Consider the following 55,458-nt stretch of genomic DNA (forward strand, 5'->3'; position numbering starts at 1 on the left):
AAATCGCTTATCCTGGATTCCGACTGAGGGGCTGGCGGTCTCAGACTCCGAATCGGTGCAAAAACACCCGGCATCTTCAGACTAAGAGGGTGAATACAAGCGCTTCCTGTTTAATCCCGAAGATATTGATTAACTTATCAGGGCCACCATTCAGATGGAGATACCTAAAGCTCCTAAATCTACCCAACAAGAAAAACCGGATAAAGGATCCTTTATCCCAAGGGGAATCAAGAGGCGTTACCCCTTTAGCCAGGAGGACTGTACGGACTGGGAGACAATACCGAAAGTAGACGCGCCGGTGGCTAAGGTGGCAAAACATACGGCGCTACCGTTCGAGGACTCAGCGCAGCTAAAAGATCCTCTAGACAGGAAAGCGGAGAGTCTCTTAAGGACCTGGGAGACTACGGCGGCCCTTCTCAAACCGGGCGTGGCCTCTACATGTGTGGCCAGAACACTAAACCTTTGGCTAGAACAGCTGGAGATACATCTGTTCAATAAGACACCGCGGGATCAAATTCTAGAGAGCTTGCCTCTGTTAAAGATGGCAACCTCCTTTCTAGCAGACGCAGCAGCTGAATCAGTTAAACTATCAGCCCGTACAGCTGTTCTCTCAAATACAGCGAGGAGGGCACTATGGCTTAAAGCGTGGTCAGGAGATATCGCATCCAAAAATAAATTAATCGCACTTCCCTTCCACGGTCAGTACGTTTTCGGAGAAGATTTAGATAAAATCCTAGAAAATGCGACAAAGAGGGGTTTTTCAGAGGAAAGATATAAACAAAAAAGGCAGCCCTTTCGTGACCGATTCTTTCAGCCCGAGAATAAAAAAGATAAAGGGAAGACTGGGAGGTGGAGCTATGCGAAGGGAGGCAGGGGGAGAAGTTTCCTCTTCAACCCAAACCGGGCTGAAGCCTCCACATCCAACAGCAAGCAATGACTCCATACCAGTGGGGGGAAGACTCAGCTCCTTTCTGGGATCTTGGGAGCACGTAACAAAAAGCCGGTGGATTTTTAAGTATTATAGAAGAGGGTTACTTGATAGATCTACTCTCTTCCCCTCCACAGAGAAATATGTGATCACTACCCTTCCCCCATCTCAAACTACTACCTTAAAAAACGACATAAAGAACTTATTAACCTTGGCCGCCATAGAGCCCATTCCAAAAGATCAGACAAGACTGGGATTCTATTCCTAAACGGGAAATCCAGAGTGATTATAAATTTGAAACACCTAAACAAATACGTGAGATATCAAAAATTTAAAAAATGGAGACCCTGAAGTCAACAGTGAAGCTCTTTAAAGAAGGATGCAGTGATGGCCACAATAGATTTAAGCGACACCTATTATCACGTCCCAATTCACAGGTCGTCAAGGAAATTCCTAAGGTTCGCGATAGAACTGGAGGGAAATATTCTGCATTTCCAGTTCAAGTTTCTCCCCTTTGGGATCTCGTCTGCCCCAAGGGTTTTCACCAAAATAATGGCGGAAGCCTTGACAACCCTGAGAGAAAAGGCAATTTGTGTGATCCCCTATCTGGACGACCTACTGGTAGACAACATGGAGACCCTGGAAACCCATCTCAGGTTAGTCCTGGATCATCTACAGAACCTAGGTTGGCTCATCAATTGGAGGAAATCTGATTTAATCCCGTCCAAACGGAAGGTTTTTTTGGGCATAACTTTAGACAGTTTCCCAAAGATCCTTTCTTCCACCCCAAAAGATAGTAAAACTTCAAACAGCCTTGAGGAAATTCAAGAAGGAGAAGTTCTGTTCAATAAGACAGGCCATGAAGGTGTTAGGGAGTCTTTCAGCCTGCATCCCAGCAGTAGCCTGGGCACAGTTCCATCTAAGGCCGCTCCAGAAGTTCATTTTAGACAAATGGAACAGATCACAATTAACTCTAGAGAGGAAAATATTTCTAGATGCGGAGACCAAAAAATCACTAAATTGGTGGCTCAGCAAATCCAACCTAGAGAAGGGGATCTTCTGGGCACAAGATCTCCCCCTAGTCATTACGACAAATTCCAGCCTCCACGGTTGGGGAGCGGTCGTCCAGGGAAACGCCTACCAGGGAACATGGGGGAATTATGTGAGACAACAATCCTCGAATTTCAAGGAGCTGAGGGCAGTGTGGGAAGCACTGAAACGCACAAGTCAGTGGGCGGAAGGTCGTCACGTACTAGTCTACTCGGACAACGCTACAGCCGTGGCCTTCATCCAACACCAGGGAGGCACAAGGCATCGCCTACTACAGAGCCTGGCAAACAAAATCTTTTCCTGGGCAGAAGACAATATACAATCTCTTTCAGCGGTTCATCTGAAGGGGGTTTTAAACATTCAGGCCGATTACCTAAGCCGGCACAGACTAGACCCAGGGGAATGGATGTTGGCACCAGAAACCTTCCACCTGATCACAAAGAAATGGGGCAAGCCGACGATAGACCTGTTTGCATCCAGGAGAAATCATCAACTAAACCAATTCTTTTCCCCTCAACCCCAGGGATCATCCTTGGGCAGTAGACTCCTTCAACCAGAGTTGGACAACAAACTTAGTCTACGCGTTCCCCCCCCCCACCCCCCATTTGCTCTTATCCCCAGAGTACTACAGAAGTTCCTAAAAGAAAAATGTACACTAATCCTGATAACCCCCTTCTGACCCAAGAGAAGTTGGTTCTCTCTTGAAAGCCCTCAGCATGGAAGCTCCTCTCCCTCTACATCGGAGGCCGGACCTTCTAAATCAGGGGCCTATCACTCACCCAGACCTAAAAATACTAAAATTAACAGCCTGGATTCTGAAGAATCCAACTTATTAATGTTTGGTTTATCTAAAAAAAGTAGTGAACACCTTACTCCTTAGCAGGAAACAGAGTACCAACGACAAGTATCTAAAAATATGGAAGAAATTTGCTGATTGGTCTGGAACCTCCTTCAACCAGTTCAGAGCCAACATCTCGCTAATCCTCGCTTTTTCTTCAGGAAGGGCTAGATTTAGGTCTATCCCCCAATACCCTTAGGGTCCAGGTATCGGCTCTAGGAGCACTCTATAATACCAAACTAACAGAACATCCCTGGATATCCAGATTCCTTAAGGCAGCAGATAGGATCAGACCTACAATTAGAAACATGGTGGCACCATGGAACCTCAATACAGTACTAGGGGGTCTAACCTCCGATCCGTTCGAACCTCTGGACTCTACCCACATCAAATGGCTTACCATTAAAACTATTTTCTTGGTGGCAATAACCTCAGCCAGAAGGGTCTGTGAGCTACAGGCCTTGTCCATCCAAGAACCATTCCTTGCAGTATTTGAGGACAAATTAGTTTTCAAACTAGATCCGAATTTCCTCCCCAAGGTAGTTTCGACATTCCATAGGTCTCAGGACATCGTTCTTCCTTCATTCTGTGACGACCCGAAAAATGATCAGGAAATCACTTACCATACACTAGATGTTCGGAGAGCGGTCTTAAAGTACCTGGAAGCTACCAGTCATTGGAGAATAGACAAAAATTAGTTTGTCCAATTTTCAGGTCCTAACAAGGGGAAGAAAGCGGCGAAAAGTTCCATCTCCAGATGGATTAAGATGGCCATCTCCGAAGCATACAAAGCTCAGGGGAAAGATGTCCCTGCTTTCCTAAAGGCACATTCTACGAGAGGCATTGCCGCCTCCTGGGCGGAAAAAGCTTCAGCCTCCTTACAACAGATTTGCAGGGCAGCAACCTGGAAAAGAGTTCATACCTTCACTAAGCACTACAGGCTAGACTTAGCCGCTAATGATGACCTAAGATTCGGACATAAGGTCCTGTTGGCAGTCCCCCCCCCCCCCCCCCCCCCCCCCCCCAATGGTATCTTTGATATTATCTCAGCATGTGGTGTCATGGAGACTACTGGGGAAATGAGTATTACACTCACCGGTAATCCGGTTTCCTGGAAGTCTCCATGACACCACATACATCCCACCCTTTTTTCTGCTATTAGCTATTATCCTTTCATCCTGGGGTTCTTCGTTAAAATACACTGGTGATGTGAGGAGGGGGTGGGGGTTTTAACCTCTGTTTTTCCTGTCCAATCAGGAGGGAGTCTATCTCAGCATGTGGTGTCATGGAGACTTCCAGGAAACCGGATTACCGGTGAGTGTAAAGCCTCATGCACACGACCGTTGTGTGCATCGCTGGCCGTTGTGCCGTTTTCCTTTTTTTTTCGCGGACCCATTGACTTTCAATGGGTCCGTGGAAAAATCGGAAAATGCACCGTTTTGCAGCAGAGGCCGTGATCCGTGTATCCTGTCCGTCAAAAAAATATGACCTGTCCTATTTTTTTGACGGACAACGGTTCACGGACCCATTCAAGTCAATGGGTCCGTGAAAGAACACGGATGCACACAAGATTGGCGTCCGTGTCCGTGATCCGTGGCCGTAGGTTGCTTTCATACAGACGGATCCGAAGATCCGTCTGCATAAAAGCTTTTTCTGATCTAAGTGTTCACTCCGTGAAAACTCATATCCGACAGTATATTCTAACACAGAGGCGTTCCCATGGTGATGGTGACGCTTCTAGTTAGAATACACTACAAACTTTGTACAAGACTGCCCCCTGCTGCCTGGCAGCACCCGATCTCTTACAGGGGGATATGATAGCACAATTAACCCCGTCAGGTGCGGCACCTGAAGGGGTTAATTGTACTATCATATCCCCCTGTAAGAGATCAGGGCTGCCAGGCAGCAGAGGGCAGACCCCCCCCCTCCCCAGTTTGAATATTGTTGGTGGCACAGTGTGCACCCCCCATCGGACCCCCCTTTCCTCCCTCTAGTGTAATAAATCGTTGGTGGCACAGTGTGCACCCCCCATCGGCCCCCCTCCCTCTATAGCAATTAACAACATTGGTGTCAGTGTGCGGCCTCCCATTTCCCCCCCCCCCATCATTGGTGGCAGCGGAGTTCCGATTGGAGTCCCAGTTTAATCGCTGGGGCTCCGATCGGTAACCATGGCAACCAGGAAGCTATTGCAGCCCTGGTTGCCATGGTTACTTAGCAATAGTACAACAGTAGAAGATTCATACTTACCTGCTTGCTGCTGCGATGTCTGTGACCGGCCGGGAGCTCCTCCTACTGGTAAGTGACAGTTCTTTAGTAATGCGCCGCACAGACCTGTCACTTACCAGTAGGTGGAGCTCCCGGCCGGACACAGACATCGCAACAGCAAGCAGGTAACTATGAGTCTTCTACTATTGCTAAGTAACCATGGCAACCAGGACTGCAGTAGCGTCCTGGTTGCCATGGTTACCGATCGGAGCCCCAGCGATTAAACTGGGACTCCGATCGGAACTCCGCTGCCACCAATGATCGGGGGGGGGGGGGGGGGGGGAGAGAGGGAATGGGAGGCCGCACACTGCCACCAATGTTGTTACTGCCATAGAGGGAGGGGGGCCGATGGGGGGCGCACACTGTCCCACCAACGATTTATTACTCTAGAGGGAGGACGGGGGGCGCACACTGTGCCACCAACGATTTATAACAATAGAGGGAGGAAGGGGGATCCGATGGGGGGTGCACACTGTGCCACCAACGATATTCAAACTGGGGAGGGGGGGGTCTGCCCTCTGCTGCCTGGCAGCCCTGATCTCTTACAGGGGGATATGATAGTACAATTAACCCCTTCAGGTGCGGCACCTGAGGAGTTAATTGTGCTGATCACGGCCCCCTGTAAGAGATCGGTTGCTGCCAGGCAGCAGGGGGCAGTCTTGTACAAAGTTTGTAGTGTATTCTAACTAGAAGCGTCCCCATCACCATGGGAACGCCTCTGTGTTAGAATATACTGTCGGATCTGAGTTTCACGAAGTAGCTCATATCAGACAGTATATTCTAACAACATAGAGGCGTTCCCATGGTGATGGGGACGCTTCAAGTTAAAATATACCATCGGATTGGAGAAAACTCCAATCCGATGGTATAAAAGAACTCCAGACTTTACATTGAAAGTCAATGGGGACGGATACGTTTGAAATGGCACCATATTGTGTCAACATCAAACGGATCCGTCCCCATTGACTTGCATTGTAATTCAGGACGGATCCGTTTGGCTCCGCACGGCCAGGCGGACACCAAAACGACTTTTTTTTCATGTCCGTGGATCCTCCAAAAATCAAGGAAGACCCACGGACGAAAAAACTGTCACGGATCACGGACCTACGGACCCAGTTTTTGCGGGTCGTGTGCATGAGGCCTAATACTCATTTCTAGTTGAGGCGTGGGGGGGGGGGGGGGGGGGGCCCCCCCCAATGCTTTTAAAATATTTGGGTTTTGGCCTCATTCACACGCCTGTTGTGTTTTGCAGTCTGCAAATTGCGGATCCGCAAAACACTGGCGTCCGTGTGCGTTCTGAAATTTGCATAACTGCACGGACAGCTTTTAAAATAACTGCCTATTCTTGTCTGCAAAACGGACTAGAATAGGACAGGTTATAAATATATATATATTTATTTTATTTTTTTGCGGACCACTGATTGGAGCAACTGATGCAGACAGCACACAGTGAATGGGTCGGCATCCAAGCCGCAAAAACTGCAGCTCGGATGCGGACTAAAACGTAATTCGCGTGCATGAGGCCTTTGTTTGAATACTATTTTTTATTTATTTTTTTATTCTGAATTGTAGCCTCAAACTGTTCAATCGGGGCTCTTTCATAATAAGATTATCTATAACTGCTTGCATCTCTGAATAATGGTGTAGTCAATGGGATCCATCAGCTCCTGGCATTATCTATGGTGTACCCATTCATTTTAAGGTGTGTATTCACACATGTGTTTTAGCACTGAATCACGCTCTATTTTGTTCGTTCACACCCATCACCCCATTATAGTCTGTCTGCGAAAAACACAGATGCTATCAGTGTTTCGGAGGAGATTAGTGATGAGCGAAGCAACCTCGCATCCTAGATCCAAAGTCTCGTCACTCAAAACCTTGGATTAAGGGCTCATGCACGTGAACTTTTTTTTTTGTGGAACCATTCATTTCAATGGGTCCGCAAAAAAAGGACGGTACTCTGTGTGCATTCTGGTTTCTTGTGTCCGTTCTGCAAAAAAAATAGAACATGTCCTATTGTCCGTATTACAGACTAGGATAGGACTGTTCTATTAGGGGCCAGCTGTTCCATTCCGCCATACGGTCGTGTGCATGAGCCCTAATGCTGTACGGAGATCCGTCTCCATACAGCAATAAAATGTATGGCCTATGACGAGGTGAAGTTTAGTTATTTGCTTAGTCTCTGGTCCAAGTTTTAAAGTGGGCGTCCACTTTAAAAATCAATTACAGAAGTTATTCAACAAATTCTCGTGAGATTTCGTGAATCACTTTGCTCTATTGGAGGCCGTACATGTGAGGACTGATCTCCGTACAGCATTAATCTGAAGTTTTGAACAAAGTGACTTTGGATCTATTATCTGAAGCTCGTTTCACTCATCACTAGAGGAGAGGCTGTGAGAATGAGTTTTCAGCTGTAAAGTGTCCATGACACACGGAGAGCAAAAAAACGGACACACAGTCCAAACGCAGATCCTTCACGGATGCATCACAGACCTGGATGTGTAAATCATGCCTTCAGATTGAATGTCATAAGGGCACCTAAAATGTCTTCACAGATGCGTGGTACACGTGAACAGATAAAACTCTAATAGAAGGCGAACGCGCCTTATTATATCGGGCTGCCCCTCGCCCGCTCTGGATGATCTCTCTCTGCAATGTTCAGAAGCTTCATAAAAATCATTCTAGTATAAACCTGTAAACTGAAGGGAGGGGGATGACGCTCAGAGCACACCAGGACAAGAGTCCTTCGCCCACTCAGCAGTGCACCCAAAATCTGCAGGTAATGCCTCATGCAGACGGTCCGTGCCTGTATTGTGGACTGCAAATGGCCGGTCCGCAATACACAGGCACCAGCCATGTGCACTCTGTTATACAGATGCAGACCCGTTCACTTGAATGCGTCTGCAATCGGCCAGATACAGTGTGGAAGCACTATGGAGCGTTTCTGTCCGTGTCTCCGCTTTGGAAAAAAAATTGTGCATGTCCTAATTTTTTTGCGCTGCGAATGGATCATGGACCCAATTCAAGTGAATGGGTCCGTGGCCACATGGACAGAATTATATCTGAGGTCTCATGCTCAAGGCCGTAGTCCGTCAGTGCCCGTGCTGCGGTCCGCAATGCACGGGCACTGACGGCCTTGAACCTGAGACCTCAGATATAATTCTGATTATACTCAATCCTATACACATCCGCAGTTGCACACAGTTTTTTTTTTTTGGTGTTTTAATGTTCTGTAATGATAAATACACTTGAGTGTCTACTCTGCTCCCACTAACCGAGGGCTTGGAAGTCCATATACTGTGTCCATGGTCAGAAACGTCCAGTCCTCCTAGGATTCTTCCTTATCCTGCACTGGAGTACGGCGGGGACCAAACGCTGCCGTTGTCAGACTTTATTGGGTCATGGATATAAAAGTATAAAGGAAAGTTTTCTTAGTCTCTTCTCTGGGATCCAGCATACCATAGTGATGTGTGAACGAGACCTTACTCCGGGAGGTGACGTTGGGCCCATGAGCCCCTTCTACCACAAGCCTGTGGCTTCCTCTGCCACGCTCTCCTCCTGGAGAACTGGTTGGGATTACGACGCTTGTCACTTAGCTGACTTTTGGATGGTTTCCCGTCACGTGGGCGATGAAACATCTGAGGAGATGAATCCCTGAGAAATGCAGAGCGCTACAAGAGAAAAGGCTACGGTTTAATGCTCTGTTCACACATACATGACTGCAGGAAGAATACGGTACTGTGTATCACCGTATGGAGGAGCAAATGGAGCATCATCACATTACCTGACCAAGAAGGGCTCGGGAAAGCAGCCCAACGTCTGAGACCTGATGAAGTCCTGAATCTGCATGAACTGTGTGACCAGGACAGCGGGCCGGGATCTGTCCATCTTTGTCATGATGATCTGCAGAAAGCAAATGTCTTCTATTAAAGGCATATTCCTAGTGACCTACCTGACTGTCTACGCAGCAGTTTCACCAGTCACTTTTCTTGTGGTATCCTGGGCATGCTTCATCCCTTTTTGCTGAGTACATAGCAACCCTCCACCCTATAGAGTCCTCCTGGCTCCTTTGTCCTCCCTGCTTACCCCGGTCGGGGGGGGGGGGGGGGGGGGTGTGTGTGTGTGTGTATATATATATATATATATATATATATATTCCTGATCATCTATATGAAAGCGACAGCAGAGTCCGTAATGAGAATCTGTCCCTGTATACGGCTTCCCTAGCAGCCGGCCCTCCCTTGAGCTGAGAAAAGCAGCTACAACATGGACACCACAGATAAAGTGAGTAAAAGCATTCATCTTATTTCACCCTGTAGTATGAGGTCACATTTTGTCTTTTTATATATATTTTTTTTTACAAATTTTTTTTCCAGACCTTTGGTGTCCTTTTGAGAAGTCTGTGGGAAAACGTTTTAAAGAAGTCTGTCTTCTCAAATCTCAAGAGAACAGCCTATGTAAGCGAGTATAAGGCCTTGTTGCCCGGTCGTGCCTGCATTGTGGACCGCAAACAGCAGGTCCGCAATACACAGGCACTGGCCATGTGCACCCCGCACCTGGAAGGTCTGGTAAACAGAGGCACGGGACCCCAAGGAAGCACTACAGAGTGCTTCCGTGGGGTTCCTGACCGTGCCTCCGCACTGCAAAAAAGTAGTGCATGTGCGGACGGATCACGGACCCATTCAAGTTGAATGGGTCTGGATCCGTCTGCGCAATCCGCATAGATGTTGCCTGTGCATTGGAGGAAATCACAAATTGTGGTCCCCAATGCATGGAACTGCTTTGTGCATGAGCCCTAATACTCGCTTTCATGGTCTGATCTTGTGAGTTTTTTTCCAAATCCGCAGGGGAGCATCTGCAGCAGGCGGACTACTTCATAAGGTAGTAGGCTTAAAAAATAAATAAAATAACATGAAAGGTCCTCTTTAAATAAGAATCAGATGGAGCAGAAACTGCTAAAAAGCAGCTTCTAGACTCCACAGCCACATTGTTCATGAGTGTAAAGGCGTGGGACCCTGGACAAGCTTTTAAAAGACAGAATCTGGATATGCCCACTATACTATATCCCGCAGTGGAAACCTGTAGTAACCTTAACTGTAAGTAGGACAACCTGTACAAAAGGTATAGAGCTTAGTCTGACGTTTAGGTCCGCCCTGTGGTTGCATCCCACAAGAGAAGTGTTGCACCGCTATTCAAGATGCTTATGCAAGAGTCAGCTAGTGAAGTGCAGTGTGAGAAGAATAACTTTCAGGAGACCTCATGGCCCATTAACTACTTTTGCAGCCGTGTGGCCTGTGAGTGCACTTGTGTAACATCTTCTGGTCCATACATGCTGAGAGCTATACTGATGTGCCCGAGCTTCATTCAGTAAAGAACTGTTCTACTGCACAACTGCCTCATGCTTGCCTCCAGCGCTGCCGGAGACCCTGCCCGAAACCTCACAATTTCTCACCATCAAGGGCACCCGGACCACCATCAAGCAGGAGAACCCGCAACACCAGGGTATGCCCCACAGGGAATAAAAGTGCACCCTTCTCATCACTGCACGGCTCAGGGGACCATCGGAGTGAGTACTAATTACGACCACCATTCTTACTACTATTACTCCTCCCGTTTCTTGGGCTGACTGCACATGTAATTGCTATCAGCGGTCACATCAGCATAGCAGCACAAGATGCTACAGGGGCCGCACACTGTGTAATAACTTACAACATAAGGAATTCCAAGCTCTTCACACATCTCCACTGCAATTAAATCTGCTTTCTGGATCCCGATTGACCCGTCCACCAGCAAAAAGGTCCTTTTTAGGCTGCAAGATCCAAATATAATGAGTTGGTGTCTGTCGCATCCAAATGTGAAAACGGGATTAGAAGGGTCACCTATGGCTGCACACAACCTACCTGCGTCTCTCCTGGATGTACGCTTCCACCATATCCCCGAAGTCCTCCGGGGCTTTATACCCGTAGCCTGGCATGTCCACCAGGGTGAAGGCTTTTCCCACTTTGAAGAAGTTCATTTTTTTTGTGTGGCCCTTAAAGTAGAAACATCATCAGTAGATCATAAAAGTATTTAAAAAAACTAGATGATGTCATTTTTATACTAAAGAATAGTAGATGTGAGAGGGTTTATGGCGTCCATTCTTAGAAGGGACCTGTAATCTGTGGGGAAACCTGGCAGCAAGAGTTTGATTTCCCTGCAGTGCCCCCACAGGGGAAATTATGTATTACACAGTTCTCATTAAACTTAAAGGGGTTGTCAGAGTTATTTTTTTGTTCTATGTTCCTAACTAGGCAAATGTAACAGCTTTCCAATTCACTCCCTTTATCTCCAGTGGCTGGTTTCTCAGATTTCACTGAGGGTCACATGACCTGTGATGTCAGCTTCTCTCCCTCTCCCTGCTCTGATAAAGGTTGTTTACAAGCTGGCCACGCCCCCTTCACTGCCGTCTGCTCTCTGCTAGGATTCTTAACCCCGTCAGCTGCACATACTGGCTAGCTGCAGCAGTGACAATTCTGGGCACAGGATCTGACAGACTAGAGAGAGCATTGCACAAGAAGGTAGGGGGAAGATCCTGTGTGTCATTATACAGCTGGGACTTATAGTTCTACACATACATCATGCTGCTGAGTCTCCCAGCAGGCAGACATGTCACTCAGGGCAGCTCTTGTATTCACTCCCTTAGCAGTGTCATTATACAGCTGGGACTTGTAGTTCTACACTTACAAGATGCTGCTGATTCTCCCAGCACTCAGGGCAGCTCTTGTATCCACTCCCTTAGTAGTGCAGGGGGAGGGGCAGAGAGTGTTTTTAACTGCATGTAAACAAAGGGCCAGAAAAGAACCAGGGAAATGAGGAAACATTTAATTTTTGCATAATACTTGCTTAGCTAAGGGTACTTTCACACTTGCGGCAGAGAGATCCGGCAAGCAGTTCCGTCGCCGGAACTGCCTGCCGGATCAGGCAAAATGTATGCTAACTGATGGCATTAGTAAGACTGATCAGGATCCTGATCAGTCTTAAAAATGCCTGATCAGTTAAAAAAAAAATGCATTGAAATGCCGGATCCGTGGTTCCGGTGTCATCCGGCAAAACGGATCCGGCATTTATTTTTTTTCACCTTTTTTTCCAGTCTGCGCATGCGCATAACGGAACGACGGATCCGGCATTCCGGTATTCTGAACGCCGGATCCGGCACTAATACATCCCTATGGGAAAAAATGCCGGATCCGGCGTTCAGGCAAGTCTTCAGTTTTTTGGGCCGGAGATAAAACCGTAGCATGCTGCGGTTTTCTCTTTTGCCTGATCAGTCAAAACGACTGAACTGAAGACATCCTGATGCATCCTGAACGGATTACTCTCCATTCAGAATGCATGGGGATATGCCTGTGACGGAACTCTATGCCGGAAAAGAAAAACGCTAGTGTGAAAGTACCCTTAGTTATATATTGCTGCCCATCAGAGTTTCAGTGCTATATATATTTTTTTTCATAACTCTGACAACCCCTTTAATGGACTGTATGTGTAATGCAAGGACGCGCCGGGTCCTCCACCGTGCATGTCGCTCTTTGTAGTCGTCCTCTGTTTTGGCTAAAAGATGAGAGTCCTGCTGTAAATGGGAGGTCCAACGGGAATTAAACCAACGTGTCCATGTACATGTATATACTCCAACAAATAACCGAACATTATGCACCCTTGAATCACCAGACAGTATGTACCACCTACTGATTGGACACTGTAATTGTATATACCGCTTGATTATCGAGCATGGCGCACTGTATACATCATCAGGGATAGTGGACTTTCTATACGGTTTCATCCTCTGGCATTGAGCAGTGTATTCTGCATCTACCACTGAGTTATCAGATAGTGTACATGCCACACTGGGACCTCAGACACTGTATATAGCACCAAGTGATCAGACATTGGGGGGGTCATTAATTACAACCCTCAATGCCCCCCAAAAAGTTGGGGTGCTGTGTAAAATGTATATAAAACCAGAATGCAATGATCTGCAAATCCCATAGATCACACTAGATCACAGAACACATATCAGGTGATGAAAGGGAGACATGAACTTGGTAGCAGCAACGTATCCCAAAAAGGTTGGGACGGGGGCAACAAAAGGCTGGAAAAGTAAGTGGTACAAATAAAAAACATCTGGAGGAGCAATGTGCTGCTAAGTGACGTGACGGGTATAAAAGGAGAACATTAGAGAGGCAGAGTCTCTCAGAAGTAGAGATGGGCAGAGGTTCACCCATCTGCGAAAACCGCATCTAAAGATGGCAGAACAAATTCTGAAAAATGACCCTTTAAGAAGACTATCTCTCACAATCTACAATATATAAATATCCGTAAAAGATTCAGAGAATCCGTAGAAATCCGTGTGCGCAAGGGACAAGGCCGATGGTCAATACTGGATGCTCCTGATCTATGGGCCCTCAGGCGGCACTGCATTAAAAACAGGCCCGACTCTGTACTGGAGATCCCTGCATGGATCGGGAACACTTCCAAAAATCACTGTCTGTTAACAGAGATCGCCATGTAATCCGTAAGTGCAAGTTAAAGCTGTATCATGCAGAGAAGAAGTCTTCACAATCCAGAAACACTACCATCTTCTCCAGGCCAAAGCTCACGTAACATGGACTGAGGGAATATGGAAAACTGTCCTGTGGTCAGAGGAGTCAACATTTGAAATTCTTTTTGGAAACCATGGACGCCGTGTCCTGCAGACTCAAGAGGAGAGGGACCATCCGGCTTGGTATCAGTGCACAGGTCCAAAGTCTGCATCTCTGATGGTGTGGGCAGCTTACACGTCTGGAAAGGCACTATGCATGCTGATCGGTATGTAGAGGTTCTAAAACAACATATCCTTCCATCCAGACCACGTTCTTTCCAGGGAAGGCCTTGGATATTCCAGCAAGACAAGGATAAACCATCACAATGCCATGGCTTCTCACTAGAAGAGTCCGCGGCTGAACTGGCCGTCTGCACCCCAGACCTTTCACCCATAGTAAAGGAAAAATACGACAAGAATCCAAAATCAGACAAGACTGGGACAACGTTCCTCTCCCAAAACTCCAGCCATTGGTCTCCTCCCTTCCCAGACGTTTACCGTTGTTAGAAGGGGGGATGCTACACAATGGTAGACATGGCCATGCCCCAACTTTTTGAGATTTGTTGCTGCCATGAAGGTCTAAATGAGTGAATGTTTTCATGAAATGGTAAACTGTCTCACTTTCATCATCTGATACAACATGGGTTCATGAGATTTACATGTTACACAGCGCCCCAACCTTTTTGGAATTGAGGTCGTGTAGCTCCACACCAGTACACAGCCTTAGTCCTATAAGAAAGTCGCACATTTTACTGCAAGCGCCATTGTGTGACACAACCTGCACCTGTTTTGCTTTCTCCGACACACTCGCCACTTTTACAAAAGCGGTGAGGGCAGGTGCCCCGTGGGTCGGATCTCCGCGACCCAGCAAATTTAACGTGTGCGTCAGAAAACTGGTGCCCATTACATCAGGAATCTAATCCTGGTCGGAGTGGGTCTCAGTTCTAGCACATGGACAGCAGAAGATGCAACAAACTTATTAAGAGGTGAGTGTCTCTTAATAAATGGGTCGGGGTTTTTACTTACACTGGCGTGTGACCCCCACTGTATATATAGCTCCAAGTGACCCCCACTGTATATACCTCCAAGTGACCCCCACTGTATATATAGCTCCAAGTGACCCCCACTGTATATATAGCTCCAAGTGACCCCCACTGTATATACCTCCAAGTGACCCCCACTGTATATATAGCTCCAAGTGACCCCCACTGTATATACCTCCAAGTGACCCCCACTGCATATATGGCTCCAAGTGACCCCCACTGTATATATATGGCTCCAAGTGACCCCCACTGTATATATAGCTCCAAGTGACCCCCACTGTATATATAGCTCCAAGTGACCCCCACTGTATATACAGCTCCAAGTGACCCCCACTGTATATACAGCTTCAAGTGACCCCCACTGTATATACAGCTCCAAGTGACCCCCACTGTATATACAGCTCCAAGTGACCCCCACTGTATACGGCTCCAAGTGACCCCCACTGTATATATATGGCTCCAAGTGACCCCCACTGTATATACAGCTCCAAGTGACCCCCACTGTATATATAGCTCCAAGTGACCCCCACTGTATATATAGCTCCAAGTGACCCCCACTGTATATATATGGCTCCAAGTGACCCCCACTGTATATACAGCTCCAAGTGACCCCCACTGTATATACAGCTCCAAGTGACCCCCACTGTATATACAGCTCCAAGTGCCCCCCACTGTATATACAGCTCCAAGTGACCCCCACTGTATATACAGCTCCAAGTGACCCCCACTGTATATATAGCTCCAAGTGACCCCCACTGTATATATATGGCTCCAAGTGACCCCCACTGTATATATATGGCTCCAAGTGACCCCCACTGTATATATAGCTCCAAGCGACCCCCAATGTATATACAGCTCCAAGTGACCCCCACTGTATATACAGCTCCAAGTGACCCCCACTGTTTATACAGCTCCAAGTGACCCCCACTGTTTATACAGCTCCAAGTGACCCCCACTGTATATACAGCTCCAAGTGACCCCCACTGTATATATATGGCTCCAAGTGACCCCCACTGTATATATAGCTCCAAGTGACCCCCACTGTATATACAGCTCCAAGTGACCCCCCACTGTATATACAGCTCCAAGTGACCCCCACTGTATATACAGCTCCAAGTGACCCCCACTGTATATACAGCTCCAAGTGACCCCCACTGTATATACAGCTCCAAGTGACCCCCACTGTATATACAGCTCCAAGTGACCCCCGCTGTATACGGCTCCAAGTGACCCCCGCTGTATACGGCTCCAAGTGACCCCCGCTGTATACGGCTCCAAGTGACCCCGCTGTATACGGCTCCAAGTGACCCCCGCTGTATACGGCTCCAAGTGACCCCCGCTGTATACGGCTCCAAGTGACCCCCACTGTATATACCTCCAAGTGACCCCCCCATTGTATATACCTCCAAGTGACCAGACCCTGTATATAGCACTTGCCACATGGGTACAATACAAACCATGGCGCCGGCGCTCCTCCTGTCCATCCCCCGCACACACAATCTTTCGGACGTCAGACTTACTGGGGTTTTGGAGACTTTCACTTCAATTCCTGGAACCAAGGCAAACAGGGACTTGATGAGCGAGGATTTCCCCACGTTACTTCTCCCGATGAAACAGACCTGCGGAGAGAGACGAGTGACTGACAGCGGAGGCGGGGGGGGGGGGGGGATAACACAGCCTGTACCCCAACCTCCATGATTTACTGCATGATCCTGGACCCGTCCTGTAGAAATCTTGCAGAGAGGCACAGGGGGTTAAGGTCTACCTGATCTGATATTCAATTACATTGGGCAAGTTCTGCCGAGCATGCAAGTGTATGGAGGGGTCGGGTACTGTCTGATGTGAATGCCCAGCTTCAAGGGGTTGTCCAGCCTGGAAGCCAACAATACAAATAATGGGAACCTGTGGCTATTAAAAAAAAAAACACTTGTCTGCAATCTTGTAGTTTCCAGTGTCCCATTCCCAGTTGTTTCCAGTCCCCATCGGACCAGAGGTAGTTGGTCCCGTGACTGTCGTGGCCAGTCATTGGCTTCAGCGGTCACATGTGCTAGAAAGGCATTAATGACTGCTGAGGCCAGTGACTGGCTGCAGTGGTCACGGGACCAAGCAACTTCTGGTCAGGCAGGATCAGGAAGCGGCTGGGAATGAGGCAGCGGCTCAGGAACGGTGGGTACGTGGACAGGTGTTTTTTTTCTACTTGGTCACAGGTTACAACCACTGGGGCTTTCGGCTTCTAGGCCAGACATCTCTTTTAGGTGCAACAATAGAGTAAGGGAAGAGACCCCGAGATTAAAGGGGTTGGACAGTTTAGATCACTAGCTGCACATGAGGCTAACCCCTTTAATTGGATGCAATCCAGCTGGCCTGTAATGTGAGACAGAGGAGCGGGGACCAGGCAGCGGCTCCATAGGATCTGATAGGTCTGGAGGGTGTCCGGGGGGGTAGACCTGGTGGAACTAACCTCTGGTTGCTGCAGCTCAGGAGTGTGATCCATTCTCACCGCTGACGTGAAATAATCGATGACGTGTTTTCCGGACGGCCTGAACCATCTCTCGGCCTCCGTAATTTCCTCAATGGTGGGATCAAAGAGTCTGAAGTTGGTCCTGTCAATGTCGGGGCTCAGGAGCTTCTCCAGGTCCCTCACGGGGAAGACGATGCTGCTCCGTTTCTTCTCCTGCAGCTTCATCACCTCCTGCATAGAAGCTAAACTTGCAGCGTTCCTGCGCAGCCGCCACAGCGGAAAATACGTACGGAGTAGACGGCCGGAGGCAAATGCAGTCCTCATTTCATCAAGGCCGTGTCTGAAACGAAACAAGACAGGATCAGGGCCGACGGCTCGGACAACACACCCGCTACATGTCTGTCTGATCTCTTACTACAGTCGTGACCCGGATCGCCAGTTGTACGGACCTCCATCCCACGTCGGAGGAGAAGCTAGCTACTTCCTCCTCCTGTCACACACACTTCTCTGCACTGCCGCACGCATTCTGATCTAGGCGAGTTCTGTCCTTGTAAATGGCCACCAGGGAGAGGAAGGAGAGAATACTGTGAGGGACTGGGAGACAGAAAACGCAGTCCCAAGAGACCCAAAATGGCTGATGGAAGATTTGGCGAAGCTGAAGGCGATATCTGAAGCATCAGCAGCTAAGGCCGTGATCACACTAACGTTACAAATCATGACACAGAATCGGATCCGTCATGCGACTTATAATGGCGCCCATCGTGCTGCCCGTCGTTTTGACGGGAATGCTGCCTGAGCTGCACCGTTACAGCGGCGGCTGCATCACTCACCCTTCCCGGTGGATCCGGCCGCCAGGTCTGCACTGTTCCCCCGCACCGTCTTGCCAGCAAAGTCTCTTAACCCGTAGGGTGCGTGCACGTGCCGCCTCCGACTTTTAAAGGGCCAGTGCATGCGCGGTCTACTCTTCACCAACCAATGGCTGGCAACCCTGGGGTATTTCAGGCACTTTCCGCAGTGGGTTGGTGCCTGAGCAATTAGGTTCCTTAGCTTGCTAAGTGCCTGCCTTCTGTTGTCTGCCCGTTTGCGGTATTCTGACCCTCCGCTGCCTGGCCTGACCTCTGTATTGATCCTGACCTTGGCCCATTTACCGGTCAATTAGCGACCAGTAACGGCTGCCGTACAACCAATAACCGACAAATTACCGCTCTCTTTTTCCAATGCCTCTCACACAAACAGAAGCTGGAATTCAATTGGTTGCTACTGGAAACTAATCTAGTTTGTGTGTCATGTGACCCAAGTCCATCCCCCAGGTTAACAGTCCCTCATGTGGTATCCTCCCCTCCATCTCCAGAGTAACAATCACGTGACCTGTTTGCCACTTAGCCCTAGCCCCATACACGTGACTCACTCGTACTACAGCTTTTCTTGCCTCCGAGCCTCGCGTCCCGACTCCCAAGCCAATGAATTTCAGGTCGCGTTGCTACTGCTTTCGAGTGTTAATAAAGTTATTTAAGCCAGCATAAAGACTTCCGCTACACGCGGTTGCATTCCAAGCCTCGCTGTAATCATCAATCATTACCTTTATCTGATTGGCTAATGTATTCACGATACCCCGCCCCACTAGCCGAATAAGGCGATGTGTGCCTTCTACTAGCCAATCCTGTTACAGAGAGTACAAACACTAGAGAGCGGACAGCGCTATCAGAGCTTGTCTCCCTTCAGGAGCCATATTTGATGATCCTAATTTGGCTTTTAAGTAGTGTTAATAAGTCTCCGAAAACATGGCGCCATGCATCGGAAAATGGGGACAGTATCAGAGTCTGCTGACTTCGTGGTTTGTCTTCAACCGGATGATGTGGAGGAGGATAAGGTGCGACAGCCGAGTGTGTGAAGAGATGAGGTGACAGCGGGACAGTATGTGAAGCGCTTATAGCCATTGTTCCAGGGAGTGCTGCCGGGTTAGAGCCTGGCTCCTGGGCTTGTACAGACTGACAGGGAATGCTGGGACTTGTAGTACTGATGACAGCCTGTCATCAAGTAGTACTTGTAGTACTGATGATAGGGAATGCTGGGACTTGTAGTACAGATGATAGGGAATGCTGGGACTTCTAGTATCGATGCCAGGTAATGCTGGGACTTGTAGTACAGATGACAGGGAATGCTGGGACTTGTAGTACAGGTGATAGGGAATGCTGGGGCTTACCCATGACAGGGAATGCTGGGACTTGTAGTCCATCCGGACCTCTGTAACACACAGCTTCTCCATTTATATAGTCACTCTCAGCAGAACAATAACTCTCACTATTTCTCTGGTACTTGAGTAGTACTTCCACATGAGATGAACGCCTCCTGTTGATTTCTGCAGTAATCCTGGAGCGGAGCCCCCGACATGTGAAGACCCCGCCGAGCACTGACCGGATCCATCACTGTGTTATTAGGGGGGGATCTCCTCATCATCCACCACCATGAGCTTCCTGATCGACTCCATCTTCATGGTCATATCTCAGGTGAGAGCTGCTGCGGTCTGATCAGCCAGGATAGACTCTCTGTGTGTGACCCCTGGGCTGTGTGCTCTGGAGGACCCGTCCTGTCCTCAGGATAGACCCTCTGTGTGAGTGATGGGGGTGTGACCCCCCGGGGCTATGTGCTCTGGAGGACCCGTCCTGTCCTCAGGATAGACCCTCTGTGTGTGACCCCCGGGCTGTGTGCTCTGGAGGACCCGTCCTGTCCTCAGGATAGACCCTCTGTGTGTGACCCCCCGGGCTGTGTGCTCTGGAGGACCCGTCCTGTCCTCAGGATAGACCCTCTGTGTGTGACCCCGGGGCTGTGTGCTCTGGAGGACCCGTCCTGTCCTCAGGATAGACCCTCTGTGTGTGACCCCGGGGCTGTGTGCTCTGGAGGACCCGTCCTGTCCTCAGGATAGACCCTCTGTGTGTGACCCCCAGGGCTGTGTGCTCTGGAGGACCCGTCCTGTCCTCAGGATAGACCCTCTGTGTGTGACCCCCCCCCCGGGGCTGTGTGCTCTGGAGGACCCGTCCTGTCCTCAGGATAGACCCTCTGTGTGTGACCCCCGGGCTGTGTGCTCTGGAGGACCCGTCCTGTCCTCAGGATAGACCCTCTGTGTGTGACCCCCAGGGCTGTGTGCTCTGGAGGACCCGTCCTGTCCTCAGGATAGACCCTCTGTGTGTGACCCCCAGGGCTGTGTGCTCTGGAGGACCCGTTCTGTCCTCAGGATAGACCCTCTGTGTGTGACCCCCAGGGCTGTGTGCTCTGGAGGACCCGTCCTGTCCTCAGGATAGACCCTCTGTGTGTGACCCCCGGGGCTGTGTGCTCTGGAGGACCCGTCCTGTCCTCAGGATAGACCCTCTGTGTGTGACCCCCGGGGCTGTGTGCTCTGGAGGACCCGTCCTGTCCTCAGGATAGACCCTCTGTGTGTGACCCCCAGGGCTGTGTGCTCTGGAGGACCCGTCCTGTCCTCAGGATAGACCCTCTGTGTGTGACCCCCCCGGGGCTGTGTGCTCTGGAGGACCCGTCCTGTCCTCAGGATAGACCCTCTGTGTGTGACCCCCCCCGGGGCTGTGTGCTCTGGAGGACCCGTCCTGTCCTCAGGATAGACCCTCTGTGTGAGTGATGGGGGTGTGACCCCCCGGGGCTGTGTGCTCTGGAGGACCTGTCCTGTCCTCAGGATAGACCCTCTGTGTGTGACCCCCCCGGGCTGTGTGCTCTGGAGGACCCGTCCTGTCCTCAGGATAGACCCTCTGTGTGAGTGATGGGGGTGTGACCCCCCGGGGCTGTGTGCTCTGGAGGACCAGTCCTGTCCTCAGGATAGACCCTCTGTGTGTGACCCCCGGGGCTGTGTGCTCTGGAGGACCCGTCCTGTCCTCAGGATAGACCCTCTGTGTGTGACCCCCGGGGCTGTGTGCTCTGGAGGACCCGTCCTGTCCTCAGGATAGACCCTCTGTGTGTCAGTGATGGGGGTGTGACCCCCGGGCTGTGTGCTCTGGAGGACCCGTCCTGTCCTCAGGATAGACCCTCTGTGTGTGACCCCCGGGCTGTGTGCTCTGGAGGACCCGTCCTGTCCTCAGGATAGACCCTCTGTGTGTCAGTGATGGGGGGTGTGACCCCCGGGGCTGTGTGCTCTGGAGGACCCGTCCTGTCCTCAGGATAGACCCTCTGTGTGAGTGATGGGGGTGTGACCTCGGGGCTGTGTGCTCTGGAGGACCCGTCCTGTCCTCAGGATAGACCCTCTGTGTGTGACCCCCGGGCTGTGTGCTCTGGAGGACCCGTCCTGTCCTCAGGATAGACCCTCTGTGTGTCAGTGATGGGGGTGTGACCCCTGGGCTGTGTGCTCTGGAGGACCCGTCCTGTCCTCAGGATAGACCCTCTGTGTGTGACCCCCGGGGCTGTGTGCTCTGGAGGACCCGTCCTGTCCTCAGGATAGACCCTCTGTGTGAGTGATGGGGGTGTGACCCCCGGGCTCTGTGCTCTGGAGCCTCTCTGGACGCAGACAACCTATGTGAATAAACTTTGTGTAATGCTTAATTTCTCCTGTGGTGGCGCTACAGGGAAATCAAACACTTACTGCCAGGTTTCCCCAAGGATTACAGTGGATCACTGGGGGTCCCAGCGGGGGGGGGGGGGGGGGCCTCTGCCTATTGTCAGAAGACCCTTCTAATGCAATGAATGCCTTTTAACCCTTTGCGTTTCCGCCATACCTCCTGTGTATTGTGGGGACGTCTTACCTCTCCGTCTTCTCTCCTCCCAGCTGCTGTTCTTCGGCTTTGGATGGCTGTTTTTCATGCGTCGGCTCTTTAAAGATTATGAGGTAAGTAGGAGAATGTCGAGAGGAGCAAATAGGGACGCTGGGGGTCCGCACACGGTGTCTCCCCTGCTTACAAATCGCTGAGTCTAGTGACCGGATGGAAAGACATAGATGCTGACCCTGCCCTGAAGTTAAAGGGGTGTCCCGGGGATAAGTGCCTGATCGTTGGTGGTCTGACCAGTGACGAGAACAGGGGTCCTGTGCCCCTCCAGTATGAGTGGTGCAGTGGTTCAGCGCTCAGCAGTCTCCATCAGTCCCATAGAGATGAACTTGAGCAGGAGTGCATGTACCCGACCGCCGCTCCATTTATACTGAGGACCCCCGTTCTGGTGATTGGTGGGGGTCCCAGCACTGATGGGTTGAAATCTTTGGACAGTCCCTTTAAGTAAAAAGGAATACAAGCTGGTGGTCTCTAGTATTGATAGTGACTGTGCGTTCGTGGCTGCTGGTGGCGGAGGAGTACGATATCATCCCTCGCCCCCTGTAGGTTATGGGCCATGATCACATGACTCTGGGGCCTTGTTCTCCTCAGGTGCGGCAGTATGTCGTCCAGGTCGTCTTCTCGGTGACCTTCGCCTTCTCCTGCACCATGTTTGAGCTCATCATTTTTGAGATCCTGGGCTTACTCAACAGCAGGTGAGCGAAACGCGTCAGAATCGTATCTTCTTCGTAAGTCTCCTCCCCATTTCCGTATCGTGCCCCGTGTATCTTAGGGCCCATTCAGATGGGCCTATGTTGGTGTTTGCATCCGATCCGCAATTTTGCGGATTGGATGTGGACCCATTCTTTTCCACGGCAATTGCAGACAAGAGTAGGCTTTTCTATCGTAGGGCTGACCGCATGTGTTCCGCAAAATGCAGAACGCACATGGCCAGTATCCGTGTTTTGTGGATCCGCTATTTGCCGACCGCAAAACGCATACAGTCGCCTGAGTGAGCCCTAATACTGTGAGAAATGCATAATGGATTCTCCCTTGTGTTTCTCGGGAGCTCACCCAGTCCTCCCCCCTTCTCCTAGACTCGTCCATATCTGTAAGGCAACCATCTCCCGCAGAGGCCCTCCCTCAGTGCTCTGACTACACTAGAAGCAAGGCATGCTAAGCCCCTCCTCTTCTGAGAAGCTCCACCTCCCATATGCCAGAAAACTGAAGGGATCAGAAAAAAAATTAACCCTGTATTCTCTGCATGATTCCTGTAGGACTGGGTCAGGGGGCTACAGAAAATCACGTGGGCAGCTTTATTTCATGTTTTATTAGTTTCTAGGATTAGTTCAGAATGTAAAGTTTTGCAGACTTTCAATATACAAGTGCCATCTGCTTGCTGTCATTGAATGGAAACAGTCATTGCCTTCGTCTGTTGGCTGATTCATTAAGTTACAGTTCTCCGTGTGCTCATCACATGACCCGGACGGATTTCCATCCTGACTGCGAGCAGAGATCTTGTCGGCAATATACACGCAATTGTAGAGTGTTTTTTTTTTTTATTGATACACTAAGCGTTATTTCTGGAGATGATGATGGTGGTTGTTGTCTTCCAGCTCTCGCTATTTCCACTGGAAGCTCAACCTGTGCGTCATCCTGCTGGTCCTCGTCTTTTTGGTGCCGTTTTATATCGGATACTTCGTGGTGAGCAACATTCGACTGTGTGAGTACGAACCTGGATCCTGTACTACAACCCTCATCGTGACCCGTATGCAGTCTCTTGCCCTTGTAATCTCACTCGTTTGCTCGCCTGCCTCTGGAGCAGCCATATTTGCCTCCTATCTGCCCACAGTTTCCTCCTCCTCCCGCAGTGTAACCTCCTGATCTTGTAACGTCACCTATCCCCAGGATATGGAATAAGAGCTGGATCGGGGGGGGGGGGGATTCGACCGCCAGGGCCCCCACTTATTGCAATAACAGGTCCTGTGCCCCCCCATATGAATGGAGCAGTGATCAATCGTGGACGCAGCCGCTCCATTCATCTCTCGTTCCAGCCGTTAGCTGTTTTTCCAGATTTCCCCACACACATGCATGCTGGGCTTGGCTGTGCCTGCATGTGGGAGAAGGGAGTAAGCCGCTGCCAGACTCACCTGATGGCGGATTAGTTCCCTGAGGACAACGGACTAAAGCATTCGCCCATACTGTCCCCCCCTGACATCTGCCGCCAGGAGAGTCCTGACACCCCCATTACACAATAGACAGTCAGCCAAAGTCGGGTTTGTGTATTGTTGGGGGCATAGTACAGACAACCCCTGTGAGACCCTCTGTGCCCCTTTGGTTGAATGCTGAGGGGCCCCCTGTCTCCCTCCATGTCACAGAGGAGTCCCCTCCGATTGTGCTGCTGGACCGCAGTGATCAGAGGGTTAAAAAAGCCAGGAGGGTTCCGTAAGAAGAGGAGGAGGGCATAGCGGCTCCCCCCTCAGAAGATGATGGGTGCTCATTAAGGGTTAATAACATTCCTTCTCTCTGTGCAGTGCACCGGCAGCGGCTGCTCTTCTCCTGCGCGCTGTGGCTCACCTTTATGTATTTCTTCTGGAAGCTGGGAGATCCCTTTCCTATCCTGAGCCCAAAGCACGGTAAGTGCAGGTGGTCCGGTCTGCGCTGTGTCTGTCGGGGGACGTGGGGGAGACCAGTGAGAAGAACGCAGCCTGTGCCGCCCTGTGTGCACCTCTCATCTCTCTCTCTCCGCAGGAATCCTTTCCATAGAGCAGCTCATCAGCCGGGTGGGTGTCATCGGGGTCACCCTGATGGCCTTGCTCTCTGGGTTTGGTGCAGTGAACTGTCCCTACACCTACATGTCCTACTTCTTAAGGTGAAGTCCTCCTCTGTACATGTTACTGTGTTTGTGTGTGTACCGTGAGGAACAGAAGTATTCGAACACCCTGCGATTTTGCAAGTTCTCCCACTTAGAAATCATGGAGGGTCTGACATTCACATTGTAGGTGCATTCCCGCTCTGAGAGACAGAATAAAAATAAATTCAGGAAATCACATTGTAGGATTTATAAAGAATTTATGTGTCTTGCACTGCTGAACATCAGTATTCGAACACCTGAGAAAATCAGTGTTAATATTTGGTACAGAAGCCTTTGTTTGCAATCACAGAAGTCAAACGTTTCCTGTAGTTCTTGACCAGGTTTGCAGACACTGCAGCAGGGGTTTTGGCCCACTCCTCCACTCAGATCTCCTCTAGATCTGTCAGGTTTCGGGGCTGTCGCCGAGCAACACTGAGTTTCAGCTCCCTCCAAAGATGTTCTATTGGATTTAGGTCTGGAGACTGGCTAGGCCACTCCAGAACCTTGAGATGCTTCTTACGGGGCCACACCTTGGTTATCCTGGCTTTGTGCTTCGGGTCGTTGTCATGTTGGAAGACCCAGCGACAACCCATCTTCAATGCTCTGACTGAGGGAAGGAGGTTGTTGATCAAAATCTCAAAAAAAAAATGGCCCCATTCATCCTCTCCTTAATACAGTGCAGTCGTCCTGTGACCTTCGCAGAAAAGCACCCCCAAAGCATGATGTTACCACCCCCATGCTTCACAGTAGGGATGGTGTTCTTGGGATGCAAATCATCCTTTTTCCTCCAAACACGACGAGTGAAGTTTAGACCAAAAAGTTCTACTTTGGTCTCATCTGACCACATGACTTTCTCCCATGCCTCCTCTAGATCATCCAGATAGTCATTGGCAAACGTCAGATGGGCCTGGACATGTGATGACTTGAGCAGGGGAACCTTCCGTGCAATGCATGATTTGAAACCACGACGGCGTAGTGTTCTACCGACAGTGACCTTTGAAACTGTGGTCCCAGCTCTCTTCATGTCATGGACCAGCTCTCTTCATGTCATTGACCAGGTCCCCCCTTGTAGTTCTGGGCTGATTCCCCACCTTTCTTATCATCAGTGATACCCCACGAGGTGAGATCTTGCATGGAGCCCCAGTCCGAGGTAGACTGACAGTCGTCTATAGCCTCTTCCATTTTCTAACAATTGCTCCAACAGTTGATCTATTTTCACCAAGCTGCTTGGCAATTGCCCCGTAGCCCTTTTCAGCCTTGTGGAGGTCCACAGTTTTGTCTCTGGTCTCTTTTGACAGCTCTTTGTTCTTGCCCATGGCAGTAGTTGGCGTCTGACTGACTGTGGGGTGGACAGGGGTCTTTAAAGAGCTCAGACAGGTGCTACTAAGTTAGATGAGTGGAGTAGAGGTGGACTTTTTAAAGGCACAGTAACAGGTCTTTGAGAGGCAGAATTCTTGCTGTTTCTCAGGTGTTCAAATACTGATGCTCAGCAGCAAGATAAATAAATTCTTTAAAAATCCTACAATGTGATTTCGTGATTTTTTTTTATTTTTTTTTTTTTCTTTTTTCTTTTCTGTCTCTGAGTGGGAATGAACCTACAATGTGAGGTTCAGACCCCTCCATGATTTCTAGGAAAAATCGCAGGGTGTTCAAATACTTCTGTTCCTCACTGTATATATCTAATATATCTATCTATCTAATCTGCTTACTAGGAATGTAACAGAAGCTGATATCCAGGCACTAGAGAGAAGACTACTGCAAACCATGGATATGATTGTCAGTAAGAAAAAGAGGTAATGCTCAGAACCAACCACTAGAGGGCAGCAGCGTTCTTTACTGTCCTCCTATGTTTACCATATTTGCTACAATTATTGTGCTATTGATAGAGCTACACACGATACCCAAATTTTGATTTGATTTCAATACCATAAAAAAGTATTGCGATATTCAACAAAACACCAAAGAAAAATAAAACACCAAAAAAAAACTGCCTGCATTCCGCTTTTTATGGAACATCCTGTCCTATTTCTTGGGGTGAAAAGGCGTTCCTATTATGGCGTTCACCGCATAGGAGATATTGTTTTAATAGTTTGGACTTTTTCGGATGCAAAGATACCTAATATGTTTAGTTTTTTTTATTATTTATATATTTCTATATGTAAAATCGGGAAAGGGGGTTATTAAGACTTATTATTTTGGTGTTTTTTTTTTTTTTTTTTTTTACTTTTTATTTACTATTAGCCCCCTTAGGTCCCTTTCACACGAGCATGATTTCCGTGCGGGTGCAATGCGTGACGTGAACGCATAGCACCCGCGCTGAATCCTGACCCATTCATTTCAATGGGTCTGTGCACATGAGCGTTGTTTTTCACGCATCAGTTCTGCGTTGCGTAAAAATCGCAGCATGTTCTATATTCTGTGTTTTTCACGCAGCCTTGGCTCCATAGAAGTGAATGGGGCTGTGTGAAAAACGCATTGCATCCGGAAGCAAGTGTGGGTACAGTGCGTTTTTCACTGATGGTTGCTAAGAGTTGTTGTTTGTAAACCTTCAGTTTTTTATCACACGCGTGAAAAACGCATCAAAACGCATTGCACCCGCGCGGAAAAAACTGAACGCAATCGCAGACAAAATTGACTGAACTTGCTTGCAAAATGGTGCGAGTTTCACTGAACGCATCCTGAGCCAATCCGTCACGCCCGTGTGAAAGAGGCCTTTCAGTATCCTGTTCACCCTGATAGAGCTCTGTTAGGGTGAATACAATTTGACACTGTCCCTGGGCTTTGTGCGCACAGCAGCAGGGAGCTTACCATGGATGGCTTCAGTAGTGTCCTGGCTGCCATGGTAACCGATCAGAGCCCCGCGACTTCACTGCTGGGGCTCCGATCGGAATCTGCCACTGCCACCAATGCACATACTTATGGTGGGGGGCCAAGAATATAACTACTATAATACTGCCCCCTATGTACAAGAATATAACTACTATAATACTGCTCCTATGTACAAGAATATAACTACTATAATACTGCCCCCTATGTACAAGAATATAACTACTATAATACTGCTCCTATGTACAAGAATATAACTACTATAATACTGCCCCCTATGTACAAGAATAGAACTACTATAATACTGCTCCTATGTACAAGAATAGAACTACTATAATACTGCTCCTATGTGCAAGAATATAACTACTATAATACTGCTCCTATGTACAAGAATATAACTACTATAATACTGCTCCTATGTACAAGAATAGAACTACTATAATACTGCTCCTATGTACAAGAATAGAACTACTATAATACTGCTCCTATGTACAAGAATATAACTACTATATTACTGCTCCTATGTACAGGAATATAACTGCTATAATACTGCTCCTATGTACAAGAATATAACTACTATAATACTGCCTCCTATGTACAAGAATATAACTACTATAATACTGCCTCCTATGTACAAGAATATAACTACTATAATACTGCCTCCTATGTACAAGAATATAACTACTATAATACTGCCTCCTATGTACAAGAATATAACTACTATAATACTGTCTCCTATGTACAAGAATATAACTACTATAATACTGCTCCTATGTACAAGAATATAACTACTATAATACTGCTCCTATGTACAAGAATATAACTACTATAATACTGCGCCTATGTACAAGAATATAACTACTATAATACTACTCCTATATACAAGAATATAACTACTATAATACTGCCCCTATGTACAAGAATATAACTACTATAATACTGTCTCCTATGTACAAGAATATAACTACTATAATACTGCTCCTATGTACAAGAATATAACTACTATAATACTGCTCCTATGTACAAGAATATAACTACTATAATACTGCTCCTATGTACAAGAATATAACTACTATAATACTGCCTCCTATGTACAAGTATATAACTACTATAATACTCCTCCTATGTACAAGAATATAACTACTATAATACTGCCTCCTATGTACAAGTATATAACTACTATAATACTTCCTCCTATGTACAAGAATATAACTACTATAATACTGCCTCCTATGTACAAGTATATAACTACTATAATACTGCCTCCTATGTACAGGAATATAACTACTATAATACTGCCTCCTATATACAAGAATATAACTACTATAATACTGCCTCCTATGTACAAGTATATAACTACTATAATACTGCCTCCTATGTACAGGAATATAACTACTATAATACTGCTCCTATGTACAAGAATATAACTACTATAATACTGCTCCTTTATACAAGTATATAACTACTATAATACTGCTCCTATGTACAGGAATATATCTAGTATCCAGTTGTTTGGGTTGCTGCACTGTGGAGCTCAGTACTAGATCCTCAGTGAGTGTTTTATGTGCAGGTTTAGTGGAGACTTTGATTATCATTCATGATATTGCTATCTGTATATTTGAAAGCTTATCTGCCTCCGTTATCTCACTTCTCATATGTAATTAAAGGGGTTGTCCTACAAAAAATATTCTACACTTTACAAACCAGCACCTGGATCTAAATACATTTGTAATTGCATGTAATTAAAAAATTTAGCATAGCCACTGAGTTATTCGATAAAATGTATCTGTACAGCGCCACCTGCTGTTTATTATTTTCCTTATATCTTTGTCCTGCTCACTGAGAAGGCCGCATATGTTCAGTTTCATCTTTCAACTGCCTCTTGAGCTGTGATAGGGAGATCATGGACACGCCCCCTTAGCTGCAGCAGAAAGGACACGCCCCTTGTGCTGTCTACTTGATATAAATCTAGCTGAGCAATGAATGTGGAGATCTCTGGACCCAGGTGAGGTACAGGGCTGGTTCTAGCTTTGTTAGAAAGAGATTGTCATGTCCTATATGATGTCATTTTTTACATGGTCATAGGAAAACCCCTTTAATAATTTTTTATTTTTTTTCCCCCTCTTCATTTTTTGTTGGGAACCAATTGCTCTTTTTTACTTTTATTACATTTTATCTCCCATCTTCTTGTTTGTGATACCAGTATCTGAGCTCAATATCAGTCATCTGGAAACTGAAAAATTTCCAGTCTGTTGTAAACCGTTGTCCACATTGCAGTCCGCACTTTAGTCCATGTGCAGCTTGTTGGACATTGTCCTCCTAATCAGCCTGTGTGACATCCGCTATCTCTATAATATTTCCACTTTGTGCTGATCTGCTGGTAATTCCATTTACTTACATTGTGTTTTTTTTTTTTTTTTTTTGTGTGTGTGCCATATTTAGACCTGGAAACCATCAACAAGCAGGTTAGTTTTTTGAGGATAGCTCCTGTAATTCATTCATTAACACCCAGTGGTCCTTAACATGTAGCCCTCAGGTGACCTCCATACCCTTGTCAATCGGTGGGATTTTCTGCAGGTTGTAGAAATCCTGCAGAGAACACAGGAAGTCAATCTAGTGCAGATCTGCTCCCAATTTGACTGAGAGGGTCCTTAAAGGGCTTCTGTCACCCCACAAAAGTCATATTTTTTTTTTTGGATAGTTACATTACTTATAGCGCGATATAGTCACTTACTTTCATGCGGCCGTTTCTTTAGAAAACAAAGTTTTATAATATGTAAATCCGGTCTCTACCAGCAAGTAGGGCGTCTACTTGCTGGTAGCCGCAGCAGAAAACCGCCCCCTCGCCGTGTTGATTGACAGGGCCAGCCGTGATCTCCTCCTCCGGCCAGCCCTGTCAGTATTTCAAAAATCGCGCGCCTCTGTTCATTCGGCGCAGGCGCTCTGAGATGAGGAGGCTCGTCTCCTCAGAACTCCCTCAGTGCGCCTGCGCCGATGACATCACCGAAAGAGAAGACGTCATCGGCGCAGGCGCACTGAGGGAGTTCTGAGGAGACAAGCCTCCTCATCTCAGAGCGCCTGCGCCGAATGAACAGAGGCGCGAGGGAGGCTGCTGCTGCAGCCAGCTGTCTCACAGCCAGACACAGGACAGTGAGGAGGAGGAGGGGGGATGCAGCTGATCTCCTGGGGCACACAGAGGAGGCTGCTGCAGCCAGCTGTCTCACAGCCAGACACAGGACAGTGAGGAGGAGGAGGGGGGACGCAGCTGATCTCCTGAGGCACACAGAGGAGGCTGCTGCAGCCAGCTGTCTCACAGCCAGACACAGGACAGTGAGGAGAAGGAGGGGGGACGCGGCTGATCTCCTGGGGCACACAGAGGAGGCTTCTGCAGCCAGCTGTCTCACAGCCAGACACAGGACAGTGAGGAGGAGGAGGGGGCACGCGGCTGATCTCCTGGGGCACACAGAGGAGGCTGCTGCAGCCAGCTGTCTTACAGCCAGACACAGGACAGTGAGGAGAAGGAGGGGGGACGCGGCTGATCTCCTGGGGCACACAGAGGAGGCTTCTGCAGCCAGCTGTCTCACAGCCAGACACAGGACTGTGAGGAGGGGGAGAACATGGCTGATCCTTTGGGACACACAGAGGAGCCTGCTGCAGCCAGCTGTCTTACAGCCAGACACAGGACAGTGAGGAGAAGGAGGGGGGACGCGGCTGATCTCCTGGGGCACACAGAGGAGGCTTCTGCAGCCAGCTGTCTCACAGCCAGACACAGGACAGTGAGGAGGAGGAGGAGGTGGGATGCAGCTGATCTCCTGGGGCACACAGAGGAGGCTGCTGCAGCCAGCTGTCTCACAGCCAGACACAGGACAGTGAGGAGGAGGGGGGGGATGCAGCTGATCTCCTGGGGCACACAGAGGAGGCTGCTGCAGCCAGCTGTCTCACAGCCAGACACAGGACAGTGAGGAGGAGGAGGAGGGGGGACGCAGCTGATCTCCTGGGGCACACAGAGGAGGCTGCTGCAGCCAGCTGTCTCACAGCCAGACACAGGACAGTGAGGAGGAGGAGGAGGGGGCACGCAGCTGATCTCCTGGGGCACACAGAGGAGGCTGCTGCAGCCAGCTGTCTCACAGCCAGACACAGGACAGTGAGGAGGAGGAGGAGGGGGGACGCAGCTGATCTCCTGGGGCACACAGAGGAGGCTGCTGCAGCCAGCTGTCTCACAGCCAGACACAGGACAGTGAGGAGGAGGAGGAGGGGGGATGCAGCTGATCTCCTGGGGTACACAGAGGAGACTGTCTTATATGTTTAACAGTTTTACTTGTCGTATGAGTCGGAATACAGTAGAATCAAAGGATAGGGGGTGACGGGAGGAAGCTCTGGGATTGTTTTTATTTTTTGTGAATTTTGTATATTAAGTGACCATTAATTAATGTTCAGTAATCTCCGAGGCAATGTCATATCATCGTATCTTGCCACGGGGGTCATTCTGGATTCATGGTGTCAGGGTAGGGGTAATGGGTAGTATAACTAAATATTCATAAATTAAAGAGAACCTTTAATGGGATTATGGGTTACAGACTGGTATGCTTACCAGATAGGGCGGCCCCTCCCGGCCGTCTCCTCCTCCCTGTACTGATTCTCTAAATTAACATATCCGGTGTCAAAAACAGCGGGGTACACAGCGCTGGACGGAGGGGTATTTTTTTTTTTTTTTTAAGTGCTGGCATCTTTAGGGGCCGCCCTATCTGGTAAGCATAACAGTCTGTAACCCAGAATCCTATGAAAGGCCCTCTTTAATGTGGCTTCCGGCCTGTGCTATAGAATAGGGATACTGGCAGTCCGCGGTCCAAATCCAGTCTGCCGTTGCCAGCCATCCGCCCCCCCCAGCATATCCTATCTTTGAAGGGGTTCTGCACTTTGTTTAAACTGATGATCTATCCTCTGGATAGATCATCAGCATCTGATCGGCGGGGATCTAACACCCAGGACCCCTACCGATCAGCTGTTTGAGAAGGCAGTGGTGCTCCAGGAGCGTCGCGGCCTTCTCGCTGTTTACCGCAGGCCCAGTGACGTCACGACTAGTATCAACTGGCCTGGGCGCGACTAAGCTCCGTTTAAGTGAACAGAGCTTAGCCGCGCCCAGGCCAGTGATACTAGTCGTGACGTCAGTGCACCTGCGGTAAACGGTGAGAAGGCCGCGGCGCTCCTGGAGCGCCGCTGCCTTCTCAAACAGCTGGGGACCCCCGCCGAACAGATGCTCATGATCTATCCAGAGGATAGATCATCAGTTTAAACAAACTGCAGAACCCCTTTAACTCTTCCTGTGTCCTCAGGATGCAGATACAGTTGACCACAATGGTGACGCACGGAACCATCAGGGGATTGGGTGGGATTAGAGGTGTGTTTTCCAGTTCAGCCCTCACCCGATGCTAGACCCCAGTATGTGGGGTCTGATACAAAAAAAAAGACCCAGGTCCATCAAATCCAACCTGTAATCCTACCGTGTTGATCCAGAAGGAGGCAAAAACCTCCATGAGATGCCAATTACCGCATAACAGAGAAAAGATTCCTTCCCAACTCCAAATCAGAATAAATCCCGGGATCAGCGTGTCCGCTCCGGAAATCTACTAATTATCATTCGTAATACATTTTTCAAGAAAGGCATCCCGGCCTCTGTAGACCTTGTACGATGGATCGGGCATCGCCGCCTCTTCTGGCAGAGCGCTCCATAGTCTCACTGCTCTTACAGTAAAGAATCCCCGTCTAGGAGGATGGCGATGAAACCTTCTATCCTCTTTGATATAGAGGATGTCCACATGGGGTTCCTTGGGCTTTATCTAGCTTCCAGCACCTTGGCGCATGCGCAGAATCTGTGCATGCGCCAGACACATCTACTTGCCATATCACGTGATGGCCGCCATCCTATATCCTCTGGACTTACAGCATGCCCGTCTGTATACCTGTCTTGCAACTCCTTTGCCATTTTGATGCATATCATGGCGGTTATTTGCCTTAGCAGCAGCTGCCTGGCATTGGTTTGTTAAGTTCTAGTAATTATTGTAGTTTTCTGCCGTTTATCGCCCTGCACCCCATAAATTGGTGACATGAATCATTTCGGAATCTGCAGCTGACATCGTTAATACTAACGTCCCTCATCTACTTCCCTGCGCTGCTCGTCAGCGGCTCCACTAATATAGCGGTAGTACATATTATTAATGGGACACATGACCGAGGACACGGTTATTAGGGCATCACGGCTAATTCCTACTTCCCCTTTCCCACAGGTTAACCTGTTACCATCCTGTTCAGTTGTCTCTTAGTCATATCTGTTCCTGGGAAAGCCGAGTGACGCTCGATAAGGACAAACTCAAGAGCCCTGGGGTTATATAGGGTAGAGCACTTCATAACCGATATTGTTCTACCTGCAGGATAGCCATGGTGCGGAGGAATATGTTCCAGCGAGGAGAAGTGCACAACAGACCAAGTGGATTCTGGGGGATGATCAAGAGCGTGACGTCATCAGCTCCTGGCAGTGAAAGTATCTTTTTGTCATCTCCGAGAGACCTGAAGGGAATGTCTACCCCAGAATACTCACAGCTTATATACAGATATAACATGTCACTATATCCATACAGTGCATACCCCAGAGCTGCACTCACTATTCTGCTGGTGCAGTCACTGTGTACATACATTACATTACTTATCCTGCACTGATCCTGAGTTACATCCTGTATATACAGGTCCTTCTCAAAAAATTAGCATATTGTGATAAAGTTCATTATTTTCTGTAATGTACTGATAAACATTAGACTTTCATATATTTTAGATTCATTACACACAACTGAAGTAGTTCAAGCCTTTTATTGTTTTAATATTGATGATTTTGGCATACAGCTCATGAAAACCCCAAATTCCTATCTAAAAAAATTAGCATATCATGAAAAGGTTCTCTAAACGAGCTATTAACCTAATCATCTGAATCAACTAATTAACTCTAAACACCTGCAAAAGATTCCTGAGGCTTTTAAAAACTCCCAGCCTGGTTCATTACTCCAAACCGCAATCATGGGTAAGACTGCCGACCTGACTGCTGTCCAGAAGGCCATCATTGACACCCTCAAGCAAGAGGGTAAGACCCAGAAAGAGATTTCTGAAGGAATAGGCTGTTCCCAGAGTGCTGTATCAAGGCACCTCAGTGGGAAGTCTGTGGGAAGGAAAAAGTGTGGCAGAAAACGCTGCACAACGAGAAGAGGTGACCGGACCCTGAGGAAGATTGTGGAGAAGGACCGATTCCAGACCTTGGGGGACCTGCGGAAGCAGTGGACTGAGTCTGGAGTAGAAACATCCAGAGCCACCGTGTACAGGCGTGTGCAGGAAATGGGCTACAGGTGCCGCATTCCCCAGAAACAGCGGCAGAAGCGCCTGACCTGGGCTACAGAGAAGCAGCACTGGACTGTTGCATGTCATTCGGAAATCAAGGTGCCAGAGTCTGGAGGAAGACTGGGGAGAGGGAAATGCCAAAATGCCTGAAGTCCAGTGTCAAGTCCCCACAGTCAGTGATGGTCTGGGGTGCCATGTCAGCTGCTGGTGTTGGTCCACTGTGTTTTATCAAGGGCAGGGTCAATGCAGCTAGCTATCAGGAGATTTTGGAGCACTTCATGCTTCCATCTGCTGGAAAGCTTTATGGAGATGAAGATTTCATTTTTCAGCACGACCTGGCACCTGCTCACAGCGCCAACACCACTGGTAACTGGTTTACTGACCATGGTATTACTGTGCTCAATTGGCCTGCCAACTCTCCTGACCTCAACCCCATAGAGAATCTGTGGGATATTGGGAAGAGAAAGTTGAGAGACACAAGACCCAACACTCTGGATGAGCTTAAGGCCGCTATCGAAGCCTCCTGGGCCTCCATAACACCTCAGCAGTGCCACAGGCTGATTGCCTCCATGCCACGCCGCATTGAAGCAGTCATTTCTGCAAAAGGATTCCCGACCAAGTATTGAGTGCATAACTGAACATAATTATTTGAAGGTTGACTTTTTTTGTATTAAAAACACTTTTCTTTTATTGGTCGGATGAAATATGCTAATTTTTTGAGATAGGAATTTTGGGTTTTCATGAGCTGTATGCCAAAATCATCAATATTAAAACAATAAAAGGCTTGAACTACTTCAGTTGGTGTGTAATGAATCTAAAATATATGAAAGTCTAATGTTTATCAGTACATTACAGAAAATAATGAACTTTATCACAATATGCTAATTTTTTGAGAAGGACCTGTATACTCCAGAGCTGCACTCACTATTCTGCTGGTGCAGTCACTGTGTACATTACATAACCTATCCTGCGTTACATCCTGTATTATATATGTATGTGATAGATAAGTGACTGTAGGTGTTTGGGTTATGGGGAGGCTCCGCTGTCACTTGGCTTCCTTCATTCCTATCAGACCTGTCTCAGATCCAGCAGGAGGTGGACGCTCTGGAAGAACTGAGCCGCCAGCTGTTTTTGGAGACGGCGGACCTGCACGCCACTAAGGTAAGGTCACAGCTGGGCGGGATGGACGTCTGCTGACACGATGGGGGTGGGGGATCGTCGTGAACTCCCAGCCGCCTGAGAGGAGAGGACAGAAGACTGTGCGGCCTGGAGAGACAGCCTCCTGTACTGCAGTAACATGCTAGTTTTCAGTGTTATGTCAGGACTTAAGCAGATTCCTCAAGTCAAAGACTTGTTCAAAGATTCAGTGAAAATAGTTATTTTTGCTGATATTATTCTTGTAATATATAAGTCTCGTCCAGAGCTGCATCAGCAGTTTAAAGTTGCAGGAGTTCAGATTTCTTAAAACCGGATATTTTAAAATGCAGTCATTACATTTCTAAAAAATGTATGTGCATGGTTTGTGCTTCCTGGTTGTTGGTAAGAATTTGAGTGCAGCTTTGGGTGTGATTGGAGAAGACTCATTGAGAAATATGTGTGCCGCAGTGTCACCCACAGTCTCGCTGTACTGACTCTCTGTATGTACCACCCCTGCAGGAGCGCATCGAGTACTCGAAAACCTTCCAGGGAAAATACTTCAATTTCTTGGGATACTTCTTCTCCATTTACTGCGTCTGGAAAATCTTTATGGTAAGGACTAGTGACCAGCGAAGTATTGGGAAATCCGATTCGGCTGCTTCTCCGAATTTTACAAAAATAAATATGCTTCATGGTGAATTACCTTGTCACGAAGCGCATTTCTTTGTAAGTAGCAGGTGCAATGACGGGGAGCGCCGATTGCACCGCGTCATCGTACCCCTCAGATGTCGCGTTCATACGTGATCGCAGCTTTCCATACAAATAAGAGTCCCGGCAGCTGCCATCTTGCTTGAAGATCTGGTGCAAAATCTCATGCGGCCCATGATGTCACCATGTCGGACGGCATGATGGCAACGTCATATGTCACCGCACACGGGATTTCATGCGAGAACTTCAATCAAGATAGAAGTGGCCAGCTAGTCACAAGCAAATGGATGAGGTAAGTATGATATATACACAGTACAGACCAAAAGTTTGGACACACCTTCTCATTCAAAGAGTTTTCTTTATTTTCATGACTATGAAAATTGTAGATTCACACTGAAGGCATCAAAACTATGAATTAACACATGTGGAATTATATACATAACAAAAAAGTGTGAAAGAACTGAAAATATGTCATATTCTAGGTTCTTCAAAGTAGCCACCTTTTGCTTTGATTACTGCTTTGCACACTCTTGGCATTCTCTTGATGAGCTTCAAGAGGTAGTCACCTGAAATGGTTTTCACTTCACAGGTGTGCCCTGTCAGGTTTAATAAGTGGGATTTCTTGCCTTATAAATGGGGTTGGGACCATCAGTTGCATTGTGGAGAGGTCAGGTGGATACACAGCTGATAGTCCTACTGAATAGACTGTTAGAATTTGTATTATGGCAAGAAAAAAGCAGCTAAGTAAAGAAAAACGAGTGGCCATCATTACTTTAAGAAATGAAGGTCAGTCAGTCCGAAAAATTGGGAAAACTTTGAAAGTGTCCCCAAGTGCAGTCACAAAAACCATCAAGCGCTACAAAGAAACTGGCTCACATGCGGACCGCCCCAGGAAAGGAAGACCAAGAGTCACCTCTGCTGCGGAGGATAAGTTCATCCGAGTCACCAGCCTCAGAAATCGCAGGTTAACAGCAGCTCAGATTAGAGACCAGGTCAATGCCACACAGAGTTCTAGCAGCAGACACATCGCTAGAACAACTGTTAAGAGGAGACTGTGTGAATCAGGTCTTCATGGTAGAATATCTGCTAGGAAACCACTGCTAAGGACAGGCAACAAGCAGAAGAGACTTGTTTGGGCTAAAGAACACAAGGAACGGACATTAGACCAGTGGAAATCTGTGCTTTGGTCTGATGAGTCCAAATTTGAGATCTTTGGTTCCAACCACCGTGTCTTTGTGCGACGCAGAAAAGGTGAACGGATGGACTCTACATGCCTGGTTCCCACCGTGAAGCATGGAGGAGGAGGTGTGATGGTGTGGGGGTGCTTTGCTGGTGACACTGTTGGGGATTTATTCAAAATTGAAGGCATACTGAACCAGCATGGCTACCACAGCATCTTGCCGCGGCATGCTATTCCATCCGGTTTGCGTTTACTTGGATCATCATTTATTTTTCACCAGGACAATGACCCCAAACACACCTCCAGTCTGTGTAAGGGCTATTTGACCATGAAGGAGAGTGATGGGGTGCTGTGCCAGATGACCTGGCCTCCACAGTCACCGGACCTGAACCCAATCGAGATGGTTTGGTGTGAGCTGGACCGCAGAGTGAAGGCAAAAGGGACAACAAGTGCTAAGCATCTCTGGGAACTCCTTCAAGACTGTTGGAAGACCATTTTAGGTGGCTACCTCTTGAAGCTCATCAAGAGAATGCCAAGAGTGTGCAAAGCAGTAATCAAAGCAAAAGGTGTCTACTTTGAAGAACCTAGAATATGACATATTTTCAGTTGTTTCACACTTTTTTGCTATGTATATAATTCCACATGTGTTATTTCATAGTTTCGATGCCTTCAGTGTGAATCTACAATTTTCATAGTCATGAAAATAAAGAAAACTCTTTGAATGAGAAGGTGTGTCCAAACTTTTGGTCTGTACTGTGTGTGTGTGTATATATATAATATATTTCAAGTTAAATCGATTCGCTACCGCAAAGTACACGGAAATTCGGCTTTGCAGCGAATCTAAGTTATCCTGAAATTCGGATCAACGTCATATGACTATATATAGATACAGTCTATTTTGCCTAGACAGGGCCTGATGGGCGGAGCATGACACAAGGATACATTCTTGACAGTTTATGCCCCGCCCCCTACACCAGCCGAAACACGGTATATCAGTTTTGCCCAGAGATTTACATTGTTACTAAGTTACTAGTCACTGTTGTCGGTAAAGTCAGTACAGAGGATGAATGTATTGACCCCGCCCCCACTTTACAGGGGTGGTTCAGGATGGGGGTGGGGGAATACATTTTTAAAGCTTCACAGAACTAGGAGATCTATGTTCTACGACCTCTTAAAGGGGTTGCCCAGGACTGATTTGTTTTTTTAATTGCCGCACCTCCACCACTGGACCTGTGAAGGAAAGCACGCTGACCTGCTGCCTGGTTCCAGCTCCGTGGGTCCAGGGCTGTCTTCCCTGCAGGTCGGTCCCTTCATGGGGTCACGTTCACCACCGCAGCCGATGACAGGCCTTCGCGGTGATGTGTCCCCAAGCAATACATGAGCCAGCAGTGGGGACACATCACAGGTTGTAGCGGTGCACATGATCCATTCATGAAGGAAGTTTACATGCAGGGAAGACAGCCCAGGAACCACGGAGCTCGAACTCAGCGGCAGGGAGCAGGTAAGTATGCTTCTCTTTACAGGTCCAGTCGGGAAGGGGTTGTATTTAAAAAATAATAATTATAAAAAACTTCCTGGACAATCCCTCTAAGAGGGCCTAGCTCATAGGCTCCTCCCCCTAGGACTGGTGACTTATACGGTTACGGAGTTTTCTGTAAACCTCGTTTTTTTTATTTTGTAGGCCACAATCAACATCGTCTTTGACCGCGTGGGGAAGACTGACCCAGTCACCAGAGGGATCGAGATCACCGTGAATTACCTGGGCATCCAGTTTGATGTAAGGTCGAAAGATCCCGTAGAGCAGGGGTGCACAGCCTTCTCTGGTCGGCGGGCCGCATCCTCACATTATTTTATTTCAAGCGGCCACAAATAAGAAAAAATTGTGATTGGCGCTCGTTTGCACTGGCTTGTTACACAGGCCAGTGGGAAGGAATGATCACTACTGCTGTCGTTCCTCCTTCATTCAGTTGATTATCGGCGGTACGTCCCTGATCACACAGAGAAAAGTGCTGATGGTTATCGTACATCTCGTTCTGATGAGAGATGCAAATCGGCCGACAATCGAGTGATGACTTCTTGATCAGTTGATTGGCGGCACTATTATACGGGCCGGTTACCAGGGATGAGCGCTCTTCCTATGAACATTTATTCCCAATAATTGATCCGAAAACCGTGCAGTGTAATAAGGGGTTGTCTCGTCTCCCCGAGATGAATCTCAGTCCCGACCACCAACCAGCCCAGAAACAGCAGTGTGCAGCTGCGCTCGCTGTGTCAGTAGCTCCCACTGCCTCATCCTGCCTTAGTAACGGCAACTCCATTAAAGGCTAAGTACACCTTTTGGGGGCATTTTTTTATTTATTATTGTATTGTTCTCATTTTTAGCTAAAAATCTTTTTTTTTATTGGTCTTTATTAAAAATGTTGAACCCCTGTCTCTGTGCAGCCTTGAGTTTATCTAGTAGCAGGATCTGAATTTTCACTCTGTTCTGTCAGGCAGCTCAGCTGACGGCCCCTTATCTCTGATCTCTTAAACACTCATTATAGCTCAGTTCTTATCTTACTGATAAGAATGTGGCCTAAAGGGGTCGTCTCACTTCAGTAAGTGACATTTATGATGTAGAGAAAGTTTATACAAGCCACTTTCTAATGTATAGTGATTGTCCATATTTCCTTCTTTGCTGGCTGGACTTATTTTTTCATCACGTTATACACTGCTCATTTCTATGGTTACAGACCACCCTGCAGTCCATCAGTGGTGGCCGTGCTTGCACGCCGTAGGAAAAAGCATCAGCCTCTCTGGTGGCCGGGGCCATGGGACCACACATAGGCTACTGCTTTTTCCTACAGTGTGTAAGCACGACCACTGCTGAAGGATTACAGGGTGGTCGTAACCTAGGAAACGAGCAAAGTATAATGTGATGGAAAAATGAATCCAGCCAGCAAAGGAAGCAGTATGGACAATCACAATACATTAGTAAGTGCCTTGTATTAACTTTCTCTACATGATAAATGCCACTTACTGAAGCAAGACAACCCCTTTAAATAAGTGTTTATGACCTCTCTCCGTAGTTCAGAGATGAGGTTTATTAGATGACCGGCACAAAGGGAAAGTGAAGTCACACAGCTAGAAAAACAGTTAACCTTTGTGACAGAACGGCTCAATATTTTTAATAAAGACCAATAAAAAAAAAATGGATTTTTAGCCCAAAATGAGTACAATACAATCATAAAAATGTGAACATAGCCTTTAAGTGGCGACGTTTCTGTCTCTCCTGCCTCCTATTCATACTCGAGCTCCTCCCTCCACTGCAGAGGACGGCGCTCACTGGTTACTACCCCTCCTGCCCCACAGTTCTAAGTTACATCTGTGTGACCGGTGCCCTGCAATAACCAGTAAGCATTTTCCCTTAACTAGTGGGCACGCCGTGGTTTAACGGTCATATTTTATTTGATTTTTATTTATTTTTTATTCGTTGGACCACCCAAATAATTTTTGAGACCTTTTTTTACATGAGACATAGAGCTTTGTAATGTGTTTATTTATTTATTTATTTTTTAAGTTGGTGAAAACTGGAAAAAAGAAAATGACTATTGTTTTTGCAAACTATTGCTCCTTATTATTTAAAGAGCTTGTGTCAGCAGAAATAACAACATGAACCTGGCCGACCTGAGCGATATTTTAATAGATGCAAAAAAATAACTTTTATTATATGCAAATGCTCTGTCTCCTAGAGGGTCCGTTCTGGCACCTGTGACTACGCCCCGCCCTAGACTTGAGTGGCAGGGCCAGGCAACATTCACATCCTCCTGCCTGGCCCTGAGTGCAGGTGAAATCTCACGCCTGCGCTGTGCCGAGTGTACTGGTGTCTGTGCCGAGTGTACTGTGCCGCATTTGGTGCAGACGCAGTAAGTAAGTTGGTAACTGGCGAGCGTCATTTCTTCACTACGCCTGCGCCGAATGCTAAACCTCCACTCAGGGCCAGGCAGGAGGCCGTGAACGCTGCCTGGCCCTGTCAATCAAGTCTAGGAAGGTGTGGCCAGAGGTGCGAGAACGGAGCCTCTAGGAGACGAGCGAGGCCCAAGCCCCCTCCCCCCGCTCCTCGAGGCTCATTCGCATATAATAAAAGTTCTATTTCCGCAGTAACGGGGGCCATGTTAGGCTAGTTGGTTCAGCTGACATTAGCACTTCAGGTTAAGGGCTCATGCACACGGCCGTGTTTCACGGCCGTGAGCGGTCCGTGGAACCACGGGCTGGATACCTGCTGAGAGCAGGAGCGCACGGCGTCATTGGTTGCTTTGACGCCGTGCGCTCCCTGCTGCCGCCGCAATACAGTAATACACTGGTATAGATCATATCACTGTATTGCGGCGGCAGCAGGGAGCGCACGGCGTCATAGCAACCAATGACGCCGTGCGCTCCTGCTCTCAGCAGGAATCCAGCCCGTGGTTCCGTGGACCGCTCACGGCCGTGTGCATGAGCCCTAATACTGTTGTTTCTGCTGACAGAAACGGCTCGTCTCGTACATCTGTGGTATATCACCAGAGTGCCGCCTCTAATAGTCCCATAGCGGTAGAATGGAGAGGTGCCTATGCATGGGTGGGACACTCTCCATTCACTTCTATGGGAGTTCCGAAAGTAGCCAAATGAGCGCCTATTTTCAGAAGCCCGATAGAGGTGAATGGCGAGCACACAGCCACCTCTCCATTCACTGCTATGGCATCCGGTGCACTTTCTTTCACTTCCTAGACTTGATTGACAGGGCCAGGCAGCTTTCACGGCCTCCTGCCTGGCCCTGAGTGCAGGTGAAATCTAACACCTGCGCCGTGCCGTTTAGCATTCGGCGCAGGCGTAGTGAAGGAAGGACACTCGCCAGTTACCAACTTCCTTACTGCGTCTGCACCAAATGCGGCACAGTACACTCAGAAGAAGACACCAGCCAGCATCGCTCTGCAGAGTGTGTCTTCTTCCGGGTGTACTGTGACTCATCCGGCAGCAAGGTAGTCGGCAGCCGGCGATCGTCCTTCCTTCAGTACGCCTGCGCCGAATACTAAACAGCACAGCGCAGGCGTGAGATTTCACCTGCACCTCTAGGACATCCGACATTGGTATTTTATGTTTAATGTGTTTTTTAATATGTTCCCCCAATAGGTAATTAAAAGACCCTTGCGCGAACATGGACAGAGCTGATTAGGGTCTGTTGTGCCCGACACACTCGGTGATCACCAGGTCCAGCAGCGGAAGCGGTATAGCCACTTGCTCTATTTACTGCATAGCCCTCATTGAGAGCAGAAGCGGTAATGGACGGCTCCTGTCCTCCGCTGTCACCACCAGCCAGGGTTTTCACCTGCTGCTGCTAGATTGCAGGAGCTTTAATCCAGGCCCATCCGGCGCTGCAGTCAGGAGCTCAGCTAATCCCACAGGCAGACGATCTACTCTGTTTCTGTCCAGCAGGACGGGGGCCGCAGGTTGTGCACCCCTACTATACAGAAACCCTATAGAAATGTTTTACAGCCAGCGGGAACTTCCATGTTTTTCTTTCCTGTTCAGGTCAAGTTCTGGTCGCAGCACATTTCCTTCATTCTAGTGGGTATCATCATCGTTACCTCCATCAGAGGACTTCTTATCACTCTCACCAAGGTAAGCCATGTCTGTGGACAGCACTGCTTACATACAAGATGTAGTGCCAGGTACCTGGCCAATGTATCTCCAGCCTCCTGAGACATTAGCCAGACATGTGTATATATAAGAGCAGCTCACCGAGTGTATCAAGTCATGTTAGGATGGGATCAGATGTTTCAGGTGTGAGACCTAAAGAGACTAGTGCTGCACTCCTCTATTCTGTACAGTGGAGAAAGAAAATCTCTGTTGCCACCACTAGGGGGCAACCTGTGTGTTTCTGCTATTCAGGTCATCAGTGTGCACAGCTGCGTCTATGTGCCACCTAGTGGTGACCGAAGGCAGCAGATGTTACATGTATGAATGTTGCTGTATAAACAGTAAATAGATCTCCAGGGGCTTCTCAGTGACGGTGTATTATGGAAATGTTCATCATCACGTCTACTGCTGGTTTCTTAGAGGAAGCTTTTCCCTGACATCACACAATGGACGATGGCTGGTCTATCACACATTGGTTGATATCGGTCTTTCTGTGATTCACGCCTGCTTAGTGGCTCGTTCTGACACTGATCCAACATTTGTTATACATTTCTGCTCCGTGAACAAAAATGCTAGTGCATGTCCTCATCATCTCCAGCCTAGACTACTGAAACATCCTCATCCTTCTGTCTCCTCTGTCATCCACTGCCCAGCAAATACATATCAGAATAATGATGTCCAAGAATCTCCATAGCTTGTGTCCTCCATACATATCTGATCTCATCTCCTGATACCTCCCCACATGTAATCTCCTCTCCATACATCTCTGACCTAATCTCCTGATACCTCCCGACATGTAATCTCCTCCTCTCCGTACATCTCTGACCTAATCTCCTGATACCTCCCCACATGTAATCTCCAGTCCACAACCTGTCCTCTCCATACATCTCTGATCTCATCTCCTGATACTTCCCCACTCCACAACCTGTCCTCTCCATACATCTCTGACCTAATCTCCTGACACCCCCCCCCCCCCCCCCCCCCACATGTAATCTCCAGTCCACAACCTGTCCTCTCCATACACCTCTGACCTAATCTCCTGACACCTCCCCACATGTAATCTCCAGTCCACAACCTGTCCTCTCCATACATCTCTGATCTCATCTCCTGATACTTCCCCACTCCACAACCTGTCCTCTCCATACATCTCTGACCTAATCTCCTGATACCTCTCCACATGTAATCTCCTCCACTCCACAACCTGTCCTCTCCATACATCTCTGATCTCATCTCCTGATACCTCCCCACTCCACAACCTGTCCTCTCCATACATCTCTGACCTAATCTCCTGCTACCTCCCCACATGTAATCTCCTCCTCTCCGTACATCTCTGACCTAATCTCCTGACACCTCCCCACATGTAATCTCCAGTCCACAACCTGTCCTCTCCATACATCTCTGACCTAATCTCCTGATACCTCTCCACATGTAATCTCCTCCACTCCACAACCTGTCCTCTCCATACATCTCTGATCTCATCTCCTGATACCTCCCCACTCCACAACCTGTCCTCTCCATACATCTCTGACCTAATCTCCTGCTACCTCCCCACATGTAATCTCCTCCTCTCCGTACATCTCTGACCTAATCTCCTGACACCTCCCCACATGTAATCTCCAGTCCACAACCTGTCCTCTCCATACATCTCTGACCTAATCTCCTGATACCTCCCCACATGTAATCTCCAGTCCACAACCTGTCCTCTCCGTACATCTGACCTAATCTCCTGATGCCTCTCCACATGTAATCTCCTCCACTCCACAACCTGTCCTCTCCATATATCTCTGATCTCATCTCCTGATACCTCCCCACATGTAATCTCTTATCCTCACAAGACCTCCTTCTTTGTTCTTGTTGGCTCCTCACACAATCCTCTAAGATTTCTCCTGTATACCTCCCATACTCTGGAGCTCTCTACCCCAGCAGATCAGATTGTCTCCCAACATCCAAAGTTTTAAAACCAACCTGAATCTCCACCCCCCTCTTACCTCTACCCTCACTTACGGTCTCCTTCTCCTGTGCATGATGACCTTTTCTGGGCAGAGTCCTCTCCCTCTGTACTAGTCTAGTCTGTCTCTTTTGTAAGCTCAGGTTTCATTTGGGGAGATTATTTGCAGACAGACGTTTATCACAGATTTTCATGTTTTAGATTCTGTCATTATTAATGTGAGCTGTTATTTCTTCAGTTCTTCTATGCCATCTCCAGCAGCAAATCTTCCAACGTGATTGTCCTCCTCTTGGCACAGATCATGGTGAGTAGATTGTCCTTACCCCACCTACTGGCTGCATAGGGGTACTGTAACTTCCCAAAATGAAAGGGGTTTTCTGGTATTTTAGTATTGATGACCTATCCTCAGCATAGGTCATCAATATCAGATGGGCTGGGGGTCCGACACTTGCCACCCCCGCCGATCAGCTGTTTGAAGAGAAGGCTGCACTCCGTGTGAGCGCAGCCGTTCCTTCATTGTTTACCTGCTCGCTGTCGACATCGCAGCTTGTTCCTATTCAAGTGTATACTACACCTGTCCGCCGCAGCGAGCAGATAACCAAAGATAACCAGCTGATCGGCGGCGATGGTGGGTGTCGGACCCCCACTGATATATTGATGGCCTATCCTGAGGAAAGGTAATCAATATAAAAATCCTAGAAAACCACTTTACGCATAAGTGGTTAATCTGTCTCATCCCTTGATTTCTCTCTCTCTGTCCATTTTCTATTTATTTTTTATACTCCCTTCACTTGACAACAGTCGAGATTGGAGGAAGCTTCCATCCTGGCCATTTAACCCTTTGCTTGCTGCTGTCCTGGGGCACAGTAGCACTGCACTACAAAGGTGATGGTTCTCCTTTGATCAAGTAACTGGGTTTTCCAGTTACCCAATCGGAGACCGGGGAATCCCTCTGTACCTCTCTATTCAGACTTTGGAACCTACAAAGGGACCCCAGGGATTGTCTCTTCAGTAAACCTGATGTTAGGTGGAATATAAAAAATAAAAAAAAATGGAAAAGGGCATTATTTGTATAATAAATTTGGTGCAGTATTCAAAAGTCCAGTTGTAATAAATAACTCCGCACTAGGTGGAGTTTACTGTATGCTGTAATACAAGAATTCAGCAGTATTGTGAGCTCCCTCTAGTGGCGGCTGCAGGCAGCTCGTATTTTATCATTCAGCACTATGGACTTTGCAGGGGATTTGCAGCTCTAACCTCTATCATCCACTCAGAATGGTGGACCTGTGTATAAAATCGAAGGGTCATCTGTATAGTAGTAGTCTAGAAGTAAATATTAGTACGGATCGCTCATGTTGTCTATTAACCCTCTGCGGCTGTGTTATTCTGTGCGCCCCGTCGCTCAGCACCTTGATATCTCGTGTACTTTGTCTGTGTAATCAGCTGAGTTTATGTTAATTATTGACTTTCACCACAAGTGCGGAGCAGTCAGGGAGATAGTTCACTCTCCGCGCTTGTGTGTAGGTCTGCCATTGTATCAAAGGGCTTCAGTGAGCCAGGTCTGATGGCATATCCTTAAGGCCCCTTTCACACAAGCGAGTTTAACCGCGCGGGTGCAATGCGTAATGCGAACGCATTGCACCCGCACGTAGAGTTGTTGCGATACCAAATTTTTGATTCGGTTTCGATACCATGAAAAAGTATTGCGATACTCGATACCACGCGAAATAAAATAAACCAAAAGCGCCACGTGCATTCCGCATTTTAAAAAAATGGCGAATCGCGCAGTTTTTATTTATTTTTTCTGTTCCGGAGTTCACCACCTAGATTTTTTTTTATATTTTAATAGTTTGGACTTTTCTGACGTGGTGATATGTAATATGTTTATTATAATTGGGAAAAGGGGGTGATTTATACTTCATATTTTGGTGGGGGTTTTTTGAAATTTTTTTTTTTACACTTTTTATTTAATAACTATTTCCCCCCTTAGGGGCTAGAACCTGGGATCTTTCATCCCTTGTCCTATTCAGCCTGATAGATCTCTATCAGGGTGAATAGGACTTCACACTGTCCCTGATGCTCTGTGCTTTGTGCACACAGCATCAGGGATGTTACCATGGCAACCAGGGCTTCTGTAGCATCCTGGCTGCCATGGTAACCGATCGGAGCCCCAGGCTTACACAGAGCGGCGCTCCCGCGATGTCTCAGCACTCACCATTAGTCCTGGGCGCCGCTCCGTTCGCCCGCAGTGCTCCATTACTGTCTCCTCTCCTGCTCCACATGCTGCTGATTACTATCGGAGCGATGGGAGGAGACATCAGCTTCACTAGTGGGCGTTCCTTCTTCCTGGCTGTAGCGCTGTCCAATCGCAGCGCATGGAGAAGGAACGCCCACTAGTGAAGCTGATGTCTCCTCCCATCGCTCCGATAGTAATCAGCAGCATGTGGAGCAGGAGAGGAGACAGTAATGGAGCACTGCGGGCGAACGGAGCGGCGCCCAGGACTAATGGTGAGTGCTGAGACATCGCTGGGCGCCGCTCTGTGTGGGAATAGTCCTATCATTGGTGGCGCAGCGCGCCCACCCCTCTCTTCTCATTGGTGGCGCAGTGCGCCCGCCCCTCCTCCGCCCCTCTCTTCTCATTGGTGGCAGCAGCACAGGGGGGAGGGAGGAGGATAGCTTCCTTTTCCCCGTGCTGCTGAGAGAACATGAGCGCGCCGATAGCAGCGCGCTCATGTTCAGAGATACTAGACAGCGCAGAAGCGCAGCCCAGTATCGAAAAAACGGAAATCCCGGTATCGTATCGATATTGGGACAAAAGTATCGATTGGGTATCGAAATTTCGATACCCGCAACAACCCTACCCGCACGGAATCCGGACCCATTCACTTCAATAGGGCTGTGCACTTGAGCGTTTTTCACGCAGCCCCGGCCTCATAAAAGTGAATGGGGCTGCGTGAAAAACGCATTGCATCCGCAAGCAAGTGAAGATGCGATGCATTTTTTACTGATGGTTGCTAAGAGATGTTGTTTGTAAACAAACATTCAGTTTTTTATCACGCGCGTGAAAAGCGCATCAATGTGCTTTTCACCTGCGCGATAAAAACTGAACCACTGAACGCGCAGACAAAACTGACTGCAATTGCTTACGAAATGGTGCGAGTTTTCCTGAACGCATCCGGATCGTTTGTGTGCATGGGGCCTTAGGGTGTGTGAGCATTAATAGGCAGCACTGGCTCTGATCAGCCGCCCCTTCACCGCAGTCGGGGACACAGCGCCATTCACGTCATTGTGGCGGTTTGTGGCACTGCAGCTCAGCCCTGTTCCAGTGAATTTGGCAGCGCTGCAGCACCCTGCACACATGGATGGGAGTTGCGCTGTTTTGCTCCTGTATCACAAAAAAGGGAGGAATTGTGATCACAACACTGAAAGCAAGCAGAGATCTCGAAAAACGGTGATCAGTAGAAGCGCAACCTATATTAGAAAGTTATAGATTTCATTAATGCCAGATGAAAGGATATTTTCTGTATGGTCGTGAAGTGTTCTCCATTTTCTTTCTGCTTCCAGGGAATGTACTTCGTCTCCTCCGTGCTCCTGATCCGGATGAGCATGCCCCTGGAGTACCGCACCATCATCACTGAGGTTCTGGGAGAACTGCAGTTCAACTTCTACCACCGCTGGTTCGACGTCATCTTTTTGGTCAGCGCCCTGTCCAGCATCCTCTTCCTGTACCTGGCACACAAGCAGGCACCAGAGAAGCACATGGCTTTATAATCCGCGCATCAACCACAAATGATTGCGTGTCCTGCCCTTGTCTCCTGGTGGTAACCTCTGCCGGTGTCTCCTCTGGTATCTCCTGGTGGTCTTTCCTAGTGATATATACTGGTGGTGTCTCCTGATGGTATACCATGGCGGTGTTTCCTGTTGGTATACCCTGCCGGTGTCTCCTCTGGTATCTCCTGGTGATATATACTGGTGGTGTCTCCTGGTGGTATCTACTGATGGTATACCATGGCGGTGTTTCCTGTTGGTATACCCTGCCGGTGTCTCCTCTGGTATCTCCTGGTGATATATACTGGTGGTGTCTCCTGGTGGTATCTACTGATGGTATACCATGGCGGTGTTTCCTGTTGGTATACCCTGCCGGTGTCTCCTCTGGTATCTCCTGGTGATATATACTGGTGGTGTCTCCTGTGATATCAGTCAGTATCTCAGCCTGGTCTGGAGGATACATCCATTGCACAGGATCTGTGCTTATCGACTCATCTGACTTCGGGAAGTACCACACCAAACCTCTGATTTGAGACAACTGACCACCACAACCCGAATTTAAGGCCATTTTCAAATATACTGCAGCCACAGATGAAGCGTAATAATATTATGAAGAAATTCTCTATGATTTAAATTCACCTTTTTTGAGCACCTTCACAAATTGCACTGCAGGTCTCCATGATCTGAGAGGAGCCTATAGCTCTGGTCATCTTGAACTGCTGGAACTGAACGGCAGAGCTACAGTGAAGACTGACACACAGGAAAAAGGAAGGGGGGGGGAGGTGATGTTTACCTTGTAAACCCTGTGGTTACTGTAATGGCCGGCATTGGCCCTTGTCGCTCATGTAGCAGCCCAAGATGACAGTTGATTAAAGAACAATTCCCCATAAATAAAAAAAAAAGTAAATATAAGGAATACAACCGCTTGCTTTACTGTCAGCAACATAAGCGTGTAGCAAGGCCAATTAGATTATTCAGGAGCCTGGGAAAGCTGGGTGACAGCAGCTGTTATTGCTGTAATGGTGGCCATATGAGTCGGCACCCAGCTTTCCCTGAAATGGATTCAGCTGAAGGAGAATTTATTAATTTCGCTGGGTGGTAAGATCTTACAGTTACCTCTTTAATCAGGCGCTGTCTTACTTGAAGATTTTATTTTATTTTATTTTACATAATTGTCTTTTGATTTCAAAACTGATTGTTACCCACTAGATGAAGCCGTAAGACACCCGCGACTCCATCTCCCTTCGACTCAGTCGGGAGCGGGGAGTAACCGTTACCAGACGCCTCTTCTCTCCATCACCTGATTTTCTCTTGCACAAAGCTCTGTATAGAGCGAGAGTCCATTAGTCCTATATAAATGTGTACGTCCTGGGGTAAATGGATAAACTTGTCACACACCAGGTGGGTCTGTTCGCCCCAGGGCATACACATTTATATGTGGTTACATCCTAGTCACGCTGGAGGGTCAGTGTCTCTAACATATTATGTCATTTTTAGTGATGAGCGAACTTCTGTTTTAAGTTCGGCGTCTAAAGTTCGGCTTCCGGTTAGCGGAGAATCCCGATATGGTTCCCGATATGGATTCCGACTTCCGTTGTGGTCCGTGGTAGCGGAATCAATAATCGGCCATTATTGATTCCGCTACCACGGACCACAACGGAAGTCGGAATCCATATCGGGAACCATATCGGGATTCTCCGCTAACCGGAAGCCGAACTTTAGACGCCGAACTTAAAACAGAAGTTCGCTCATCACTAGTCATTTTGGGTTTTCAAATAAACCGATTGGACCCATTTTCCAATAATATGGAAGGATTACTTTCCCCCAAAAAATACATGTGGATCATGTGGATACTGAAGCAGCGCAGGTCTTCTCCAGTGTAAAAAATATTCCGTTCTGCTTTTAGAGAATTACAAATAAACAATATACAAGAGCCTGGTGGTAAGTGGCCGGCTCAGAGACACATCTACAGCAGAGCATTGTATGTAGAGGATTACGGATTCCTCTTACAGGGTTTTCTGAGATTTTAGTATGATGATTTATCCTCGGTGGGGAACTGCCACCCAGGACCCGCGATCAGCTGTTCGAGAAGGCGCCATCCCTTCTGTGAGCACCATGGCCTTCTCTCTGCTCACCAAGAACAGCGCTGTACATTGTATGTAGAGGATTACGGATTCCTCTTACAGGGTTTTCTGAGATTTTAGTATGATGACTTATCCTCGGTGGGGGTCTGACACCCAGGACCTGCGATCAGCTGTTCGAGAAGGCGTCATCCCTTCTGTGAGCACCATGGCCTTCTCTCTGCTCACCAAGCACAGGGCTGTACATTGTATGGCGGTCGTGCTTGGTATCGTGCTCAGCCCCATTTACTGGGCCATGTGACTGATGAACGTGGCATCGCATGGCCTATGGAAAGCTGAGAGAAGGCCATGGCGCTCACAGGAGACCTCGTGCCTTCTCAAACAGCTGAACGGCGGGGGTCCCGGGTGTCGGACCCCCACCGACCAGAGCATAGGTCATCAGTATTAAGATCTCAGAAAACCCCTTTAAACCAAACTCCCATCCACAGGATCCAGACTTTATCCAAGGTTGGAAACGACTATTAACATACGTACTGGAACACGAAAAACTAAAACCTACAACCACAACTAGAGAAGGAGGCAGGCTATAGCCTCCCCGAATGTATTACTCCAGTCAAAATTTCCAAAAGATATAGAAACCTGTTGGTTGAGTCAAATCGGAGCGGAATAAAGGAAGTTGGAGACGGAATAACATCAGGGATGAGATTCATTTATGTGTTCCGTTCCTGTGAAAAGGGTCTGATTTGGATCACAAGAACTTTGCCTGTTTCCTACAGCATGGATCCGGTAAAAAACATTGCACATATATTAGAGATTGCAGGTATTTTGAAGCTGAACCGGTTTACAACTGGAGAACGCAACACACCAGGTGTGAGAAGTGGATCTGTTTGCCCCAGGGCGTGCACATTTATATATGGTTATATCCTACACACGCTGGAGGGTCACAGAGGTCTTCAAACCGTGCTAGTCCAGCATGCAAGAAGATTACTCCCATACTGGAATAGTTGGAAATCACCTGATAATCTGTGGAGAGAGACGGACTCTGAATATTTACGTAGGTTGGAGGGCGCCTGCGTGTCTGAGCCATTACTGCCAATGAGTGAGGTAAGTGTGACTTTATTAGAGACGCCTGCCCTTACACGAAAGGCGCTTCTCTGAATGGAATTTAATACATGGCCCCAACGTTCAACATAAAACCAAGTGAGCAAATTTTCCATGGATCATTTTCCAACATAAATCCACAATGCAGTGGGAAAATTGAACGATCAGAGTGACTAGCTAGACGAGTTTAAAAACTGCCAACCCATGTGGAACATGTCGAGAATGGCGCAATTGAGCGAACAGGCACTTTGTTGATGTAAACAACCCGTTAGCGAAAGGGGTCAGAGAAGGATGTCTAGAATCACTGGGGCGAACAGGCAGTGCTCAACCAAGCAAGTCACAGTCAAATATGACGTTCGCTTTAACAGCAGAAGTTCAAAAAGCAAGACTCCAGCTGAGCAAAAGATTGCAAAAAGTGGATCACTAAGCAGTGGAAAAACATAACCTGCCAGATAAATCTAGATTGCTGTTGCACCATTCTGGTGAAAGGGTCTTCAGTGAACCCTTCCTGTCGCGTCCAGGTTGGTAGCAGTAGAAGAATGTTGTTGGGGATTGTTTTCTTGGCACAACCTGAGTGGACAGTCGTTAGGACAGTAGCGCTTACTCGAGTGTTATGGCCGACCAAGTTCATCCCTTCATAACAGCTCTTCACCCAGAAAGGACACTTTCAGCAGGACAGTACATCATGTCACAAGGGTCGTATAGTCATGGATTGGTTCCAGAAACATGACAGAGAAGTTTCTTGACTTCCTTGGCTATCAGAGTCCTCGGATCTTAGTCTTATCGAGCAGGGTTCCTCAACTCTAGTCCTCAGAGCAGCTGTGGGGAAAATGTTTGACTCTCAGCTTCCTCTGGTGATCGACCACTGAGTTTTTTTCAGTAATTATTAAAGTATGAATGTATCAGAGCTTTGTTTGTAATATAAAGGAGAAAACGGGGTCAGGGTTGGGCTGAATGACAATCTAAAGGCTATGCACACCTTCGGGGGCAATTTTTTATTTATTTTTTCTGATTTGCATTTTACTCATTTTGGGCTAAAAATAAAGCTTCACTTCCGTTATTTGATCAGTTATTGTAAACCAAAACCAGGTGTGGGTCAAAAACGCAGAACAGGTGCAGATCTTTCCATTATACCTTATATCTGAGTAGGCTTCGCTGCTGGTTTTGGATTGCAATAACTGATGGAAATAACTGACCAACTAACTGGTGTGAACGGAGCCAAATTTTTTTCAGTTGGTCTTTATTAAAAATATTGAGCAGTTCTGTCACTAAGCTGTGTGACTGGTACTTTCACTTTCTTTCATCTAATCACCCTTATCTCTAAATTACTAAGAGGTCATAAACACTTATTTAAGCCACATTCTTATTAACTCTCAATTTTTATCTTACTGATGAGTGTTTATAATGTCGGATATAATAAGGAGCCTGCCGGCTTCCTGCCTGACGGAGCAGAGCGAAAATACAGGTCCTGCTAGTAGATAAACTCAAAGCTGTGCAGGGAAAGCGACTCATCATTTTCAAAGACCAATTAAAAAATGATTTTTAGCTCAAATTAAATACAATGCAATAATAAAAAAAATTGCCACATAAGGTGAATATAGCATTTAAAGTCACACAACTTTAGAGTGCTAGCCACCTGACACGCATGTCCAAGCATTGCGCTTTACAGAGCTCTTTGTCCTTTTTATTGTCGGGACAACAAACTGTCCTCGGCTATTGTATTGTATTCTATTTTTTTTTCTCTACTTTCATGTATTGAAGTGAGCCACACGACCTGTCTGTGGCTGAGAGTTTGTATCTGGAATCGTTCATCTATGTTCACACAAGGCAGATATACCTCAGATTTTACACACTGATTTCACAGTGATAATCTGCAGAAAACTACAGTTGGATGCAGCCGGACTCCGTTTTCACAACACCATTCACACGTGGCAAAAGTCTGTGATTGTAGGACTTGCTGGAGAAAGCGTGATTTTGCCCTTGCAGTGATGTGACACAATAAAACCTCCCTGTGTGTACATAGCCTTTATCCAGTACTAAATAGCCCAGGTAAACCTACTGTACATCAGCCATATAACATAAAACTACTGACTGGTGAAATGAATTGCACTGATTATCTTGTGACAATAGCGCTTGTAGGGGGTGCATTTCATGCTCCGATACTTGCCCTGTGCCGTACTGCGGGGCAAGGCCTTTTTTTAGTTCATATTTTCACACTGATAGGAAGAGGCTTCTGCCCAGCAGTGTTGACGGTGATGTCACCGGAACTGATGGGCGGACTTTAGTGCTGCCCTAGCCGTTTTACAGGCTAGGGCAGTGCTAAAGCCCATCCATTAGTGCCGGTGCTGTCACCGGGCTCACTGCTGGGCAGAAGCCTCCACGAAGCAGTGCCTATGGAGATCCCGGTACATCACTGGATCTCCAAAATAAGCCTTTGCCCTGTGCAATTTAGTGCAGGGCAAGGGAGAGCATCGGAGCATGAAATGCTCCGATGTTCAGCTTAGGCTGCTGCCTGAGTGAAAATGTGGGTATGTCTGGGTTCAGCTCTGAACCCGGAACACACCATTTAAATTTTGATGTGTTGGAAGGAGGAATAATGGGAAAGTGTAAGGAACTGAGCGACTCTGACAAGGGCCAAACTGTGACGTATTGACGACTGGGTCTGTGCAGCTCCAGAACAGCAGGTCTTGTGGGGCGTTCCCTGTATATATTGGTTAGTATCTACTACAAGTGGCCCAAACAAGGACAACCGGTGAACTGGAGATGGGGTCATGGGTGTCCAAGACTTATTGATGTTTGAGAGGTGTGAAGGCTAGCCCATCTGGTCCATTCTGACAGAAGAGCTACTGTAGAGCAAACTACTAAAGTGAACAGGGCTG

The 55,458-nt window shown here is 47.8% G+C and overlaps 2 protein-coding genes across 5 annotated transcripts; one reads left to right on the forward strand and one right to left on the reverse strand.

Moving 5' to 3' along the window:
- Positions 1–8,283: 8,283 nt before the first annotated feature.
- GTPBP8 (GTP binding protein 8 (putative)) lies at positions 8,284–18,744 on the reverse strand. Of its 3 annotated transcripts, XM_044287439.1 has the most exons (8): positions 18,030–18,379; positions 17,615–17,741; positions 17,200–17,539; positions 16,259–16,357; positions 10,982–11,112; positions 10,791–10,890; positions 8,866–8,984; positions 8,284–8,752 (listed from the first exon to the last, which is right to left on the reverse strand). In XM_044287439.1, exons 3-8 carry the CDS (start codon positions 17,521–17,523, stop codon positions 8,674–8,676), a joined length of 852 nt encoding a protein of 283 aa, XP_044143374.1. In that variant the 5' UTR covers positions 17,524–17,539; positions 17,615–17,741; positions 18,030–18,379; the 3' UTR covers positions 8,284–8,673. The 3 variants fall into 3 exon arrangements, with proteins under 3 accessions (XP_044143374.1, XP_044143372.1, XP_044143373.1); XM_044287437.1 differs by lacking the exons at positions 17,615–17,741; positions 18,030–18,379 and adding an exon at positions 18,608–18,744; XM_044287438.1 differs by lacking the exon at positions 17,615–17,741.
- A 293-nt stretch (positions 18,745–19,037) lies between these two features.
- On the forward strand, positions 19,038–50,313 carry LOC122930668 (Golgi pH regulator). 2 transcript variants are annotated; one of them, XM_044284195.1, is made up of 15 exons: positions 19,038–19,099; positions 19,565–19,706; positions 21,965–22,024; positions 22,554–22,657; positions 23,558–23,664; positions 24,476–24,577; positions 24,693–24,813; positions 26,508–26,588; positions 34,050–34,159; positions 36,074–36,162; positions 36,658–36,750; positions 39,708–39,803; positions 43,574–43,663; positions 45,868–45,933; positions 49,194–50,313. In XM_044284195.1, the coding sequence occupies exons 2-15, from the start codon at positions 19,665–19,667 to the stop codon at positions 49,398–49,400; spliced, it is 1,368 nt and encodes a 455-aa protein (XP_044140130.1). In that variant the 5' UTR covers positions 19,038–19,099; positions 19,565–19,664; the 3' UTR covers positions 49,401–50,313. The 2 variants fall into 2 exon arrangements, with proteins under 2 accessions (XP_044140130.1, XP_044140131.1); XM_044284196.1 differs by lacking the exon at positions 19,038–19,099 and adding an exon at positions 19,183–19,323.
- Positions 50,314–55,458: the final 5,145 nt, after the last annotated feature.

This window comes from Bufo gargarizans, chromosome 3 (assembly GCF_014858855.1).
Source record: "Bufo gargarizans isolate SCDJY-AF-19 chromosome 3, ASM1485885v1, whole genome shotgun sequence".
NCBI lineage: Eukaryota > Metazoa > Chordata > Amphibia > Anura > Bufonidae > Bufo > Bufo gargarizans.

Bases quoted from the DNA above. Each gene is read 5' to 3' on its own strand.
- GTPBP8 (XM_044287437.1), bottom strand. From the start codon at position 17,523: ATGAGGACTGCATTTGCCTCCGGCCGTCTACTCCGTACGTATTTTCCG. The intron at 16,358-17,199 runs GTTAGTTCCACC...CTCTCTCCGCAG, and splicing joins CTGAGCTGCAGCAACCAGAG to GTCTGTTTCATCGGGAGAAG. The intron at 11,113-16,258 runs GTAAGTCTGACG...TTCTACTTTAAG, and splicing joins TGAAAGTCTCCAAAACCCCA to GGCCACACAAAAAAAATGAA.
- LOC122930668 (XM_044284195.1), top strand. From the start codon at position 19,665: ATGAGCTTCCTGATCGACTCCATCTTCATGGTCATATCTCAG. The intron at 24,814-26,507 runs GTGAAGTCCTCC...TCTGCTTACTAG, and splicing joins TACATGTCCTACTTCTTAAG to GAATGTAACAGAAGCTGATA. The intron at 34,160-36,073 runs GTATCTTTTTGT...CATTCCTATCAG, and splicing joins ATCAGCTCCTGGCAGTGAAA to ACCTGTCTCAGATCCAGCAG.